The sequence below is a fragment of the Ipomoea nil genome, unplaced genomic scaffold, assembly GCF_001879475.1.
Source record: "Ipomoea nil cultivar Tokyo-kokei standard unplaced genomic scaffold, Asagao_1.1 scaffold1834, whole genome shotgun sequence".
NCBI lineage: Eukaryota > Viridiplantae > Streptophyta > Magnoliopsida > Solanales > Convolvulaceae > Ipomoea > Ipomoea nil.
The window spans coordinates 2,798,169-2,870,257 of NW_017618262.1; the positions used below are offsets into that span (position 1 = coordinate 2,798,169).

The 72,089-nt window shown below is 39.1% G+C and overlaps 4 protein-coding genes across 6 annotated transcripts; 2 read left to right on the forward strand and 2 right to left on the reverse strand.

Moving 5' to 3' along the window:
* The first annotated feature begins 2,178 nt into the window (after window positions 1–2,178).
* LOC109193146 lies at window positions 2,179–4,725 on the forward strand. The gene is made up of 4 exons (XM_019343981.1): window positions 2,179–2,427; window positions 2,568–2,694; window positions 2,782–2,843; window positions 4,385–4,725. The coding sequence occupies exons 1-4, from the start codon at window positions 2,302–2,304 to the stop codon at window positions 4,505–4,507; spliced, it is 438 nt and encodes a 145-aa protein (XP_019199526.1). The 5' UTR covers window positions 2,179–2,301; the 3' UTR covers window positions 4,508–4,725.
* Window positions 4,726–6,261: 1,536 nt separating this feature from the next.
* On the forward strand, window positions 6,262–8,307 carry LOC109193145. The gene is made up of 2 exons (XM_019343980.1): window positions 6,262–6,742; window positions 8,104–8,307. The coding sequence occupies exons 1-2, from the start codon at window positions 6,297–6,299 to the stop codon at window positions 8,108–8,110; spliced, it is 453 nt and encodes a 150-aa protein (XP_019199525.1). The 5' UTR covers window positions 6,262–6,296; the 3' UTR covers window positions 8,111–8,307.
* Window positions 7,540–18,465, reverse strand: LOC109193144. Of its 3 annotated transcripts, none has more exons than XM_019343977.1 (11): window positions 18,296–18,465; window positions 16,853–17,203; window positions 16,367–16,432; window positions 16,125–16,264; window positions 15,658–15,784; window positions 14,995–15,146; window positions 14,450–14,585; window positions 13,721–13,805; window positions 13,343–13,614; window positions 13,039–13,175; window positions 7,540–7,585 (listed from the first exon to the last, which is right to left on the reverse strand). In XM_019343977.1, the coding sequence occupies exons 1-11, from the start codon at window positions 18,386–18,388 to the stop codon at window positions 7,555–7,557; spliced, it is 1,590 nt and encodes a 529-aa protein (XP_019199522.1). In that variant the 5' UTR covers window positions 18,389–18,465; the 3' UTR covers window positions 7,540–7,554. The 3 variants fall into 3 exon arrangements, with proteins under 3 accessions (XP_019199522.1, XP_019199524.1, XP_019199523.1); XM_019343979.1 differs by having other exon boundaries at window positions 16,853–17,133; window positions 18,296–18,384; XM_019343978.1 differs by lacking the exon at window positions 7,540–7,585 and adding an exon at window positions 12,654–12,721.
* A 10,936-nt stretch (window positions 18,466–29,401) lies between these two features.
* LOC109192931 lies at window positions 29,402–30,660 on the reverse strand. The gene is made up of 2 exons (XM_019343645.1): window positions 30,390–30,660; window positions 29,402–30,291 (listed from the first exon to the last, which is right to left on the reverse strand). The coding sequence occupies exons 1-2, from the start codon at window positions 30,400–30,402 to the stop codon at window positions 29,549–29,551; spliced, it is 756 nt and encodes a 251-aa protein (XP_019199190.1). The 5' UTR covers window positions 30,403–30,660; the 3' UTR covers window positions 29,402–29,548.
* Between the last annotated feature and the right edge of the window lie 41,429 nt (window positions 30,661–72,089).

Consider the following 72,089-nt stretch of genomic DNA (forward strand, 5'->3'; position numbering starts at 1 on the left):
ATTGCAGGACTGTTAAATGCTTCAGAACCTTTGATAATAACGTACTAGTCTATATATGCATGTAACAAGGGCATTAAGCTGAATAATCTAATCCTGAATTCTCTATAACATATAATGAATAATGTACTATGTATTATGCTCTTTCATGAGTTATATCGTACTATAGTATAACTAAAAGTGATTAAAATTAATAATTAATGGCCAAAACAAATTAATTTTTTAATAAAATTGACTAATTTATCACAATATTCAATAACCATTATACATATGCTATAAGATTTGATCTCCTACAATATCAAGATACTTATTACCAACTAAATTACCATAACATTCAATAATGACTATACATAATAATATAGTATTATTAAAACATTTACTATAGATAAATATATAGGCCCTGTTTGGTAAATGGTTGTTAACGGTTACTAGAGAGATGATTGAGTTAATTAGAGGGTATAACTAGTTGATAACATTAGCTGATTGTAGAGAGATGTTTGATAAATTAGTTGTTAGCTGATATATAGTTGTTTGGTATGATTTCTTTTCTTAAAAAGCTAATTGAAAAAATTGTTTTGAGTAATTTTTTGAATTTTAGCATTTTGAAGTACAAAAAGCTATTTAACTAAACACTTATATTGATTTTTAAAAACAAGTCAAACAACTAATAGTGTTCAAATAATCCAAAATTGACCTATAAGTTAACTATTTTACCAAACACGGCCATAATTTTTTTTAAATGTAGGCAGGCAATGCTCTTGGGCACTTGAGGGTTGCTCTTTGGTGTACCTCTAAAATCGAAATCCATCCTTAACAAAACATGTTTGGATGGTTCTATCGACTATTGTGGTATTTTTTCATATTTAATATTTTTTAATTTTTTTTTTGTCATATTACATAATTAATTTTTACTTATTTGTCATAATTAGTCTACCGTTTAAATTTTTATAAAGTTATCATTTAAACTTTAAATATTTAATAAAGATTATTAACTTGCAATTTTGTCAATTCAACTCTTTTTCCATATGTAATTTCTTTCCATCAATGGTAAACTCTTTTAATTGAGTAATTACATTATATAACCTCTAACTCCAAGAGCCCCCACACCTCGACCCTACAAAGCATCTGTAAAGATTTAAATCATAGTAACTTAGCTGAACACGGAAACTAGACCAGTACTTATTGAGCACAAGGAGCCACTCACTTTGAAAAGTTGCTCCCACTCTAATGTTAATGAGACTTAATCCCTGATCATTTTGAATGATTACATTACATATTACTACGTACTATATTAGCCATATTTATTAAATGATAGAATAATAAAATTTAAAAAAAAAATAACTGTGACTAATAAATAAAAGTCAAAGATATAATGTAACAAAATTAAATAAATATGATTAAAAGTGTCAATACCACAATAATCGGCTGTAATGAAATTTGTTCGAGTTTTTTGCACTTTTGATCCCACGACTATAGTGGCACTAGCAGAATTGATCCACGACTTTTGAACCTTGCAATTTTAGTCCATGACTATTGATTTTTTTGCAAAAATGGTCCTTCCGGCCACTTTTCTGTCAAAATTCCACCGAAATTTTTTTTATCCATTTTTAACAGGGCTAAAATTGACATTTTACTTATCTAAAAAAATAAAAGAAAAAAATTGACATTTAACTACATAAAAATTACTGGGCTACATACTACTGCCCCAGGCGGCGGAGTTCCTGGTGCAGGTAGGACTGTCAGTAAGTGGCGGATCGGTCGTGGCGTTTCCCGAGCTAGTTGGGTTATCCGGCAGCAGCATTGGAGGGGGAGCCAGCACGCCTGCGAGATCATCCGAAGACATCGGAAAAGCTTCGTTGTATAGATTTCCGGCGAGAGAAGCGGCGGAGATTCTCAAATGCAATCGCTTTTACCTTTCCGTTTTATGTATTTCCTTTATATTTTGAGATAAGTAAAATATCAATTTTAGCCCTGTTAAAAATGGATAAAATAAAATTTTCCGGTGGAATTTTGACGGAAAAGTGGCCGGAAGGACCATTTTTGCAAAAAAATCAATAGTCGTGGACTAAAATTGCAAGGTTCAAAAGTCGTGGATCAATTCTGCTAGTGCCACTATAGTCGTGAGACCAAAAGTGCAAAAAACTCAAATTTGTTCCATACCGTTAATTGGATAAGTTTAATTAGCAATGGGGGTAAGTTTTGAAAATCGCAAGTGTTTGGGGAGCAAATCAGAAACTGAGAGTTGGATTTTTAGGAATTTTTGAGATTTGATATCGAGGGAAGGAAGAGAGGACAGAGAGGAAGATGGACTACACTCTGGCTGCGCTGAAGATCTTGTGCTCACAGCTCACCGCCGTCACGGAGGCGACCTCTTACTCTCAGCCCGCTTTGTCTCTAGGCGGCATTCTCTTCCAACGCGCTTGGCTTCAGGTTTCTCTCTCTCTCTCTCTCTCTCTCTATATATATATATATATATATATATATATATATGTGTGTGTGTGTGTGTGTGTGTGTGTGTGTGTGTGTGTGTGTATAATTGTATATAATCACTTTCCCTAATCGCACTGTAGGGCGTCTTGGTCTCAAAACCGTCTCCCTCCAATAATGATGACGGCCGCTTCCTCCTCGACGATGGCACCGGCGTCATCGAACTCAAGTTCTCTGGCGACTACCTACAAAATGATGCCTGGGAATTAGGTACGCGCATTTTTATTTTTAAATCCCTAGTTCTCCATTTCTTATTCACTCTCCTAAATCTCTCCTTGCGTGTCTGCGTTTGTATAGGTATGTATGTAATGGTTGTTGGAGGATATTTTGTCAGAAAAGATGGGACCTCGTTTATTAAGGTAAGCAATAGGGAAAATTGTTTGCTTTTGTGCAGTGAATCAGTTGAAATGCCGTTTAAAAAATTTGTTTGGGGGAGTTGGAGTGGAATTTCATTTTTCAGGCAGTAATTGCGTGTTGCATTACTTGTTGGGCATCATAAATTATAATTGGAATGCGATTGTACTTCAAACATTTTCCATGGATATTCATCATTCTGATTTCTGGGGATAATTTGCTTCTCTAAATAATCTGGAGTTTTGAACCAACATAAAAGGTTAGAAGGAGGGGTTCACTGTTGTTAAAATCTGCATAGGCCCCTAGGTTGAGGGGATTTTATCCTTATGTAGACATTAGTGGGCCAGCTGACTAGGTGACCTAGGCACCTGAGTCGGCCAAACTTGGCCGAGTGTTTTATTTTCCTCTGAATGCAAGTTTTGAAAGTTCTTATAACAATATGTTACATTCGGCAATTGGCATTGGAAGTGTAATGGGTGGGATAGTGAGTGAAAATATGGAGTTAGAACCGTTCGCGATCTGCCTTCCATATGTTTTACTTTTGACCATTCTGATGTGTTATTCTGTAGCATTAGACATTTGAAGACTGGTAATGCTGTTGGACTGCCTGATTGTATGATATGGAGTTGTATATACTCACAAGTTCATCTGTTCATAGCCTGGCTTTTAGGGCGTCTTTTGAAATCAGGAAAATGACTTATGGAAAATGAGTCGTTTTCAAGAAAACATTATCATTTCCGGTGTTTGGTTGCATTCCAGAAAACTGTCTTGGTGTGTTTGGTTCATTTTTTGAAAAATGAGCAGAATAGTATAATTAAACATTTTAATTGTTTTGTTTAGAATATAACATTTATAATAATAATATAAATGGTGGTGGTGGTGGTAGGGTGGTAGTGTTATGGTGTGGCGGTGGTGATGGTGGTGTTGTGGCGGTGGTGGTTGCGTTAGTGGTGGTGGCGGTGGTGGTAGGGGGTGTGGAAATTGGAAAATAATTTCTCACAAAAAAGAGGGGAAGTCATTTTTGTATTTTCCTTTAACTTACATTTTTCACTCTTTACCAAACACTAGAAACCCGGAAAGAAATCATTTTCCGGGTTTCTAAACACACCCTAATCTACAGGTGAGAGACCAGGAGGAGGTAAATTGTCTACCTTCCATCACAGGTTTTTGTAGACATTTGTTTTATTGCATAGTTTCTTGATGTACTACTCAAGATGTGGCATTTTGAGTTCAGATTATGTTTACCGAGGAATATACTAGTGCCTTGAAATTTTGATGTGCTTGAGCTGCTCTTTCTGTTATTCAAAATTCTAATGCTATATGAGCACAAAATCCCATCATGGAAACTCTTTAGAATGATATTATTCACCATCTCTCATAAATGTTTTGAGTACTCTAAGATTAAAACCGATGGTGTAAATTTGGTGTTTTGAAAAATGTTCCTCAGTAATCAATTTCTGTATTTGCTGATTAATTAGTGAAGTTTTCTATTCTATTGATCAATCTTTGTGTCATGTATTAACTCGGTAGTGTATATCTTTCTAAGGTACACAAAATTATTGACCTTTCACCAGTACCCGATCGAGAGGCAATGTGGTATCTAGAAGTTGTGGAGGCATTTAGACTTTTCTATCTTCCTCTTATAGAAGAAGAGTATAATTCAGAATGAGCATGCACATCCTAATGCTGAGGATCTCTTGTGAAGTTTTGTTAGGGTTAGTCGGTTAGATCCCAATTTTATTTAACACCTTTACTAGTGTTCAATTATCCAACACTATGTTCCCTTTTTGACTGAGAAGATTTACAATTTTCAATTACTGTGTAAAGAATATAACCTGTTGGCTTAAGAAGCCTAACAATTGTAAATTAGGGGGAGTTTTACTACATGTACTCTCAAATCTTACACTCAAATTTACTTCCTGTTGTGGTTGGCATTGATAGGCTATTTTCTTCGTAGGGTCTCTTTAAATGTGTTTGCATCAAAATTTAAGTGTGAGAATAGAGAATGAGAGTACATATAGTATTTTTCTTTTAGAGGTAGGTATTTTCAATCGTTATGCTATAAAACTGTGTTCACCTTGCAAGATGGACACGGTTCTATGTTCATAATTACTGAACTATATGTTCATAATTATAAAACTATATAATCATAATTTTTGAACTTCATATTCATAATTATTGAACTCTATATTCACAATTATAGAACTCTATGTTCATAATTACTGAACTATATTTTCATAATTATAAAGTTATATATTCGTAATTTTTAAACTTCATATTCACAATGATTGAATCTCTATATTTATAATTACAGAACTATATGTTCATAATTATGTTCACAACTCTATGTTCATAATTATAAAACTATATGTTTATAATTTTTGAATTATGTATTCATAATTATGAACAGCTTTTGAACCGTGTCCACCTGCAAGGTAGATACAGTTCTATATTTTATAAACTGAATGGTTTTGGTTTGGTTCAGTTTTTTAACTGAACCAAAAAATTGATAATGTGGAAGTAATGTATGTATGTTTCTTTATTAATGTATACGTATTGTTTTCATCCTAGCTATTTTTAAGCACAGTACAGAAGACCTCATGCCATGCATGCTCCAAACATATAACAAACACAGAAACGTACACGATATATATCACTTTGCTTTAAAATTGTTATTATAATTTAGATTAGAAAGCATCCATTATAAATAGGGAAAATTACACATTTTCCCTCCGAGTTATTTACATATAGCATATTTTCTCCCTGAATTATTCAGGTAGGCACATTAGCCCCCTCAATTATTCTAAAAGTTGTGATTTTTTTCCCCTGATATATTAAATTGACATTTCTACCTTTAAAGTAAACATTTTATTAATTTTTTCTTTTTCAACAAATTATTGCGTATACGTAAATCATGGTTCAGTTCAAACTGAACCGGACACTATAGCAATCGAATTAAAATTTTCCGATTATGATTAAGATCCAGAATCAATATTTGGATTTCAGTTTGTTAAAATTATGAATCGAAAAAACTGGATCCTGAACCGTGAACCGGCGGTTCCGAATCCGATTCGCGATTTTGAATCGTCTTTATTTTAAAATAGTCTAAATTCAACAATAAATGTATTTTATTTTATTTTTAGGTTGGAACATGAACTGACCGTTCCGATTCATTGTAATAAACTCTAAATATCGGGTTTCGGTTCTAAATTGTAATTGAAATATTTTGGTTTGGTTGCTATAGTGTCTGTTTGGTTTGAACCAAATTGTGGTCATAATTTGTTGAAGAATAAAAATAAGGGTAAATATGTTCATTTAACATTTCAGAAGAAAAAACAGCCACTTAAATAATACAAAAAAATAAAGTGCTATAAGATATAACTCAGTGAGAAAAAAATGTTATTTTCCCTTATAAATATCATATCTCCCCTCCCCAAACTTTAATAAAAAAAAAAAAAATGGGTAGAACAAAATCTGTCCCCGTACTACATGTAGTGCTCTTGCTCTCATTCTTCTTCTTCCGCGTCCATTCCAAAGACTATATGCTGTATATCATCAATCAGCTCCCTACTGTGAATGACGTGTTCACATGTGATTGCCATTCAGAATCTGGGCGCAATAGTGGGGCCCAAAACGTCACAAGAGGTTCGTACTTTGAGTGGCCAGTAAAAAACTTAAAAGTTCTGAATGCAGTGTTCTGTAACTTTACGTGGGGTTCCAAACATATGAAAGATGTTACGTTAATACCAGTAGATAAAGCCGTGTTTACTGCCACTGCTCGCCCACAGAAATACTGTGTTAATTCTTCCGACGACGGAGTGAAACTCTTTTACTTTGTTAGGTCTGATGCTATGTACTTCTCTCGTGTGGATGATTCAGACTATGCCCGTAAATATTCAAAATGGTAATTAACTAATTATTATTATTTGAAAACACTTTCTTCAAAATTGTTTACATGGAAATACTTTATTATTATTATTATTACCTGGAAATATAAGTTACCGAATTTAAAAAATATTTTTTTAATAATAAAATAATAATTATAATTATAATTACAAAAAAAAAACTCCTTCGTCTCCGCCAGAGACGAAGGGCAGGCTTCGTCTCCGGTGGCTTCGTCTCAGGCCGTCTCCATGGCCGGGGAGACGGCCCAAGACAAAGCCTGCCTTCGTCTCCGGCGGAGACGAAGGAGTTTTTTTTTTTTTTTTTTTTGTAATTATAAATTATAATTATTATTTTATTTAAAATTATTTTAAAAAAAATTAAAATTCGGTAACCTATGTTTCCAGGTAAACAAGTCATTTTGGATTGAATTGCACTAGTTTGCGTTGTTCAAGATCTAATTGTATTCTTTTTTAGTTCGATGGCCCAATTGCAATGTGGTGCGCAGTTGAGTGGCATATTTGACCCTTATTCCTAAATTTTTTAGATAAGGTTACATGTAATTAAAAAAAAAAAAAACTAATTTATGTGCCATAAACTAGCAGTATTATTATTATTATTATTATTATTATTATTATTATTATGTTCTCAAAAATTATTATTATTATTATTATTGTTATTGTTATTGTTATTATTATTATTATTATTATTATTAAAGTCAAGGCCTCTTTGATGACTTTATTCTTCAATCAAGCCTTGACTTTGCCACAATTACCCCAACATCATGGAATATTGTTGTCTAAGTTTTATTACCATTTTGGTATTCTAGTGTATTCATCTTCCCTGCTTTGTTGCAAAGTACATCCTGCAACATTTTGAAGTGACAGAAACCAATTGTCTAATACAAAAAATTAAATAAAGAAATAGAAAAGAAACCAAACATGAATATAAGATTAATTGAAAAAAAAAAAAACAAAAAGAAACTGAATAATTTGCAAATAATGTAGGAAAGAATAGAAATGTTTCCAGAAAATTGTGCTACCAATTTTGTCTGCCCACATGCATAATCCAGACAAAACATCAATACAATTTCCAGAAAAAAAAATCAGCTAATATTTTTCAACATCTTCCTTTGATATATTTCAACTTCCCTTGATTTATTTCTCAAAAAAAAAAAAAACATGGATATATGATTCCTAATTCCCTACAAATGTATGAAAAGAGTATTACATGAAAGAAAACAGTTATAGTGGATAGAAAAATAATAAGATTGAATTTACCTCGCGTGGAATAAACATTTTTTACTTTTACTCAGTTTGCCTCCTCTAACATCTAGTACTTGTTCTAACTAATCTAACTCTTATTGATCTTTTGGTGTGCAAGGGACTGATTTGTTTGACTGAAGGATAAGGAGACGGCATTTTTCTTTCAACAAATCTTTACTTCTCCAGAGGTTTAGTTATTCGCAATAATTTGGGATTGGAGTCTACTTGATTCGACCTCTTTATATAGAGGTTGAACTAAATCAGGAGTTTTATATAACAACGAAGAAGCAAGCTTTGGAACAATGAGTCATTTTGAAACAATGACTTCTAGTAAAGAATGTCTTCTCTTATATTTCAATCACTTCTAATTTGTAATTAAAATATGCAATGCTTCGATTTTCCATATATATATATATATATATATATATATATATATATATATATATATATATATATATATATATTTGTGTTTCTCTATTGTTTGTTAATCGGAAGTTGCAACGCATTTAATTCGCTGACTCATACATGCATAGGTAATACCAACATCTGAACAAACTAATTTTAAACCACATCAGTAGATACCATTTAATGTGAACATCATTTATTATTGCGACTATCAGCCCTAAACTCTAAAACAACACAGTCTTGTTTAGGCGGGAAAACAAAATTGCAAGAAGTTGTTGCTTTATTATAGAGTTAGATTAGATTAGATTAGTTAGGCGTGACAACTTCACAGCTAGAGGGTACTTGGTCAAAGGTTAGTGTATAACATTTAATTCTTTTTTTCTCTCTCTCTATACTTATGGATTTCTAATCCCTTTTTAATGGTTTAGGTAATCAAAAAAGTACACAAGGAGATGCTTATTAAAAATGACACAGCTCTGTTGTCTACTTACTGTCCTAAATTGCTTGAAGAAGGATTTCAGTCTAAGGAACTGCTGGTCGATTTACTCTTTTAGGTGCCTGAATAACATTACAAGAATTTCAGCCTAAGGAACTACTTACTGTCCTATCATGTTTCTATGCCTTATATTTGACTCTAATATTGGGTTTGATGTAAGTAGCCTTGCTGATAGAGAATTCCAGACTCCAATGAGAAGTATTAATTCTCTGTCTAGTCTCAGCTATAGCAAGGCAAATGATAGCTCAACAAGTCAACCATTTGAGGTGGTTACTATCAGTGATTTATATGACAAGCAAGAGGTACGACTTAAAAACTAAAATCTGACTTTAATCTTAATGCTATGGCATTTTGCAGGGACCTATATGCTGACTTAATTTAAGTCAGTGGCTTGAAAACTAACTTAGAAAGTATGTCACTTTGTCATTGATTGACAAAGTAGATGGTTTGTACTAACTGTCAGACATGATTGTAACTTTCTGTTTGCAGGAGAAAAATATACATACATTGCAAGTACCACACAAACTTTGAAGTCAATCATGTCTTCCCAGATAAGTAACTGATGTGAGTAATATGAGGACAAGATCAAAAGGCAGAATGTACACCAACAGTGGCCAGAGAAGAAGTTTTTTAAATTACTTAGATTAGTTTTTATCTAATCTAAGTGTAGATTAGATTTATACTGTATTACATATTAGCAAGCAAATTGATGTGGAATACAAATAAAAGTCATGCAATTATTATAAATACAGGAACCCATTTTGAGTCATGCAATTATTACATATTAACAAGCAAATTGATGTCAAGAAATAGGTAAATATAAATACAAATATTTTATGAGGGATAGAATCAACACTTAAAATCACATTTTGAACAACCAATTTGTAAAAAGAAACACTTATTACATGAATCCTTAACGGCCCGTTTGGTTCACGGAATCAATTTAGAGGGAATTGGAATGTTATTCCATAAGGAATGGAATAGGTAAGGAATAGAATATGATTTGTATTATGTTGTTTGGTTCGTTGAAGGAATAGACTTTAAGAATTGTATTCCAACGTTTGGTTGGCTAAGGAATAAAAACTAAATATATGTTTAAAAGACATAAATGTCCTTGTACAAAATATATTATTATTATTATTATTATTATTATTATTATTATTATTATTATTATAATAGCACATTAACAAAAAGGAAAAGAGTGGCCACATAATATATTTGCAAATTAAGACTTCTATCTACAGCAGCTCACCCATCAAGGCATCAACTCCATCAGACCGTCTGCGACTCCATTGCAATCGTGATCGAAGCCTCGCCGGCGACAGGAGCTATGGTTACGCAGGGGGGATCAATCAGCCATGACCACACCAAGGCCATCGCCACCAGCCCCTTCTTGCCTCGCCGGCGACAGGAGCTATGGTTACGCAGGGGGGATCAATCAGCCGTGACCACACCAAGGCCATCGCCACCAGCCCCTTCTTTGTCAATTGTCAGCGACCTCTGTTGGCCGGAAATTGAACGGTTGCAAAACAACCTCCGATGGAAATTCCGCGATCGCCGACGACGATCCGACCAGCGGCGAACGTTCTCTAGACATCCCCGACACCATCAACACCATCTGATCCTCCATGCAACGACTCCTTCGCCGGGGAAGCTTCGAGCGACAAAGTCTGGGTCCGATTGCGAGAAGCCTCAGCCGACCTTCGAACCTAAATTTCGGAAAATCCATGAAAGATGTGTGTTATATATCTTAGTAATCTCTGTCTTCTTTTCTTTTGCCGCATATTTTCAGTGATTTTAATCTCGATTTCGATTTTTCACGCCTTTATTGCATTTAATTAAAAAAAAAAAAGATAAAAGAATTGAAGATACTATTTGAAGCTCTGCAAATTCTGCATATACTGGTTGGATATATTTAAACACAGCATATATTTGGCTGTTGAATCTCATTGCAAAAATTGTAAATTTATTACTTTTTTGGGGGAAAACATTTTTTAGGTCCCGAAACACTAAAATTGCAGTGCTTTAGTGAACCAAAACAACGTATTATTAGAAGAATATCTTTGTTTGAAGCTTCAATTTCTGCAAACGGCGGAAGGGATTGCAATGACAAAGAGGAAGAGAAAAATAGCCTAAAATGTTTAAATTAAACAAAAGGGTAAAATAGGAAATTAAATAAAACATCTATTCCTGATGACTCAGGAATAGGTTAATACCAAGGGGCCCTAGTAATAGCTATTATCTTATTTGAGGTAATAGGCTATTACCAGGAACATTATTCATGGTAATATAAAGGTTTGCCAAACAAAGGAATAGGTCTATTACTGGGAATGCTATGACATTCCAAGCCTATTCCGTGAACCAAACGGGCCATAAATGTTAAATCACACGTACCTAATGTGAAGTGGAAACTCCATATTTAGAGTTGGAGAGCAGCATATGTATTAATATATATATATATATATATATATATATATATATATAAATTTGAATCATATACGAAGGTAGTATTTGGGTAAAAAAATATGAATAAATCTCAACCATAGATATAGTCTAAACCAACAGTTTAGATTGAAGATTATTTAAAAAATGTGTGGTGGTAATATTATAATTTTGAGTAAGTCAGATTGTCTTTGTATTTGGGTCATACATTTTTCTTCTTCAAATGCACATGTTTTCTTCTTCAAATGCATATCTCTCTTATTCGAGTGCATCTGTTTTGTTTCAGTACATAGTTTCTCCTTTGAGTGCACATATTTGTGTCTTTGAGTATAAAAATTTGACCTTCAAATGCATGCTTTGTAGCCTTCAAAGTACATGTTTTTCTTTCTAAAAGTGCACAATTAATTTATTTTTTTTTTAATTTTTCTTTTAGTGTCTTTTTTTCCCCGTTGTCTTCTAGTGATTCTCTTTATGCATGCAAGTACTAAATTTCATGCTTACAAGTGCATGTGTGTCTTACTATTGTGTAAACAAAAATAAAAAATAAATTTAAAAAAAAAAACTAAAAAAAAAAAAAAAAAAAAAAAAAAACTTCAACATTCCATTGGACCATTTTTTGCATCCAGGGCATGTTTTGTGCACGTTTTGTAGTCTTCAAGTGCATGTTTTCCTTTCTAAGAGTGCACAATTAGTTCCTTCGATTTTTAACCTTTTAATGTCTTTTATTTCTCCCTTGCCTTCTAGTGATCCTTTATGCCTTCAAGTGCTCAATTTCATTCCTACAAGTGTATGTGTATCTTACTATTGTTTTAAAAAAACACTTTAACATTCCAATGAACCATTTTTTTCTTTCTAGTGCATGTTTTTAACCTAAGTGCACATTTTGTAACTATCCGGTGCATATTCTTTTCAATAACATTAAACTAAATTTCTAATGAAATTTGTGAAATTTACAAACGATTTGCATGAATAATTACTTTAATAACACTTAAGTTGAACAACATCCATTTTTTTTAACCATAAATTGTATCAATTGCACATCTATTTACCTTCGAGTGCACATTTTTTTATATTCAAGTGCATGATTTTGAGCTTTCAAGTGTACAATTTTTATGATTTTAAAAGTGTACAATTTTTATTAATTCGAAAAGAATTTTATATTTTTTTAAATATCGATCTGAATGAACTCAATGGCTGAGATTTGTGTACATTTTTTTTACCTATGGGGAGTCATTCGCCCATGGTCCTAGACCTATATATATATATATATATATATATATATATATATATATATATATATATATATATATTTGCTGTAATATGCAGAGTACCCAAGAGCGTGCATGCACATGTTTATACAGAGATCTAATGATTGTTGACACTTGCATCAGATCTGTGGAAATACAAGATTATTGCCATCAACTCTGAAAATGTATGTTCTGTAACCATAGTACTACTAACTGGCATTATAATAATATAGGAAATCGACCTCAATACAATACACAAAGACCACACTTCTGCTCAAAACTTTCATTCCAATCCAGCATTTCCAAACATGAATTTGAAAAACTACAACATAACTACACATCAGTGCTCAGGTCTCATTCTCAAGCAGCTAAATTCTAGAGAAATTGAGGACAAAAATTGATGGATTAAGCATACAAGGCATATATGATAGAACTAAAATGTACACAAGTGATTCGATCTTACTTGATATATTTTCCACAGCAGTGCAGCAATTTATAAGCATCTCCTTTGTTCACATGGTATTCCCCTGTACGAAGAGACTCCTTGACTCTATCCTCTAAGTCCATCCATTGACTTAAAATCCGTACAATTCCATTCAGCTACTATGCAGTTAAAGGAAACAGAAGAACGAAAAGATAGTATATACTAAAGCAGAATAACAATTAACAGACTTTCAACATGTAGAAATGACAAGCCAGATATGTATTTGCTTCAAATTTTTAATTTTCAACTCTGGGTGAAAGCATTCATAAACCTGTAAGGATACAGCTACATTTCTGGCAGCGAATTTTGCAAGGGTAGCAGAGCTCCCGCATTCTTCGTTGGAGTCATTTGACTGGTGATCGAGAAGTTCCTCCTCAATCACTTCTGTTTCACTTGTGATAACTGAAACATACTGATGTAGCTGCAACGGACTCAGCTCAATTTCTTGAACTTGAATCAGTAATCTTGCAATGATGCTCCAAAGTGCACTTCTTGCTTCTGCATCAGCAGAAGCAAAAGGGAATAGACTAAATAGACCCTGTAACAACAAAAGGTCTGAAGATCTTTGTGTTACCAAAAGTTATCCTAGGTAGAGCAACTGAAGGCTAAACATGGAAAACTGATGACAAGTATCTTTTCTTTTAGCAGTAAATCATCTCACCTTGAAATATTTCTAAAGCTAGATCAGCTGCATCAGTTAGAATATTTGCTAGCAAAACAGCAGCAGTAACACAAGAATCAGCAACCTGTAGGAGATACATCATTTGAGTTTTAAAATGTTTTGCAATATCCTATTTGCTTGTTCATTCATGTTGAGCATATAATATATATAAACATAAATGTGCAATCCAACTATCGCTTAGGCTTTTAGTTGAGATGGAGCACATGCTTCAATTTGGTATCAGAGTCATGCCAAAGGTCATCGGTTTGAATTCCTGCGTCAACCGATAAAAAAGAGACTATGGTCCACGTGTTGCTTGGAGCCCATAAAAAGTAATCGGCCCGCACACGTGAGGGGGCATGTTGAGCATATAATATATATAAACATAAATGTGCGTGCAATCCAACTATCAGCTTAGGCTTTTAGTTGAGATGTAGCACATGCTTCAATTATTCCATCAACAGAGATATTTGCACACCATGCTATTTACATAATCATAATGCTCATTTGTGTTGTAACCAGAAAATTTTGACAACAGATGAAATTATAGGACTAGTAGCAAAGTTTTGGGCCAAATCACGTGTTTAGAATGACCCGGACCAGTACAAGTTCAACATATGGTTGGCTTTTCCATTTTCATTTTTTGTTATTTTCTTTAACGAATCTGTGGTAAGGTTACATGCTATAACCTTGACTCACTAAGCAAAATTTTCAAAATCTACAACATACCTCAACTTTTTCAGGAAGTTTGATTAGGTCAGTAAGTAGTAGAAAAAGTCTTTTACTTGCACAGATTTCTTGTGAAGATTCATCAATGACAGAAAGAGCCTCAAATGTCTGAAGAATTAAATCAAGAACCGAGTACCTGGTGCAGAACAAAGCATTCCTGGGTCAAGAACATAGACTAAAGAATGCATCTAAGTGAAAAGTGAAAACTAATTGCACGTGTGCAAGATTAAGGAGAGGAGTAGAACACTGGAATCCATATGACCCACAAAATCAATTAAAATTGGATGCTACCATATTTCATCAAGTAAGCATTAGGATGGAAGAATGACAGAAATGACAGGGGTCATTGAGGAAATAAGTGATTTCCCAAGACATACTTATACTTAAATATGAGTCTGGTGGGCAAACAACCACATGACAGGGGTCATTGAGGAAATAAGTGATTTCCCAAGTACTCAGCTTATCAGAAAACCAAATATCATGAAAATAAACTCGGTGCTTTTTGGAGGAAGAAACACCTAAAATTATAAGAAAAATAACTGTACCTTTCAGGTAATCGTTCCTCCCTTAATTTTCCCATCTCAAAAGATAAGAGATCAACCATAAGACATGGGAGTCCCAACTTCATCAATGGTGGTTGAAGGATAACAGCTACTTCTTGCTTACTTTGCAATGTTGCCAAGAGTAGACCTACACTCTGTTTTAGTGTTGAAAACTACATTAGTCACTGATAACACCAAGCTGATTTTTGGGATTTATGCATTAAAAACTGAGAAACTTTCCAGTGTGTGCAAGATACTACAAAATTTAGTGTTAGTAAACAGCTGTATCTCATTTTATTTTTTAAATTTCTTCTTTGAGAGGGAGGTGGGGTGGGGTTGGAGATCTACCTTGGGGGCAGTTTCCATAATCATATTTGTCTGGTCCAACTACATGATACTAAACATCACAGTTTAGTTCACACTAACTAAATGAAACTTTTTTGACATACATAAGGCATTAGATGGATATTTCTCTTCAAATGTACTGTTCAAAATTTCAGGCATGGTAACACAGTACAAACAATAACAAAAATTATTATTAAATAAAACATCCACAATCCACAATCCACAATATGTACCAAATGACTAACACCGTTTGATAGCAAAATGAAACAATAGGAGATGCAGTAGACTGGATGGACTACAAATTGTAACACAATCCAATACCTTCTCAAGAAGATTTGGATTTAAAGTATTTTCCATAATCCATAAGATTCGGCATAATATATTCTCAGACTGCAAGGCTTCTGCCCAAAGAACACTCTTGTCACCTTGAAGACATAAAGTTACTACCCTGTATAATAATACTTACCATAATGAAGATGATTGCAGACAACTACATTATATATTGAAATGTGATTAAAAAATGTTTAAAAAAATTTAATTGACTCAGAACAAGAATAATATATTAACATCCTGACCTGAAATTCATTTTAGAAGGTAACAACAAAACATAGCTAAAGGGGTGGTAGCAAAGTTACCATTTAATGTTCTGAAGTAAAGAAATAAAAGCACAGTAAAAAGAAAGATATCCTAGTAAGGTGATTTAAACAAAATGATAAATATATGCAGGAAAGTTTGTAAAATATTTGACAAATAATTAAGGATTATCTTTGAAATTTCAGCTATAGTACCGGCATGCTTCACAAAGGCATGGCGTGTCATCTAGGAATAACTGCTCCATAACCGCCCCAATCAATCCATTTGTGGAAGTTATCTTCTTTCGAGAAAGTTCATGACATGCTAGGTTCCCAATGATTCCAAGGCTAATTTCCTGCTTAAGCATATCCAAGTTAAGAAAGTCCATGCATTTGGGAACATCAAGACCGTCCATGTAAGATGTACAAGATAAAATTAAATTAGAAATGTGACTCACTGTAATACGTGCAGATTTTGAAACCACAAGAGTGGAAAACAGAACTTCAAGTATAAGGTTTTGAACCTGTATTTAAAAAAAATCATAATACTTAAAAACTGCAGTGATGACTAAACAAGATTCAAAAATGGGGGGAGGGGGGAAGAGGGAAGGGGGGAATGAATAATGACAGTAGAAAGCCTATCCCAGTAAAAGAGCATAACAAAATTGTTTTTGGCACTCTCATTTGACCTATCAAGTGAAAAGTTCATTCTGAAAGCTCTTGGGAATTATTCAATTCAGTGTTGATAGCGTCACAACTCACAAGGACCAAGGAAAAATGAAGCTCACACTCTGGGTTCTTTGTACAAGGATTGAACTGTAAAGTTGAAAGTCCTGATATCAAACCCTTTCCCTGCAACCCAGCTTAACCCACTTCTCCCAACAATACAAACCAACAGATTGCTAAGATGCAGAAAGATGAAAAGAAAGAGAAAATTCAAGCACCATGAATTCAGCATGAGTTTTACTCGCAGCAAGATCCCATAAAATACAACCATACTCTTCCCAGGATTCTTCTCCTGCTGATGACCCTTTCTTTGTACTCTCACAGCATAGCCTGACATCTAATCCTTGAAACTTGTCCACTTTATCAAAATTATCATCCATGTCTGCGGCTTCATTTTCATTATTTGCCCACATCCCTTCTCCATTTTCAGATGCAGAGACTGAAGCTGTCTTCAATTCTTCAGTTTCTTGTCCTCCAGAGATGCCTTCATCTTTCACTTCTGTTGGTAGGAGTTTTCGTATCAAAGATATTACATAACTAGGATCAACAGTTGTTGATATATCAAACAGCTGCAGCATGAAGTAACTTACAATGTGAACAACTAAATCATATAATAATAAAATGATAATAATTAAGAACTCGTATGCTCAGTATAAAATAATTCCTCGACAGCAAATATTACTTTACTGAAAGATACTCCAGTATGTGTGGGTGAGTGTATTTGAGTTGGTACTAAAAAAACAGCAAAATGATGCAATTATGTGCAGCATGAAGTAAGTTACACTGTGAACAACTAAATCATATAATAATAAAATGGTAATAATTAAGAACTCATACGCTCAGTATAAAATTCCTCGACAGCAAATATTACTTTACTGAAAGATACTCCAGTATGTGTGGGTGAGTGTATTTGAGTTGGTACTAAAAAAACAGCAAAATGAGGCAATTATGTGCCACTTATCTTAATTCAAGGTTGGAACTGTGAACTAGTTAAAATGTTAAATCTTTAAACATCTTGAGGAAATTTAGGTCTTTCCTGAGTGTAACAATAATGGATTCTTTATTATCAATTAAACTACAATGCTTAGTCATTTGAGGAAAAATGAAGGGCAAAATGAACCTCAAAACTTCATGTATCATCTTTTATGCTCACTTGGCTCATACCCCTGACCAAAAATGCTTTTGGCTTACAAGTATGTGTACTCTTTCTGTTGCAAATGTGGACCTCTCTGCTTAGTATATCAATTCAGACATTTCTTTACAAATTCATAGTCTATTAACTACGGAGCTTATATAACTTATAATCAGATTCAAATTTTGTTTAAAACTTTTTAAAAAACTTTTTTGTGAAAAACATTAAGCAAGACGAATATAGCTTTTTAACAAAGAAATGGCACGAGCCCACACCAATGTGCAGTCTATCACTCTATCGCGCAAGCTGTCGAACACTCGGACGGCTCCCCTCGCATCCATTTACATAAAGCTAAATTGCATTTCCAATAGCGCTGATGAATGATTTCAATCACTATCCATCCTCAAATCCCTGGATTTCATCTTTCACATACAGAGGTAGCTTGGGCATAGAGAAATGGACAAAAAAATAATAAACCCTAATTTGGAAGTCGGGAACATAAACATCGCACACAAAGCTTATGCAATACCTCATGAGAAGGGGCAGAAGGGTGGTGAGTTGATGGCAGAGATTCTTGTTCTTCTTCGCAGTGTTCAGAGGGTAACTCTGCGGGGGTTGACATGTTAACAGCAACAATGGGCCAAACGTTCGAAAGCCGAAAACCAATTTATTGGCGCAAATGGATATGGAGCCCTGATATTAATTTAAATTGTTTATTATTATTTTTTTATACAATAGGTTACTCAATTGACACCAAACTAATTTTAAGAGCAAATTATATCATAGATCAAAATTTATATACCGTTATAAACCTTAAATCAAAACAACGTCATTTTGTGTCTAAATTGTAACAATTTTTAGTCGTTCTTGTTTTCAACATCTTTCTTTTTTTAGTAGTTTCCTTTTTTTTTTTTTTTTTTTTTTTTTTCAAGTAACACTCTTTAGTTTTTCAAAAGCCATCTAATTTTTGATTTGGTCTTTGTGGATTTGCTTACGGTGTGTGTTGGATATGAATGAGTTGATTGCTTAGCAGGATTTGACGGTGTTAGATGAGTATATTCCATGGTTTTTATAATTTGTTTTAGTCTTTTTGATTGCTTAGCATGATTTGACGGTGTTAGACGAGTCTATTCCATGATTTTTATAATTTGTTTTAGTCTTTTTGATGTATTATATACATACATACATATATATATATATATATATATATATATATATAATACGGATCAAATGCGGATGGTGTGCTCAGGTGCGAACGTGGGGTGAGATGAGAACCATTGATATTGCCAAGATCAATATCCAAGATTAACAAGGATTAAAAAAATATACGGTAACAATTTAGTCTTTTTGCATATAGGTCAAATTTAATGTGTGTGGCTTTTGTGTTTAAATGTGCGTCGGTTGTTGAAACTTAAGTGTGTCAATCTAAAGCTTTAGGTGCAAGGTTTCCTTCTTAAGGTGCGTGATTTTTCTTCTTAAGGTGCATGGTTTGTGTGCTTAAGGTGTGTCAGTTGTTGAAACTTAAAAGTGCGTTGGCCTAAAGCTTTAGGTGAGTAGTTTTCCTTCTTAATGTGTTTTGTTTTCCTTCTTAATGTGCTTCATTTTTTACAGTTTGTTTCTTTAATTGAGGACGCGATTTTTTTTGTTCGGTCCCAAAACAAACCATTATCCTTTTCCAATCATGTTTCAGCAATCAGAATAGAGATCAAAGGAAGTATAAATTTAGGTTTTATTACTTATGAGTAGCATTTTTTTTTTTTTGAAAAAAAGTAGAAATTTAGGTAAATGGTTATTTGCTGTTAGCTGATTGATTTAATTAGAGGGTATAACTAGTTGATAACATTAGCTGATTGTAGAAAAGTGTTTGGTAAATTAACTGATAGCTTATACATGTTTGGTATAATTTCTTTTCTAAAAAAGCTAATTGAAAAAGTTGCTTTGAACAGTTTTTGAATTTTAGCATTTTGAAGTTACAAAAAACTTGATTAATCAAACATTTATATTAATTTGTAATCAAGTCAAACAACTAAAGTGGTCAAATAAAATAAAAGTGTCTGATAAGTTAACTACTTTACAAAATATGGCCAATACGTTTCATTAGCAAACGAAATTGTATACCACATGAAATGGATGAGAACAATGCAATGAAACGAAATTGTATACCACATGAAATGGATGAGAACAATGCGTATACATTACAAAACCAATAAACATACCATATATAAAGACCCCCATGGTTGAACTCTTTCATGCTTATTTACATAGATTTGTTTGCAGAGAAATTTAAAAATTAATTTAAAAAATTCAAGACTAATGGAACAGTACTTCATCAAGCTGTTTGTCATCGTTTTCCTTTTACATCCGCTCCTTTATACTGCAGTTGGTATTTTCTTTTCAAAAATTCTTGATTAATAAACTTAATTTGCATATGCTGTCTATATTACATCACGTTATCTATATTCGAAAGAATTGGGATCATCGTGTACATACAAAGTTTAATTTGATTGTAAGATATTTTAACTGTCTTAATTAATAATTACTACAGTTAAAATATCTTACAATCAAATTAAACTTTGTATGTACACGATGATCCCAATTCTTTCGAATATAGATAACGTGATGTAATATAGACAGCATATGCAAATTAAGTTTATTAATCAAGAGTTTTTGAAAAGAAAATACCAACTGCAGTATAAAGGAGCGGATGTAAGAGGAAAACGATGACAAACAGCTTGATGAAGTACTGTTCCATTAGTCTTGAATTTTTTAAATTAATTTTTAAATTTCTCTGCAAACAAATCTATGTAAATAAGCATGAAAGAGTTCAACCATGGGGGTCTTTATATATGGTATGTTTATTGGTTTTGTAATGTATACGCATTGTTCTTATCCATTTCATGTGGTATACAATTTCGTTTGCTAATGAAACGTATTGGCCATATTTTGTAAAGTAGTTAACTTATCAGACACTTATATATATATATATATATATATATATATATATATATATATATATGAACGGAATAATATTTTCGTTTTATTATGTAATTGACAAAATTATATTCTTTTGATCATAGTAATTGTTCATAGATATATATACTTGGGGAGGTTAGTTGGTCCGACCATGTTGGTTTTGGATCAACCTTTTTGGGTTATCATAGTTATGTTGTTGAACTTTTTTTATTTTTAAAGAAACTCTCTTGTATATTCCGTTATTTGTGAAACAAATAATAGACTTGAGAGTAATTCGAGCTATTGAGTTAGTCCAATAAATTTCGAGTTAGACTTACATGATTGATTTTGGACTAAAAATGTTTATCATAATTCTTAAATTTTTGTTTATATTATTAGAGCATGCAGCCCATTGATTTTAGGATAAAATTAATATCCTTATATGTTTGCAGAAATTGAGCCCATGAAGAATGTTAGACTGTCCGTTGAATGTGCTAAGAAATATATGAGCAGGTCGTTTAAGGGTGCATGCTTGGAATGGGATGGCGAAAAATGTCATAAAACGTGCCAGAAGGATGGTCAAGGAGGAGGAAACTGTTACCTTTACAAGTGTTGTTGTGTGGCTTGAAACCCCTACAATTTTTATTTATTTTTTAATATTTCGTTCTCAACGGAATAATATTTCTTGTCTTGCTTTATTATGCAATTAATCGATCCTATTTAACAATAATAATAAATAATAATAAATAATAATAATAATAATAACCTAATATGAGGGAAATATTGGCAATAGAATCATATATAGGGCGTGATAATGTTTATCACCCACCAATATTGTTATAACTTATAAGCATTATTTTCTTATTGTTAACAAAACCAATGTTATAATAAGCTAATAGTTGTTGCTTACAAATTACAATCTAACTATCAAAATTTCTAATCCTTCTATCTATATATTAAAACCATATTACCATAGCCAATTAAATTACAGTATTTTCTCGTCCAAATGAAACTAGGCCGTTTTGCTAATGGTGAGTTCAACGTGTATATTTAATTTTTTTTTTCTTTCTCGATTTTAAGTGATCTTTTTGTAGTTGTTTTCTCCTAGAAATATTTTCGTATATCAAGATGGGGTTATGTACATAAGAGCATCCACAGCAATGTATAATAGGGAGATAATAGTACAGTAATATGCACTTCAACTGATGGGAAGCAAAGATAATATCAAAAATAATCATTCTGCAAATGCCAAGATAATGGCAGAAAAAAGAAAGAAAAAAAAAAAAAAGATAAGCGCGCTTTAGCGCGTTTCGCGCAAAATGGAGAGAAAGCCGGGCGCGTGCGTTGCACGCGCCCGGAGACGCGTCAGGCGCGCCAGTCGCGACTGGCGCGTCTGTTTACATTGCTTTTTTATTTTAAAAATTTCAGTTTTTGGTTTTTTTTTTTTTTTTTTTTTTTTTTTTTTTTTTTTTTCTCTCCCCTCCCACACTCTCTTTCCTAATCACTCTTACATTATCCCCCAATTCTCCCCAACTGATGTGGATGCTCTAATGTACATAACTTAAAGCTTTCAAATTTGCTCCTTGGAAATTGATCCAAATCAGAGCATTGTCTGAGAAGGACTACAGAATATATACACAAAACATTTATTACAAATTTTTAAATTTTTAATCTAAACAAAAGAATACTTAATTGACCACAATTGGAACTCTATCAGCAGCATAATCTCGGGACGTTTCAACAACCAGTGCAACATAATGATTTGTCAATGACTATCCACTCTGCATCATACAATTATAACTAACTTTCAAAATATTTGTCAATGACCTTGTGATCTAGTGACACGAAGTGACTCTCCCATGTTGAAAAAAGTGTTAGCATTCACAATACATTTGAGATACAACAAAAATACAAAAGACAACAAGCTAAGGAAGAAAAACTAGATCATTTGATATCTTTAAGCGTGTAATCACATTCTATAAGGTTTAAATCTTCCTCTACAAAAGCAACAATGTTCAAGATTTAATTTTATGGGATACAAGAAGATGAATGAAATTCTCTAGTTGCTTTGTTTGAGAATTTTATGTAGAAATATAAGACTGTGAAGTACCTTGGTTTCCTGCAAATTAATTGCATGTAAAAATTACATGTTTCTTTCAGATGTTTCTCCAAAATATATTGGAGAAGTTACTGCAGTTTACAAACCCAACTTCCACAAAATATATATCAAATAATGATATATTTGATATTGGGATATAAAACGAATTTACCTGGGTTAATAAGTGTATGCAAAAGCTTATATATATATATATATATATATATATATATATATATAGTTGCACTCGGGTGCGAACTGCTCGCCCAGGCGCGAAATAGGAATGGATTCTGTTCGTCCACGTGTCCAGATCTAATGGATGAGAAACACTGATTTTTTTTAAAAAACGCGGTGGCATTTTCGTAAATAATTGAACATCGAAGTGCAAGTAAAATGTATTACAAGTGCATGTAAAATGTATTATAGGTGCAAGTAAAAATTTACACTGAGCATCAATACTTAGTTGCACTTATAGTTCTAAGTAGTTGCACTTATAGTTCTAAGTAGTTGCACACATAGGTATAAGTAGTTGCATCTAGGTGTATGAATGTTTGCGAGTGGTTTTCAGGACTATTACTACCCGCTGAACTCAGATCAATGAATGTTAACAAGACAAAATTACATGCACTTATAGGTGAAAGTAGGTGCACATATAGTTATAAGTAGTTGCACCTATAGTTATAAATAGTTGCACATATAGTTATAAGCACACCCAGGTGCATGAATGGTTGCGGAAAGTGAATGCTAACAAGGCAAAATTACATGCACTTATAGGTGAAAATAGGTGCACTTATAAGAGATTTACTTGCACTTCGATGTTCAATTATTTACGAAAATACCACCGCATTTTTTTTAAGTTATTAGATCTGGACACGTGTCACGCGCTGATTCGTTCGCATTTCCTTCCTGGGCACTTATTCGCACCTGAGTGCGTCCCTATATATATATATATATATAATACCACAATCATTCTTTCAAAAGGCTGAACCCCAATCCCGGCCCGACAGAGCATTTGGGAGGATGTAAATCATGGTGACTCAACAGAACATGAACCACATGACCGGTGCTCACTGCGCACAAGGAGCCCCCCTCACTTTGAGAGGTTGTGCCCACACTACCTTCACCTCTATGACCAGTTGAGCTACCCATGCGGGCATTTTAATACCACAATCATACATGTACAGCAACGCATGCGGCAAATTCGATTTTGAATTTTTCACCGAGAGCATGCAGTACAAAATCCATCCGTAATTAATTCCCATGCGGAAAACGGTATATCTTCCAAAATTTTCCGAAATGTATCTATCGGAAATATGATTTAAATTTCCGAAAATGTATCTTTCGAAAATTTTCCTTCCGTACTTTTTCTGACCTTCCGAAATAACATTCGGTTTCAAATCTCTCCATATTTTGTATTCTCTACCAAACGGTCTAAACTAAAATAATATTTATAACTCCACAACTCTAAATATCATTTAAGCTTTCATGGTAGTCCATCTGAAATATTAATCTCCATTACTATATAAATTTCTAATATCCCATATGGAAAGTCATCAACCAGATACTGCATTGTAAAAAAATCAATAGTATTAAAAAAAACTTTCAAAATATAATAATAATAATAATAATAATAATAATAATAATAATAATAATAATAATAATATTTAAATTCATTATTGAAAACAAAACAGATTTTTAAAAAGTCAATAAAAAGGTGGTCGGAAAGAGCATTTGAAAGCTAAGCTTTCATAATATAAAAGTTTTCAAATACTATTTTAATTTTAAAAATTACAACAAAAAGAAAAAGAAAAATTTGATGTTGTACAACTACTTTGGAAAGTAATTGCACCTCTGGTTAGCAATACTCAAACATATTTTTATATCATCAAATTTATAAATCTTTCTCTAATTTCTCTACACAATTTCATTTTTAAAAATAATCACACGTTACATTATATTATAATATAAGAACAAAATACTAACATAATAATAAATAAATATAAAAAATAAAAAAGTACAAAAAGCTACCCGTGACTTGAAAACTTTCAAACCATCTAGGATTTTAAAAAATTAAAAAAAGAAAAATCTACATAGACTTGCAAGTGCTAAACTTGCAGGGATAAAAACAATCAAGGGTGCAGTTAGACCTAAGACTTTCTATAGGCCCTAACTTTAATTCCATCTATGTAACTGACATGATACAAATTTTGTTATTAGAAAGATATTGATTTTGGTTGTACTAACTAAGTTCTCCACCATCTCCACCATATTCAAGCATGCTTGGGGTAAAGTGTGTGCATTGATTTTTGTTCATACATTCTAACCTAAAAAATTCATACATTCTAACCTAAAAAATTATTTTCATTTTAACATAAGTATATAAAGGCTTATGGTATCATGAAAACACATCTCTAGGAGAAAAGTCAGAACCATTCAGCCTAATTACATCTGTAAAAGTTAAACGGATCAAGTCAAATTTTTGTAAAAAACATGCGATGATATTTTCATAATTATTGTCAACTTCACTTTACAAACTTGAACACTTAAATATGCAATTTGTAACAACTAAATATGAAAACATAAATAAATTTTAAAAAATCAATGAAAAAGCTAAATTTTAAATCTAAACCGTAAATATTAGACCCTAAACAGTAAAAAAATGAATCTCTAAACCAAATAAAACTAAAAATTTATTCATAAACTCTAAAATCCAAACCCTAAGTGCAATGCATTTTCGCATTTTTACAAATGCAATCTTTTAATAATAACAATGTGTTTGGTTGAGAGGAGAGAATTAAGAGAAGAATGAATTGTAATTCAGTGGGAAAAGAATAATATGTAAAAAGTAGAATTCAAATTATATTAGCTAATAGCCGTTTAATTTGTTTTGAGCAGTTTTTGAATTTTAGTATTTTGAAGTTTACAAAAAATTGATTAACCAAACACTGTACTAATTGATTTTTAATCAAGTCAAACAACTAATAATGATCAAATAAATCAAAATTAATTGATAAAATAACTATTTTACAAAACAAGACTAATACGTTTCATTAGCAAACGAAATTGTATACCACATGAAATGGATGAGAACAATGCGTATACATTACAAAACCAATAAACATACCATATATAAAGACCCCCATGGTTGAACTCTTTCATGCTTATTTACATAGATTTGTTTGCAGAGAAATTTAAAAATTAATTTTAAAAAATCAAGACTAATGGAACAGTACTTCATCAAGCTGTTTGTCATCGTTTTCCTCTTACATCCGCTCCTTTATAATGCAGTTGGTATTTTCTTTTCAAAAATTCTTGATTATAAACTTAATTTGCATATGCTGTCTATATTACATTACGTTATCTATATTCGAAAGAATTGGGATCATCGTGTACATACAAAGTTTAATTTGATTGTAAGATATTTTAACTGTAGTAATTATTAATTAAGACTAATATATATAGTTAATCACAATTTTGGTCCTTCAATTGTTTTTCAACGTCAATGCAGTACCTAGTTTTCAATTCCAACCAATTTGATCTTTGAATTGACGAATTGTTTAAAATTTTATAAATTAAACCATTTCAGGGACCAAGATGGTGATTTTCACAGTTTAAAATTTTTGTCAATTTAGTCCCTAAAGGGTTAATTGACAAAATTTTAAACAATTAATGAATTAAATTGGTTAAAATTGAAAACTAAGGACTATATTGACAGTTGAAAAATAATTGAGGGACCACAATGTTGATTATATATATATATATATATATATATATATATATAAACGGAATAATATTTATCGTTTTATTATGTAATTGACAAAATTATATTCTTTTGTTCATAGTAATTGTTTATAGATATATATACTTGGGGATGTTAGTTGGTCTGACCATGTTGGTTTTGGGTCAACCTTTTCGGGTTATCATAGTTATGTTGTTGAACTTTTTTATTTTTAAAGAAACTCTTTTGTATATTTTGTTTCTCGTTACTTGTGAAACAAATAGTAGCTTTGAGTAACTCGAGCTATTGAACTAGTCCAATAAATTTCGAGTTAGCTCATTCAGTTCTTCGAACTTACATTATTGATTTTGGGCTAAAAATGTTTATCATAATTCTTAAATTTTTTATATTATTAGAGCAGCCCATTGATTTTAGGATAAAATTAATATCCTTATATGTTTGCAGAAATTGAGCCCATGAAGAATGTAATACTGTACGTTGGATGTGCTAAGAAATATATGAGCAAGTCGTTTGAGGGTTAGTTCATGCTTTCAATGGGATGGCAAAAAATGTAATAAAACGTGCAAGAAGGATGGTCAAGGAGGAGGAAATTGTTACTTTTACAAGTGTTGTTGTGCGGCTTGAAACCCCTACAATTTTATTTATTTATTTTTTAATATTTTGTTCTCAACGGAATAAAATTTTTTGTCTTGCTTTATTATGCAATTAATCGATCCTATTTAACAATAATAATAAATAATAATCTATCTATCTACAATTTCAATCTCATCATCATCATCATCAATCATCAATCATCATCATCATCAATCATCAATCATCAATCATCATCATCATCAATTCTAACAAGAGTGAATAATGTTAGACCCTTAACTGGAATAAAAAAAAATGCCGGTACTAATTGTTTCTTAAAATGAATGGTTCATATTATTTTGATTTTAGTATTTTTAATGATTTTCCTTATTTACCCTTTATTATATTATTTTCTTTTCTTAAATAACCTTAAAATCCGTTAGTATATTTCGCAATTATCGTCAACTTCAAATTTTAAAAAAATGCCATGACATTTTCGCAATTATCGTCAACTTCACTTTGCAAACTTGAACACTTAAATATGCAATTTATAACAACTGAATATGCAAACATAAATAAAATTTAAAAAATCAATGAAAAAACTAAATGTTAAATCTAAACCGTAAATATTAGACCCTAAACAGTAACAAAAAATGAATCTCTAAACCAAATAAAACTAAAACTTATTCATAAACTCTAAAATCCAAACTCTAAGTGCAATGCACTTTCGTATTTTTGCAAGTGCAATCTTTTAATAATAACATTGCTTTTGGTTGAGAGGAAAGAATTAAGGGAGGAATGAATTGTAATTCGGTGGGAAAAGATTAAGGTGTAAATAAAGCTGAATTCAAATTACATTGTTTGATAGAAAGGAATAGAATTATTGAGAATGAGAAGGGGAGAAGTGATATAAAGATTAAAATGCCCTTGTATGTGTAGTAATAATGATAATAATCTAGGGCAAAAATGACTTTTTTTTTCCCTTTCCTTGAATTACAATTCATATGGGGCGAGTTATGAATCCCAATTCCACAAAAGGATGAAATTGTAATTCCTTCAAACCAAACAATGTAATTTCTGCAGCAAAAAAAAAATCGCAATTGAATTGCAACTACACTCTACCAAACACCTCATAAATATGTAATATGTTAATACTTAATGTGCAAACCTGTAAAATTATGAGAAATGCAGATTTTAGTGTTCAAGTTTGCATTAGTAAAGTTGGTAATAATTACAAAAATGTCACCGCATTATTATTATTATTATTATTATTATTATTATTATTATTATTATTATTATTATTATTATTATTAAAACTTGATCAGACTCATTCAATTTTTTCATGTGTAAGGCTGAAATTGATTATTAATTTTATCTTAAAAACTTGTTCTCATATGATCCAATTATATACTACTTTTTGGCCTTTATACTACTTACTAGTATTTTATATGCGCGATGCGCAAAAAAATATGCCCAATATTATAATTACATATTAAAATCTTAGTTATATTAATTTTTTAAAAATAATAGTGTGTGTGTGTGTTACATGGTAATAATAATGTGGAAAGATAACAGAAGTTATAACGGCAGGGATATTTTTGTCCAAAAAATTATGTAGTACAGCTTTTATAGCACAAGTACAAAAAAAATTAACGAAAAACATGGACATAAACCAGGGGTATAACCTGGATTGAAGTTATTATGTTTTTAGATTATGCAATTTACATGCAAATACTAGCTATAATTGAAATTCTTAGCAATTATAACTTTTTTCTTGCTTAATGCCCTCCTTACAATTAGGGGTATTAGCGAACAAAGCTATCGGTAAACTCGTGTTCGTGTTCGAGTTCGGTAAGCGTTTGTTTATTAAGGTAAACGAACATAAACAAACAAAATTTAGAGCTCAGTTTATAAACGAACAAAGGTTTGCTAAGAGATCGTGAACAAGTTCGTTTGTGTTCGTTTAATAATGTTCGCGAACAAGCTCGTTTGTGTTCGTTTAATATTTGTTTGTATTCTCTTTGTAGTTTCGTTACTTGTTTGGTTATTTTCCGTGAACATATATTATTTCTTTTTTCACGAACGAATTATGATCATGATGAACATGTTCATATGTTTGGTTATTCAGCATTCACGAACGTGTTTATAAACGTGAACAAACATGTTCACAAATATTAATGAATATTGTGAACGTGCTTATTAACAAACATGTTCCTAAACGTTAACAAACACTAATGAACGCTTAATAAACGAACACAAACACAAACATTCTAAAAACCTTAACAAACAAACAGAAACAACCTCTACTAATTTATATCCGATTTGTTAACAGCTCACATCCCATAAAGGTATATGCAAGTCCATTAAAATAGAATTATTCCAGATTAAAGAAAAAACCACCCAAATGAGAAGTTCAGGCAAATCTTCTAGAGATCCATTGATTCGATTTCCTGATCATTATTATTAGTTTGAGCCCCGACCTTGGGCTCCATTCTGCTGCCTCGGAGCCTCCTGTTCTCTTCTTTTTTTAGAGCTTCGTGCTTTTGAGCTACTACAATAGATAACATCTTTGTGAGCTCCCTTAACTTTTGATCCAATTTAGATACATGACCATTTTGAGGTTCTTTCGAGCAAATTCTTACTAAATCATCAAAGGTCATATCCCCATTTTCAATCAATTCTGATTTCCAAAACTTATCTCCACTAATTTCCATTTTTGTTGTCAAATACTTTTCAATAATAGAAACAAGAGCTATTATTGCAATTGGATGACAATAATATACGACGTGAAAATATTCTTTGCCCTTCAACAATCTCCTTGACAGAAATTCAACCCAACTCAAAATAACCATAAATAACCACAGTCCAGTTTCAAACAGTAGCTCCATTGAAGGCCATGCGTTTTTCCTTTTGTACACCTTAACATCTACAACTATCCAATATGACAGTACAAGCGAATTCACACATATGTGAACTGCGATTAACGCTGTAGTTAATGAACTAACTTCCGTGGAATATAGAACATTACTACCGAACAACATTATCGTCCAACAAGCACGAGAAATTCCAAGGCCATCAATAATATTCATTTTAAAGAGTACCACTGCGGTTGCTCCGATGATGACAATAATCACTAATTGTGGAATAGCATCCCCAAAGCTTGCATAATCTGCAACAAAATAGGGGCTGGGTCTAAAATAAAATAAAAATAATGGTGATTTAATTAACTAGCAACTATTTTATGCAATGTGATAGCATTTCTCTTACCATTCTGCGTCATCGTGATGCTGCTCCCCGTAGGACCGAATCGGACTAATTTTTATTATAATAAGAAAAAGAAATGCTCAAATTAAGGGGTGAAATTAATGTAATTCCACATGCAACCATCAAAGTTTGGAATAAAATATGAACTACTTTTCACAACCATCAGATATATGGAGTTTCTGTAGAGATATATTTCAGCTAGCACTGATGGGCCACCTCGAGGGGATGAACAAATTAAAGTTGATCCCACAAAGCTCTAAACCCAAAAATGATGGATCGGAAAGGGGCGGGTTTAACTCAGAAGGATAGTAGGAAATGAATTTTGATGGTCATGGCTACTTTGATGCAGGTTAGAGTATGTGTATAAGTTTCCGCCTCTGGATGATATGATGTTGCTCAATGCAATTTGAAGATGACTAGAGATGATCGGATTGAGAAGCTTTTATATTTTTAGATTTCTCTTTCATCCATATCACTAAGCACTAATAAAATGCACTGATGTGCATGCTCTAAGCTATCCTATTGTTTGCCACGCAGCTAGCTAGTGAAGCATACAATAGTTATGCTGTGCAACCGAATACACAATGCGCATGGTGCATACGATGCAAAACGACGTCGTTTTGACTAAAAACGCGTGTCTCATTTTTTTTAAAAAAAATTAGGTTCGATTCTTGGCAATAGCATTATTGTGGATATATAGTTATGAATTTCTGGATATATAGTTATGGATTTCTAGATATATAGTTCATTCATTGTGGATATTTAGTTCATTCATTGTAGATATTTACTTCATTCATTCACTGTGGATATATAGTTATGAATTTATGGATATATAGTTATGAATTTCTGGATATATAGTTCATTCATTGTGGATATTTAGTTCATTCATTCACTGTGGATATATAGTTATGAATTTGTGGATGTGTAGTTATGAATTTATGGATATATAATTATGAATTTATGGATATATAGTTATGAATTTATGGATATATAGTTATGAATTTATGGACATATAAAAATGCTATTGCCGGGAATGAACCTGATTTCTTTTTTTAAGTGGGACGCGCGCTTTTTAACCAAAACGACGTCGTTTTGCATCGTATGCACCATGCGCATGGTGCATTCGGTTACACAACATAATTTGCGGTGAAGCATAAGAGCCTAATCCATCCAAAATTAGATAGATAGATGCTTGATCCTATAAATAACCTTCTTATCTGTTGAAGCTAGCTAGGGGAAAAAAAAACGTAAAAAAGAAGTCACATGGTGTGTTGAGATGAGTAATTATTGAGTATGGGTTCAAATGACTTTCTACCACTCTTATACTTTCATCACATACATGCCCACCCCCATAATTGACATTTTAATAACCCACAATCACTACATCGCAATATCTACTATATTAATAAGAGATAATATCATAATAGAATTATGTTTATAATAACATGAATTAAAAAAAAAAATCGTCTAATTATTTGATCAAATTAATAGTTCAAAAAAAATCGTCTAATTATTAATAAGTCACAGCTTTTTTTTTTTTTTTTTTTTTTTTTTCATTCATTTAACCACGCTATTTGACTTGACAAAATAATCTAATAGATAAAGGGGTCAAATAGACCCATCTATTACTCACAAGTGTTCAATTAATCCTTTAGTCTAAACTAAAAATTAATTTGATACATAAATTTCATAAAATTTTTGCATTTACCAATTTACTAGGTTCTATCCGATTTTGATGATATGGCATCTAGTTAAGCTAATGTGGTTGGCAATTTTTTTTTTTTTTTTTTTTTTGACTTGTCATCTAGCAAAATAATATTTTCCGGCCTTGACGTGACTTCAATCCATCGAAAAGTGAATTTTTCACTTTTCGGTGACTCCAATCCCACCTGTAGGTGAAATTATAATATAATTCCACCTTCTAGTGGAATTACTTAAACCCATCGAAAAGTGAATTTTTCACTTTTCGATGGTGTGGCGTCACTCCAATTCTACTTGAGGTGACTACTTAAATCCATCGAAAAGTGAAAAAGAAAAGTGAATTTTCACTTTTCAATGGTGTGGTGTCACTCCAATTCTACTTGAGGTGACTAAAACAAAACCTTCCATCACAAATGCATCATTCTCATTTTGTTCATCTTTTTAAGGTTTCGGACAGTACAACTCAGAGAATGTCACGAGCAATCCAATCGATTCTGTTACAATGTAGTATATGTTCACATTTACTTTCTCAAGTTAATGAAGCACAAAGAGTCAATACCATCCCCACTAGGACGTACTCGAACTCATGACCTCCCATTTGGGAGAGTCACTTCATGCCGCTAGCCCACAAGCATGGCCGGTTTTTGGATTTTTGTGGTCCCATTCATATAAATGAATGAGACCCCAACAAAAGTATAAGCGCAATCTTTAAAACCAAATCACAAGAATCCTACTAACCTACTATCTCCAAAGTCCAAACAAACAGAAAAATTATATATATATATATATATATATATATATATATATATATATATATATATATATATATCTTGAAACTACCTGGCTAGTGGCTACCTGTTGGGCTGCCGCTATCGTTTGGAATGCAAGTACAACAATCTGTTAGGGGGAAGAATCAATTTCTCAAGCGGTATTCGTGGTGAACTAGTGAATGGTACAAGTTTCAAATTATCTCTGCAGATTCAAGGCTTGAGACATCATCAGCGCTGTTGGAGAAACAAAACGGTTTTGTCATGTGGCATGCTCAATTAATTAGGATCTAATTATTAGGAGAGAGAAGTGATTTGGGGAAAAAATTGATGAGTTTCAAGATTGATCGTAATTTTATTTTATTTTTCTTAAATAGCTAGGTTAAAAATAAATATTGGCCCTCAAGTCCATAATACTACCTGAGTTAATATATCTTACAATCAAATTAAACTTTGTATGTAAATGATGAACCCAATTCTTTCCAATACATATAATATAATTTAATATAGACCGCATATGCATATTAATTAAATTTATTAATCAAGAATTTTTGAAAAGAAAATACCAACTGCAGTATAAAGGAGCGGATGTAAGAGGAAAATAATGACAAACAACTTAATGATGTGTTCCATTAGTCTTGATTTTTTTAATTAATTTTTTAATTTCTCTTCAAACACATCTATGTATAAGAATGAAAGAGTTCAAACATGGGGCATCTCCAAGTTTCAGATCCTCGGATTCACATGAGTTTGAGGATCAGAGTCCGATCCCCTCAACACCGTACCACTCACGATGTGAGTCTCATTGTGCGTGCCCTCCAACTCCATCCCCATACTCCGACTTCGTCCCCGCAAATTGTGCCGTGGAAACGTGTTCATCATGCTTTGTGAACACGTTCCAAAATGGCGTAATTTTTACGAAAAAAAAATAATAGTTAATGTGTTGTTAACGGCGTTTTAGCATTCTATGTTCAGATTATGAATTTACATTTATTAAATTATGAATTTTCTATTATGAGATTATGAATTTACAGTTATGTAATTATGAATTTTCTGTAAATTCATAATCTCATAACAGAAAATTCATAATCTCATAACAAAAAATTTATAATTTCATAACAGAAAATTCATAATCTTGTAAAAGAAAATTCATAATTTCATGACTGCACATTCATAAATCCATGCCTGCACATTCATAATTTATGAGTGTTGAAGAAGCTTGCGCGAAGAGGAAGTGAAACCGCGAAATGTGAAAATAAAGAAGAAAATTCGCACTGTAATTATTAAAATAATAATAATAATAATAATAATAATAATAATAATAATAATAATAACGGTGCCACTTACGGGCACCGTTACCGTTTGGGGCTGTGTTCACCATGGATGGTGAACATGGTTCCATGGCATAACAATTGCCATTAAGGGGATTGTTCACAATTTTTTTGGAAAAAAAATGCCAACTTGAAAGAGAGAGGGGGAGGAGAGAGAAGGAGTGGGGTGCTCCGGCAAAGACCAAGTTTTTTACAGAATTTGTGGGTCCCTCCAAGAGAGATAAGGAAGTTTGTGGGTCAGAATTTTTTCAGCTTTGTTTTTTTCTTTTCTTTTCTTTTTTCACACATTTTTCTCTCTCCTCTCTCCTATTTGGCACCTAAAAACTTATCTATTGAGGATGCCCTTAGAGTATGTATACTAGTAGTTATTTCAGAGTTTTTTTTGTGTAAGTAAATGTGTTACAAGTGCAAGTAACTGGTGCACCTTTGCAATTTAAAAGTGCAAGTAAAATCATTTACAAGTGCACCTATTTTCACTTACTAGTGCAAGTAATTTATCTTGTTAACATTCGTTCACCTTAGGTGCACCTAGTCATAACGTTAGGTGCATCTAGTTATAACGTTAGGTGCACTTAGTATTGATACTCAATGAAAATTTTACTTGCACATGTAATACATTTTACACGCACTTGTAATACATTTTACTTGCATTGAGGTACACTATATGAAACTGCTACTTGCACTTGTAAATTGTAATACATTTTACTTGTACTTGTAATACATTTTACTTGCATTTTGATGTCCAATTATTTATAAAAATGTCACCGCATTTTTTCTAAATCAGTGTTTGAAGGCGAATTCTAATTGCGATGGAGTATGGACCTAAATACTCCTAATCATTTCCTTTAGATTACGATTTTCCTTTTTGTCACACCATTTTGTTGTGGTGTGCCTAACATTGTGTATTGCGCACAAATGCCTTTAGATTCGATGAATTTTTTAAATGGGCCAGGAATTTGCCCAACTTCTAATGTTTTCCCCATAATACTCAAAGAACGACATATACAAATTAAAGAAATCAATGAGTAAATTAAGAATAATAAATAATTAACAGAATATTCCGTTACTAAAGTTTATACTAACGGAATGCGGGATATTTAAGGGAAGAAAATAATATAATAGAAGGTGATACTGCTAATTCTACGTAAGCAATATAAAATAAACCCGAGACCAATTAAAGCAAGTAAATAAATTTATTGATCACGGTAAAGGCCCTAAGTACTATCTACTTGGTTGCTCTGAGTACCGACTGGCTGCGGTCGGGATTCTCTAACAACAACCTATCGATCGTCCAAAAGTCCTCTACACTGTAGCTACTGTAGTTAAATATGTGGCAGACAGTCAGACACCCAGCAATTATATATATATATATATATATATATATATATATATATTAGTGTATAGTTAACTATAAATCTATAATTAGTGTATTAGTATTTTTTTTTTGTCTTTAGTTTTGGTTTACATATATAAATTAGTTTATTAGTTTACTGTAATTAGTGTATTAGTATCATTTTAATATTTAGTTTTTGTTTACAGTTTGCATATATACATTAGTGTATTAGTTAACTGTAATAAGTGTATTAGTATATATTTTTAGTATACACTTATAATTATTAGTGTATTAGTGTATTTTAATATTTAGTTTTTGTTTACCGTTTTCAAAAAAAAAATATATATAATTAGTGTATTAGTATTATTTTAGTATACACTTATTATTATTTTAATTTATTTTTTATTTAAATTTAAAATATTTAAAATTTGACGGGTCCCGCTCCGTCGACCCGTTTCTATAGCTCCACAGAGATATAGGATCACATGAGGAGGGAATTAAAACAAATTTAGTGATATATACCGTGTGTGTTACATGTTCAGGTCAGACCTGAGGCCTTTCGTGCTTGAAAACAATACGTATTCATTACCAAACAAACATGTATACCCCATGAAACTGATGAGAACAATACGTATACATTACGAAACCATACGAACATACCACATGAAATGGATGAAAATAAGATTATACATTACAAAACCATTAAGTATACCATATATATATAGACGCCCCATGTTTGAACTCTTTCATGCTTATTTACATAGATCAGATGTGTTTGAAGAGAAATTAATAAAAAATTAATTAAAAAAATCAAGACTAATGGAACACATCATTAAGTTGTTTGTCATTATTTTCCTCTTACATCCGCTCCTTTATACTGCAGTTGGTATTTTCTTTTCAAAAATTCTTGATTAATAAATTTAATTAATATGCATATGCGGTCTATATTAAATTATATTATATGTATTGGAAAGAATTGGGTTCATCATTTACATACAAAGTTTAATTTGATTGTAAGATATATTAACTCAGGTAGTATTATGGACTTGAGGGCCAATATTTATTTTTAACCTAGCTATTTAAGAAAAATAAAATAAAATTACGATCAATCTTGAAACTCATCAGTTTTTTCCCCAAATCACTTCTCTCTCCTAATAATTAGATCCTAATTAATTGAGCATGCCACATGACAAAACCGTTTTGTTTCTCCAACAGCGCTGATGATGTCTCAAGCCTTGAATCTGCAGAGATAATTTGAAACTTGTACCATTCACTAGTTCACCACGAATACCGCTTGAGAAATTGATTCTTCCCCCTAACAGATTGTTGTACTTGCATTCCAAACGATAGCGGCAGCCCAACAGGTAGCCACTAGCCAGGTAGTTTCAAGATATATATATATATATATATATATAATTTTTCTGTTTGTTTGGACTTTGGAGATAGTAGGTTAGTAGGATTCTTGTGATTTGGTTTTAAAGATTGCGCTTATACTTTTGTTGGGGTCTCATTCATTTATATGAATGGGACCACAAAAATCCAAAAACCGGCCATGCTTGTGGGCTAGCGGCATGAAGTGACTCTCCCAAATGGGAGGTCATGAGTTCGAGTACGTCCTAGTGGGGATGGTATTGACTCTTTGTGCTTCATTAACTTGAGAAAGTAAATGTGAACATATACTACATTGTAACAGAATCGATTGGATTGCTCGTGACATTCTCTGAGTTGTACTGTCCGAAACCTTAAAAAGATGAACAAAATGAGAATGATGCATTTGTGATGGAAGGTTTTGTTTTAGTCACCTCAAGTAGAATTGGAGTGACACCACACCATTGAAAAGTGAAAATTCACTTTTCTTTTTCACTTTTTGATGGATTTAAGTAGTCACCTCAAGTAGAATTGGAGTGACGCCACACCATCGAAAAGTGAAAAATTCACTTTTCGATGGGTTTAAGTAATTCCACTAGAAGGTGGAATTATATTATAATTTCACCTACAGGTGGGATTGGAGTCACCGAAAAGTGAAAAATTCACTTTTCGATGGATTGAAGTCACGTCAAGGCCGGAAAATATTATTTTGCTAGATGACAAGTCAAAAAAAAAAAAAAAAAAATTGCCAACCACATTAGCTTAACTAGATGCCATATCATCAAAATCGGATAGAACCTAGTAAATTGGTAAATGCAAAAATTTTATGAAATTTATGTATCAAATTAATTTTTAGTTTAGACTAAAGGATTAATTGAACACTTGTGAGTAATAGATGGGTCTATTTGACCCCTTTATCTATTAGATTATTTTGTCAAGTCAAATAGCGTGGTTAAATGAATGAAAAAAAAAAAAAAGCTGAAAACGTATTTATTAAATACCCATGTATTATCACAAATGTTGTTGACACTAGATAAGAAATTTGGTGACCAAAATGGTAGCAGTGACAAAATAAAAAAGAGCAATGATAGACACTAATCTTAGCTACTCAATACTGATTATCAATTACTACATGACTTGTCATCATCATTTTATTAAATATTTATTTATATGTACATTTAATTATTACATAAATTCTTCATTAACTAATGGTGGCCGGGCTAGTCAATTCACGAGTAATTCATGAAAATAAATTATTTTTTTAATCAATGTGACATGATGTAGTGTATGTTATATCATGATTTTAATTAGTGAGAGAAAATATCATTTTTTTTTATCAAATATAAAATGCTTTGGGAGAATTTAAACACTTATTGAAGTAATTGATCGAAATTTAACACACACACACACACATATCCCGGATTTTGAGGTGTGCAAAGTGTCCAATAGCACATGACCTCAATTTTTAGAGAGTTCAGTATTTATTTTTGATCTAGCTACTTAAGAAATTAAAAAAAAAATCTGAAATTCATCTGTTTTTTTCTCAAATCACTTCTCTCTCCAAATAATTAGATTAATTGAGCATGCTGCATGACAAAACGGTTCTGTTTCCCCCAACGACACAGATGATATTTCAAGCCCTGAATCTGTAGAGATAATTTGAAACATGTACCCTTCACTAGTTCACCATCGATACGTACCGCCTGAAAAATTGATTTTTTCCCCAAACATATCATTCTAATAGCATTCCAAATGATAACGGCAGCCCAGCAGCTAGCCACTAGCCAGGTAATTTTAAGATATATATTGGATCGCTTGATGAGGGAATAAAAACAAATTTAGTGATATATATAGTGTTTGTTACATGTTTAGGTCAGACCGTACCTGAGGCCTTTCGTGCTTGAAAACTATACGTATTCATTACCAAACAAACATGTATACCCCATGAAATGGATGAGAACAATACGTATACATTACGAAAGCATACGAACATACCATGTGAAATGGATGAAAATAATATTATACATTACAAAACCATTAAGCACGCCATATATATATATATATATATATATATATATATATATATATATATATATATATATATATATATATATATATATATATATATATATATATATATATATATGGTAGGGAATATCCCGACCGACATAGCTTCACCACGACCGAGAAGCCTTTGTCCTTTTCTCTTAGTCTTTGCAGGTAACAGGTCGGGCTCCTTGTGAAGAACCCGGTCGGGGTCCTACCGGGAGTTGCCCGAAAGACGATGTCAACCACCGAGCGGTAGCCCTTTGGCGGGAGAGCTGACGAAAGACACGTGGCGGCTCTCTACATCGACAGGTAGGGCACCCGGGAGGATGACACGTGGTGGCTACGTGGAGGACATGCCGAACGGCTGGAATCCTGTCCCCGGCATAACGGCTATAAATACCCACAGTAGCTATAGTGTGAGGGACTTTTGGACGATCGATAGGTTGTTGTTAGAGAATCCCGACCGCAGTCAGTCGGTACTCAGAGCAACCAAGTAGATTGTACTTAGGGCCTTTACCGTGATCAATAAAGACATTTACTCGCTTTAATTGGTCTCGAGTTATTACATATTGCTTACGTATAATTAGCAGTATCATTTTGGCGCCGTCCGTGGGGACCGGTGCAACGAAGCTACGTCTTGACGAGCACTCGGTCTCTTGGCAACAATGTATCCGTGGGCATACAACAACTTCGCCGACGACCAAGCCGATGCGGCGAGCTCATCTGACCATCACGCTACCCAACAGCAAGGTCAGACGGTCGATCTGAACCTCAACCTCTCGCCCCCGCATCCATCAAACACATACCCGGCCGCCCAACAGCCGCTGAACTACATACAACCGGGATTTCAGACGCCCGGTCAGCAATACCCGCAACCAATGATGTATCCCGGTCAGTATCCGTACCCGGTCCCACCTCAACCGTATGGGTATTGGCCAGGCCAACCGATGTACTACACTCCTCCGGTTGGCTACCCACCGTTCACGCCTGCGTACACGGCTCCAGCCGCCGCCCCTCCAGTATACGCGGCCGCTCAGTTAGAGCCGCAGCATCAGCCCACTTCCCGGGCTCGACGCTCGGCTCGTTCGCGGTTGGGGTCGGGGGGTGCTGTTGCGATGGAGGCACCACGGCAGGCCCAGCAAGCAGAAGAGGTTCCCGCCCAAGCGGAGGACCCTGAAGAAGTTGCCCGAGCGGTAGCTTTTGACCGTCTTCGACCGGAAATGCGGCAAAGATTGGGACCCCAAGATCCGAATCGCCAACCGGAAGACGTGCACATGCAGGACGCTAGTCAGGAGGCTTCATCCGGGCATAGCGGGTCGAGATCGCACCGACGGCGACGCGCTCGGGAAACAGCCCAAGCCGTCCAAACCGCCGAGCTCAACGAAACCCGAGGATTGCTCTATAACCTCCAGGCGGAAGTTGCGCAGCTCAGGAATGCGTACCCTGCAACACCCCCGGTCAACCAATCGACCCTGCACCAGACGCCTTTCACAGCAGCGGTAATGGCCCAGCCTTACCCGCTCGACTTGAAGGTCTCTGGAGAGAAGAGTTATGACGGACGGGCAGACCCTGAAGCCCATGTGAATGATTTTTACAGCAACATGATGATGAAGGGCGTTTCAGACGCCGTAATGTGTAGGGCATTCTACTCTATGCTCACTGGTCGAGCAGCGGAATGGTTTCGGACCTTACAACCGGGCTCGATCGACAGATTTGATACCTTGGCGATCAAGTTTGTGAGGAAGTTCATTACTTCCAAAGTGGTGAGAAAGTCCTACATGTATCTTGAGAAGGCCAAGCAGCTAGAAGGGGAAAGCCTGACTGATTTCCTCGTCAAGTGGAAGGCAGCGGTCGGGGAGGTCGAGCCTATGGACGACGCGACCGCCACCCATATGCTTCACATATCTCTCCGGGCGGGACATTTGTATCAAGACTTCATCTTACACCCCCCGACCAGTTATGAGGAGGCCCTTCGGAGGGTCACAGACTATGCCAACGCCGGCGAGGCGAACGCCGTAAAGCGCTTGCAGGAGGTCGGCTCTTCGTCCCGTAAACTGGCCGGCCGGGCGGAACATCGGTCGGGAGATGACAATCCCCGATCCCGCACCAGGCCTGGCGAGTTTACGGCCTTGAACCGATCCGCCGCGGAGGCCATGCAGTACGCCCAGTCCTGCAATCTCATCAAACTCCCCCATCCCGATCGAGACGGCCCTGACAAGAGTAAGCACTGTGCTTACCATCGATGCGTCGGGCATGACACCGAGGAGTGTACCCACTTACGCCAATTGTTGGAAGATTTGCTCAACTTGGGCAAGTTGGACAAGTGTGTGGGGAAGAGAGAGGACAACAAGAGGAACACCGATCGGAGGGATCATAGACGTTCCCATCACCGCTCTGATCGGTCAGGGCAAGACAGAAGAGACGATCGAAGGGACGATCGTCATGATGACCGACGGGACCCTGACCCTCCGTCTGGTAGCCGCCCGTCCGGAAAGCCTACCATCCATGTCATTTTTGGTGGACTGGAAGATGCTTCCCGACCGCGGACTAATTGCCCGGACGCTATAGTGGATTCCCGGGAGACCGGGAAGAGGCAGAAGATGGAGCCCATAACCTTCACCCTCGAAGATCAACCTAGCAGCAGTGACCACGGCATGGAGGCGCTCGTGGTCACGATTGACGTTAAGGGACAGACGTCCAGAGGGTTATGGTTGATACGGGCAGCAGTGTGAACGTCCTATACTTGGACGTCTTTGAGAAGCTTGGCCTCGACAGGAAGGAGCTGACTCCGGTCGGTGTACCACTGTCAGGATTTACCGGGGCTCTTATTTACCCCGAGGGAAAAATAGCGCTCCCGGTCGAGATTGGCGCACCTCCAAAATCGATCAAAACGGAGCTGGAATTTGTTGTGGTCAACCTCCATTGCGTCCACAACATTATCTTGGGCCGACCCGCCATTATGAAGATCGGTGGGATAATTTCTATGCCTCACCTGTGCATGAAATTCCCCACCCCCAATGGGGTCGGTGTGGTCCGTGGCGATGTCCAATCCGCCCGGAAATGTTACACCCGAGCGGTGAATAGACGCGACTCCGGTCCGTCTTCCCGGGTGAACACCATAGCCAAGGAGGAGGCTAAGGATCGGAAGGAACAACCTGAGCCTTCCGAAGAAATAGAAGAAGTTCCCCTGTCCGAGGACCGCCCGGATAGGAAGATCAAGATTGGCCGAGCCCTCACCCCCGAGCTTCGAGCGGAAGTTTTGGCCATACTCCGGGAGTATGCTGATATCTTTGCGTGGGGCCCTGAAGACATGCCCGGGATCGATCGATCGGTCATCTGTCACAAATTGGCCGTCGATCCCACAGCCAAGCCGGTCGTGCAGAAAACACGACACCTTTCCTCCGATCGCCGCGAGTTTGTCAGAGAAGAAGTCAAAAAGATGGCGGCGATCGAGCATATCCGTCCGGTGATCTATCCCGAGTGGGTGGCAAATATCGTTCTTGTTCCTAAGCCCCCAGCTTGGAGGATGTGCATCGATTTCACCGACCTCAACAAGGCCTGTCCGCTCGACCCATATCCTCTACCGAGCATTCACCAGATAGTCGACGAGACGGCCGGGGCCGAGTTAATGAGCTTCATGGATGCCTTCAAGGGGTATCATCAGATCATGATGCACCATGAAGACGAGAGCAAGACAGCCTTCGTGACCCCGGACGGGCTGTATTGTTACCGAGTGATGCCGTTCGGTCTCCGGAACGCAGGGGCGACCTACCAGAGGATGGTCAACATGCTCTTTGCCGATCTATTGGGCCGAACGATGGAAGCTTACATTGATGATATGCTGGTCAAGAGTCGGGACCGATCCGACCACACTCGGGATCTCCGGGAGTGCTTCCAGATCATGAGGAAGTACCAGTTGCGGCTGAACCCGACCAAGTGCACATTCGCGGTTCAGACCGGCAAGTTCCTCGGTTATATGATGACCAAGAGGGGAATTGAGCCCAACCCGGCCAAAGTAAAAGCGATTCTGGACATGCAACCACCTTCCACCGTTCGGGAAGTCCAGCAATTGACCGGCCGGTTGGCAGCCCTCAGCCGGTTCCTCTCCAAGCTAGCCGAGCGCGCTTTACCTTTCTTGAAAGTATTGCGGAAGGTTAATGGATTCGTCTGGGACGAAGAGTGCCGAGCGGCTTTTGATGAGCTGAAGGAATATCTCATGTCACCGATCGTGCTCTCAAAGCCTGAGCTCGGAGAAGAGCTAGACGTGTACCTCGCCGTGTCCGATCGCGCAGTAAGCGCAGTGTTGTGCCGAACCGATCCGGAAGGGGTCCAGCGACCGGTGTACTATGTAAGCCACGCGCTACATGGTCCCGAGCTCCGGTACTCCCGGTTAGAGAAGGTCGTCTACGCCTTATACATTGCCGCGAAGAAGTTGGCTCCCTACTTCCAAGGTCGAGCAATTCGCGTGTTGACCGATCAGCCGATCGGGCCAGTCCTCCGAACCGCTTCATCATCCGGCCGCCTAGTCAAGTGGGCGTTAATGCTGACACAATACGCGATCGAATACCGACCAAGACCAGCTATCAAAGGTCAGGCCCTTGCTGATTTCTTGGTCGAGTGCACCGCCCGGGATACCCGACCCCCCGAGGTAGCGGATCCCGAGGCTGAGTGGTGGTCGTTGGCTACTGACGGGTCGAGTAGCAAGAAAGGAGCAGGAGGAGGGGTGGTGGTCACGAGCCCGGAAGGATTCAAGGTTTATTTTGCTCTCATGTATCAGTTCCACCCGACCAATAATGAAGCCGAATACGAAGCCTTTGTTAATGGCTTACAGTGTGCTCGGGATTTGGGGGCTGAATACATCCGGGCTCAAACGGATTCTGCGCCCGTGGTCGGGCAAGTTCTCGGGGATTATGAAGTCAATGGAGAGCGTTTGCAGCTGTACCGAGACCTTGCCATGGAGAAGCTTGCTCAGTTCCGGGGGTATACCGTCCGACATATACCCCGATTGGATAATGCCGACGCAGATATCTTATCTAAATTGGCTCAAGACGCCCCGGAACATATGTCGAAGATAGCTCGGATTTTAGTGATCCCGAGACACAGCATCCATCGTCTACCGGTCAATCCAATCCAACCGGTAGAAGACAATTGGATCACTGATCTGAAGGAATTCCTCGAGCACGGTCAACTTCCCGATGACCCTCAGCGTGCTCGAAAAGCCAGACTGAGAGCCCCGAGGTTCCAAGTCTTGAACGACCGTCTCTACAGGCGATCGTATGGAGGCCCTCTCATGCGTTGCTTGACCGCATTTGAGGCCGAATTAGTCATGAAGGAACTCCACTCGGGAATTTGCTCCTCACATCAAGGAGGCCGATCCCTGGCCCGTCGTATCATGCTGATCGGGTACTATTGGCCGTCCCTCCAGCTAGACTGTGAAAAGTTAGCTCGGGAATGTGAGACGTGCCAACTGTTCGCCCGGATGCCTGGACGACCGGCAACCTTCTACCAGCCAGTCACGACCGCCATTCCTTTCGCTAGGTGGGGGGTGGACATCTTGGGCCCTTTCCCTCAGCTCTCTGGTCGGAGAAGGTTCGTGATTGTCGCCATTGATTACTTCTCCAAGTGGATAGAAGCCGAACACTTAGCCACGATCACCTCTCAGCAATGTGCTCGTTTTCTTTGGCGAAATGTGATTTCCCGCTTTGGTGTGCCTGTGCATCTCATCAGCGACAACGGCCGCCAATTCGTAAGCCAGTATTTCCAGAACTTTTTGGCCACGATCGGGACAACTCACGTTCGGTCGTCGGTGGCTTACCCGCAGGGAAACGGTCAAGTGGAGAACGCGAACCGGACGATTTTGGAAGGTCTGAAAAAGAAGTTACACTCGGCTGGTCGTAGTTGGGCCGATGAGTTGCCATATGTCTTATGGACTTATCGGACGACCCCGAGGGAAGCTACTTTGGAGACCCCTTTCGCCCTGGTTTATGGAGCTGAAGCTCGACTCCCGATCAAGGCTTGGATCCCGACTGATCGAGAGAGAACCTACAATGCGGAGGAGAATGAGCATGCAATGGCCGTAGACCTCGATGCGGTTGAAGAAAAAAGAGAGCTAGCTGCTCGGCGTATGGCCGAATACCTGAAGCGTGTTAAGAGTTCTAAAGACGTTCGGGTCAACCCTCGTTATTTTCAGGTTGGAGATTATGTTCTACGACGAAGGGAGGCCAGTCAACCTTTAGAGGGCGGAAAGCTAGCTCAGAACTGGGAAGGGCCGTATATCATTAGCGCGGTCATACGGCCGGGCACGTACCGACTGGAGACGACAACCGGTCGGGTAATCGAGGGGACTTGGAATTCTGAGCACCTCGTTATGTTTAGGCATTAAGCCTATTTTTTGTAACTTTTGACGAAGTGGGGGCTTGTCCTGCGAGTAGGTCCCGGTCGTCGGTTGTAATTAAGCTTTATGATTGTAAATATTTGTTTAACCACCTGCGAGCGGGAAGGTTTTAATGTATATACGATCGGTGATTGCTCGACCGCTTGCATGCGGCGGCCCGGTCGGTTATTCTCTATACCTCTAGTGCATGCAGATCAATTTATCTTCAGCTACACCGACCGGGAGAATCTATCGACCGGTCAGATGCGCTCCACATCGGCGGACATTCGAGTCACGCCACTGATCGGGGAAGCCAGGAGCTCTCAGCATAATTCCCCGATCCGTCCAACTTCTTTCCACGATTGCACCCACTCGTGCCTCGAGCGCACAATAGTGTGGGGGCTGGGATGAAGGAAGTATTTACTTGGGATGAAGGAAGTATTTACAGGCCCGTCGTTCGGAAGTATCCCGACCGTAGAGGCTTACTTATTTTCAAAAAATTTCGTCCTAGAGCTCGGGTAAACCTGATCGGGTCGGCCATTTTACGACGAAACGTCAGATGTGCGAGACCGGGCCTGAAGGCTGGGCGGTCAAGCGACTATGATCGGTGTGTAACTACGATCAGTGTGTGCGAATTAAAAGTAAAGGCGTAAAAGCACGAAACGAACGAAATTTATTAATCATAAAGAGAGCGCCCGGTACAATTTCGGGACCGGGCTCCCGATCAGTGTCTCTTACAAAAATAGAAGAAGCCTATTCCTACTTCTTCGCCTCCCGAGCTCCAGCAGCCTCCTTCCCGCTCGGAATGGCCGCAGACGATCCGCCAGGCTCGGTCGCCCTCTCTTTCGGAGTAAAGGGAGAGGGACCGGGGTCAGCTAGGTCCGGGGGTAAGGCCGACAGGACCAGCTGCAGGTCGTCTCCTTCAAGAGCTTGCTCCATCCGGGTGCGAGCCCGCTCGAGCATTTTGCGTTGCCCGGCTTTGAAGGCCCATCGTCCAAAGGAGAGGATTAAATCCTCTCCGATCTTTGTTCCCCGGGCCGCTGTGAGAAATGCTGAACCCGACTCGCTGTCCTTAAAGACAGATTGTACCAGCTCGATCGGGTTGTCGAGCCGGGCTTTCAGTTCTTTGGCCTCCCCGATCGCCCGTTGGGCGACCTTCTCCGCCAGAACCCGGTCTTCTTCACTCTTCTTTAGGCCCTTCTGGGCCTTCTCCAGCTCGGCCTGGACGTCCTTCACCTCCTGAAGACGCCGAGCAGCCATCTTCTTATGTCGGTCGGCTTCCTCGGCCAGCATTGCCCGGCCTTGGAGAAGTTGGGCCGCTCGGGAGATCTGCAATGAAAAGATGTCAGTCAACTCGACTAGAAACACTTGGAAAATGTTTAGAAAGAAAAGTGCTTACCTCGGCCAGGTCGTGGCCAATCCGCTCGGCCACTTGTGTGGGGGTCATCTTCCCCAAGTCTTCTCTGGCTGGCCCGGCGTTGCCAATACGGGCCAGTATGGACAGCTCGTCCTTATTCCGCCCGGTCGAAGGGCTCGGACTGCGTTGTTCTCGACGGCGTTTTATACCGCCCACCTCAGTCACGCCCTGCTCGGCACTTTCTCTTTGCCCCGGGCGACTTCCACCCGGGTGACCAGGACGTCTGAGGGCTCGACGATGAAGCCCTCGGCCGTCATCACGGTCGAGGCGCTTAGCGGTCGGGCCGTGGGGATCTCCTTTTCCCCGGCTGGCTTCGCCTTCGCCTTCTTCTTGCCGCCAAGGGAGATCTTGGCGGGCGGGGGAAGGGGGGCATCTTCGTCTCCGAACTCTGCCATGGCTGCAAATAAAGAAGCAAAGTCAGGTTGATCGGAATATAAAGTTAGATCGGGAAGAGAAGCTCGGGTTAAACCTTTCTTCTTCCGCCTTGACGGCTTGGCGACCGTCACGCCCATAGGTACGGGCAGATATTTTTCCCGTAGCTCATACGTAGGGGGCGGGAGTTTAGCCGCCTCGAGACTCTCGGCCGTTCGGAAGATTGTATACTCGTGCAGCTCGCTCGAGATCCGAGCGACCGTCTCCTTGAGCGCTTGTGTCTCGTCTGGCACCACTTGTTTCCGAAAGTGGGTGCTCCAAGCGCGGTCGACCGGGAGGATCCAGGGATCGTACTTGATGGAGAAAATTCTATTCTTCCACCCCTTGTTGTTCCCGGGCAGGCCTTTGATGGCGCACATGTCCGCCCGAGACTGCAGCATTAGAAACCCGCCTCCGTAGCTGCCCGGGAGAACTTTGACCTGGTAGATGTAGTTGAATAACTCCATCGTGCAGGCGGCTTCGTGCCGAGCGCATATCTGGGGAAAGCAGGCGATGATCCGGTGCGAGTTGGGGCAGATCTGAGCCGGGACGACCCGGTAGTATGCCAAGAAGGCCGTCAAGAGGGGGGGGGGAAGGGAATGGCGATCGGGGCCATCAGGGAGTCGTAATGCATCCCGATCCACTTGCCCCGGTGCCGATCGATCACATTCCCTAACTTTCGGCTCGTGTCAAATTCCACCCGACCTCTGAGCCTTTCAGCAATCCTAGCCGCTTCGCCTTTGGTCAATCGGCTCATTTGTTGTTCGACATTCTCGCTGTTCAAGAATTCGAACTCCGTTGCTGCTGGTGCGTTTGGCCCAGCTGTGTCTTCCTCGGCCGGCTCGGGAGTATTTTCCCGGTCGCCTCGTCGAGGAGCAGTTTCCGGGTGGTCCCCAACCACCCGGGTAGGCGTTTCCCTAACGCCTTCGGGCGGGGAGCACTGTCTGCCTGATGAGGCTCCTTCTTCTTCCTCTTCGCCGGAACTCCCCGATCCGCTTGAGCTGGAGCTCGATGACCCAGAGGAGCTTGACGCGTTGTCTTGTTCGGAAGCCCGCTCGGGGGCTGGCGCCGGTCGGTGGATGACCTCGGGAGAGTAGGACATGATGTCCACCTCCTCGTCGCTGAGGTACTCGACCTCCTCGTCATAGTCCGCGATCGAGGCGTTCTGGCTGTCAGAGTCCGTCATTTCGATCTACCTAAAGGTCGGTCGGGGTTAGTAAGGGACTTGAGACGTCCGGGACAGTTAGTTGGCCTATCAGTTCTACTTATAAATGAAAGCGCAAAGTAAAGGGAGGGGTTGAGAACTTACCGAATGGAGGAACTTTGCGGTTGAAAGCTTGAAGGTTTCCTTGCTCGACTGCCTTGTTAAGGTGCTCTGCTCGGGGCTCTCTGAGAGTACCGACTGAAGCAAAAGAGTGAGGAAAGTTCAAATGAGGGCCTCAAGGGCCTATTTACAGGAGAGCATTTAGGCGGGAAACGAGCCCACTTGCTTGACACGACCCGCACTGATTCCGAGGCGACGGTTGCAGTCGCAGAGGCCGGCAGTGGCCGACACGTGGCGAGGAGGGGAATGACAGCTGGCCGGTCGGTTTAGTGGCCGACGGTTGGGCTTCTTCATCCCGGCCCATTTTTTCCCGGACGATCAAAAAGGCCCGGGCTGGGGGGCTCTTGGTAGGGAATATCCCGACCGACATAGCTTCACCACGACCGAGAAGCCTTTGTCCTTTTCTCTTTGTCTTTGCAGGTAACAGGTCGGGCTCCTTGTGAAGAACCCGGTCGGGGTCCGACCGGGAGTTGCCCGAACGACGATGTCAACCACCGAGTGGTAGCCCTTTGGCGGGAGAGCTGACGAAGGACACGTGGCGGCTCTCTACATCGACAGGCAGGGCACCCGGGAGGATGACACGTGGTGGCTACGTGGAGGACATGCCGAACGGCTGGAATCCTGTCCCCGGCATAACGGCTATAAATACCCACAGTAGCTACAGTGTGAGGGACTTTTGGACGATCGATAGGTTGTTGTTAGAGAATCCCGACCGCAGTCAGTCGGTACTCAGAGCAACCAAGTAGATTGTACTTAGGGCCTTTACCGTGATCAATAAAGACATTTACTCGCTTTAAAGGCCTTTACCGCAGTCAGTCGCTGTAAACAAAAACTAAATATTAAAATGATACTAATACACTAATTACAGTAAACTAATAAACTAATTTATATATGTAAACCAAAACTAAAGACAAAAAAAAATACTAATACACTAATTATAGATTTATAGTTAACTATACACTAATATATATATATATATATATATATATATATATATATATATATATATATATATATATATATAATTGCTGGGTGTCTGACTGTCTGCCACATATTTAACTACAGTAGCTACAGTGTAGAGGACTTTTGGACGATCGATAGGTTGTTGATAGAGAATCCCGACCGCAGCCAGTCGGTACTCAGAGCAACCAAGTAGATTGTACTTAGGGCCTTTACCGTGATCAATAAATTTATTTACTTGCTTTAATTGGTCTCGGGTTTATTTTATATTGCTTACGTAGAATTAGCAGTATCACCTTCTATTATATTATTTTCTTCCCTTAAATATCCCGCATTCCGTTAGTATAAACTTTAGTAACGGAATATTCTGTTAATTATTTATTATTCTTAATTTACTCATTGATTTCTTTAATTTGTATATGTCGTTCTTTGAGTATTATGGGGAAAACATTAGAAGTTGGGCAAATTCCTGGCCCATTTAAAAAATTCATCGAATCTAAAGGCATTTGTGCGCAATACACAATGTTAGGCACACCACAACAAAATGGTGTGACAAAAAGGAAAATCGTAATCTAAAGGAAATGATTAGGAGTATTTAGGTCCATACTCCATCGCAATTAGAATTCGCCTTCAAACACTGATTTAGAAAAAATGCGGTGACATTTTTATAAATAATTGGACATCGAAATGCAAGTAAAATGTATTACAAGTACAAGTAAAATGTATTACAATTTACAAGTGCAAGTAGCAGTTTCATATAGTGTACCTCAATGCAAGTAAAATGTATTACAAGTGCGTGTAAAATGTATTACATGTGCAAGTAAAATTTTCATTGAGTATCAATACTAAGTGCACCTAACGTTATAACTAGATGCACCTAACGTTATGACTAGGTGCACCTAAGGTGAACGAATGTTAACAAGGTAAATTACTTGCACTAGTAAGTGAAAATAGGTGCACTTGTAAATGATTTTACTTGCACTTTTAAATTGCAAAGGTGCACCAGTTACTTGCACTTGTAACACATTTACTTACACAAAAAAAACTCTGAAATAACTACTAGTATACATACTCTAAGGGCATCCTCAATAGATAAGTTTTTAGGTGCCAAATAGGAGAGAGGAGAGAGAAAAATGTGTGAAAAAAGAAAAGAAAAGAAAAAAACAAAGCTGAAAAAATTCTGACCCACAAACTTCCTTATCTCTCTTGGAGGGACCCACAAATTCTGTAAAAAACTTGGTCTTTGCCGGAGCACCCCACTCCTTCTCTCTCCTCCCCCTCTCTCTTTCAAGTTTGGCATTTTTTTTCCAAAAAAATTGTGAACAATCCCCTTAATGGCAATTGTTATGCCATGGAACCATGTTCACCATCCATGGTGAACACAGCCCCAAACGGTAACGGTGCCCGTAAGTGGCACCGTTATTATTATTATTATTATTATTATTATTATTATTATTATTATTATTATTATTTTAATAATTACAGTGCGAATTTTCTTCTTTATTTTCACATTTCGCGGTTTCACTTCCTCTTCGCGCAAGCTTCTTCAACACTCATAAATTATGAATGTGCAGGCATGGATTTATGAATGTGCAGTCATGAAATTATGAATTTTCTTTTACAAGATTATGAATTTTCTGTTATGAAATTATAAATTTTCTGTTATGAGATTATGAATTTTCTGTTATGAGATTATGAATTTACAGAAAATTCATAATTACATAACTGTAAATTCATAATCTCATAATAGAAAATTCATAATTTAATAAATGTAAATTCATAATCTGAACATAGAATGCTAAAACGCCGTTAACAACACATTAACTATTATTTTTTTTTCGTAAAAATTACGCCATTTTGGAACGTGTTCACAAAGCATGATGAACACGTTTCCACGGCACAATTTGCGGGGACGAAGTCGGAGTATGAGGATGGAGTTGGAGGGCACGCACAATGAGACTCACATCGTGAGTGGTACGGTGTTGAGGGGATCGGACTCTGATCCTCAAACTCATGTGAATCCGAGGATCTGAAACTTGGAGATGACCCTCATAGTTGACCTCAGGCCATGAGGTAGCCTGTGGGGTGCTAGACCAGGTTGTAGATCTTCGGACTCATGCTGGCACTCACAACATGAATGCCAGTGTGACTTCATGAATCAATGGCTTGGTCTAGGAGGTCACGGTTGACCTCATGTCGTGAGGTCTCGCGTTCATGTCTCATCAAATTGGGATTATGGTGAGACTCACAGCATGAGTCCCACCGTGATCACACAACTAGTGTGCTCCTAAGGTGATTACTTTGGTGCAGAATTGGGAGTATAAATAATTCAATGCGGTTATTTTTAGATCACATTTGTTTTTTAGTTTCTCTCTATAGATTTTTTCTGGAGAAAATCTCTGCAAGCATTTCCTTCTTGTAATCAATCAACATTTGAAGATTATTCCAGCTTAATTATAAGCAAGATCAATTGCAATTTCCAAATTTTAATTTTCAGTGTTCTTCACCAAAGCGAAGTCTTTCTTGTTCTTTTGCATTTTCTTTCCTTTAATTGTGATTGCAATGTGTTCCATTTCCATTAATGCTTTCATCTCAATTCTAAGCATGAGTAGCTAGATTTCTCTAGGGATTTGGATTAAGCTCTTTTGTTAAGGATGCTATGTGACTTGAATTGCAATGCTTGATATATAGTGTAATGTTAAACAATGATGATTCTAGTTATGAGATGGTGGTTTGAATGGACTCTTGCCTAGTTAGAGCTCAAATATGCAAGAGGTACATGAATGAATAAGGTGTTGTCCCTATGAGAACAGAGCACATCAGGCTGCATAGCCATACCTCTCACTAATCCAATTCTCCTTTATTTGAGAAAATGAAGTTGGAAAGAGACGTGAATTCCGTATATATGCTAGCTTAATTGATTTTGATTGGTTTAAGTTTCCATGAGAATGTAGCTACAAACTAATTGAAAGTCCAATACCGTAACCACGAGAGTGGCATTGACACCTAGAAGCGTTACATATATGGTTTTAATCCTAGGAACACTATAGCATCTATACAAAGGTAACTTGTGGTCCAAGTTCCACCATTTAGAGCAACCCCAATAGGGGAATTGTTCACTTTTTTTTTTTAGGAGAAATTGCCACCCGGATGAATTTTTAGTTTAATTTTTAATAAAATTTTAAAATAAAATTAATATGTCAAGTATATTAATAAATTTATTGCAATATAAATTATTTTTTATGAAACTATTGTTTCACAAGTAATGTATGTTTGTTTATTATTCCGAAAGGCTGAACCCCAACCCTAAGGGCCCTCCACACTCCGGCCGAACATAAACCATAGAAGCTAGACCGGTGCTCAGACTAGTGCTCACTGCGCACAAGAAGCCCCCTCACTTTAAGAGGTTGCTCCCACACTGCCGCTGGTGAGACTCAATCCCTAGTCATTATTCCAAAGTTTCACTTCTATGACCAGTTGAGCTACCCATGCGGGTTATGTTTGTTTGTTAATGTATACGTATTGTTTTCATCCTATTTTTAAGCACAGAAGACCTCATGCATGACCCAAACATATAACAAACACAGCAACACGATTTTATGTATGTAGCACTTGCTTTAAAATTGTTATTATTTTTTATTTTATTTTTTTTTAGAAAAAAAAATTGTTATTACGGAGTATAATTTAGAAACCACTATAAATATCATATCTCCCCTCCCCAAACTTTAATTATAATTATAAAAAATGAGTAGTGCTACCTCAACAAAATCTATCCCCTTACTGCTCTTGCTCTCATTCTTCAAAGCACAGAGCGTCCAGTCCAAAGAATATTACATCATTCTCATCAATCAGCTCCCTAAACCGCCAGATAAATTCACTTGTCATTGCTTTTCTAGAAGTGGCGGCGATCATGGGTCTTTGAGCTTATTGATTTCAGGCTAAAAGTTTTTTGTACCATTTAATATTATCAGATTAGCGCATCAATTTTAAGATAAAGTTAATCTCTTTATATATTTACAGAAATTGAGCCCATGAAAATTGGAGAAGCGGGCGGGATATATGTTATGATAAATCTCGGAGCAAGTCGTTCAAGGAGCTATAATTTTTTTTTTTTTTTTTTCATTCTTGCACGTATGCTTGCATAGTTGCATTTATTATTTTTTGAAGGTTTGAACCCTGAGTCTACCAGCAGCAGCAGCACTCAAGGATGGCGCATTAGCCATCAATGTAGATTTCATTCTTGCACGCATGCTTGCACTTCTTTTTTTCCTACGTTGCTAGCAAATGCGCCATTCTTGAGTGCTGATGCGGGTAGAATTAGGGTTCAAACCTTCAAAAAATAACATTATTTCATTCTGAACGAAATAATATTTATTGGGCTAAAGTGTCATTCCGCACCATGAACCAATAGATATTCTTCATGCTGACCTTTCATAACTGCTGATTTGATATACACATTAAATTTTTTTTTTTTTTTTCATTTAGAATTTTCACAGGTTGTCCCGTAAACTTGATGACATGGAGCCGGAAATATCTGAGATGACTTTATTAATTTTAATTAAAAATGATAGATAGAATCCACCTAAGCATTTTTAATTTAAAAAAAAAAACTAAAAAACGAAAAAAGGAATTGGGATTGTCGTCAACGCCCAAAGCGAAGCTAGTGGCTCAGCCCTCCACCGCTGCCTCCAGAATCGAAGCTCAGGAGCAGAGGCGCGGCAGAGGTTGAAGGCGCGATGGAGGGGCGGGGGGGGGGGGTGGGGGGGTGGCAAGAGAAGAGGAGAAAGGGGCGGCGGTGAGGATGTTTAGCATAGAGCTGGAAGTGGGGAGATTGACTGTGAATTTTGCGGGGTCTAGATATTTCGCGAAGTGAACCTGAACTCGAGGTCCGGATCTGCCACTTTGTTGCTAACCAAATGTGAGTCTTGCTTCTGTATTCTTTTGCTCAAATACGGGGCCATTTCTATTTGTGAGATTAGAAGATTGATTTACATTTGTGGTAGTTTTTTACAGCAATGGAGATTTTGAATTTTCTTGGATATTTTCTCTTTCTTTTTCCAGAATTTACAGAATTGAAATCACTTCAATTTTTGCTGATTTTAGTTGTTGTTTATTAGTGATGGAGGATATTGGGTTGTTCAACCAGGCATGGATATTGGTGCAGTCAAAGAAGGAAAAGTGAATTGTGACAGAGCAACCGGAATCCATGGCTATAGCTTCCCTGGACGAGCACTCCGCCGGCTGGGGACGATGATGACGACGTTTGCCAATAAACCTGTAAAACAGCTCCACATCAGCATTTACAGCTCCATGTCATCATATTATTACCGGTAACTTGGAGGAGACTTGAATTGTAAAAAAGTCTAGGTGAATTTTTTTTTTTAATGATTTATGTATCGAATCAGCGTTATAAAATATCAGGGTGCTGCATGAAGAATAGCTATTAGTTCATGGTGCGGAATGACACTTGAGCCTATTTATTGCTCTATTAGTAATTTATTCGTGCAATGCACGAATTATAACATGCTTGAGATAGTGAATAATAATTTTTCAAAATGACTGAAATCGTGTGTGTATATATATATACACATTTGTAGTTTAATAATTTAATCATAACCAAACAATTAACACAAAATTAATTTGTTTACATACCTATAATTTATTAGTTCAAAGAAATAATATTTGACATATATCAAACTTTAATATAATTATGCTCCAAATAAGGCCAGTCGCCTCGCGAAAAGGGGTGCCTTAGACCAGTCACTTGGTGCCTCCCTTATGTCTCTACTGTTGGCAGGGACGGAGGGAGGGAGGCATGGGGCGACTGCCCCCCTCTCCCCACCCCCACCCCCACCCCATATATAGTATTTGTATGTATATATGTATATATAGTACATGTTTTAGTATTAGTATAAAAAAATTATAAAATGTTAACAAGAAGTGAGTTAGAGTAGGTGGTAGAGCACATCTTTAGTAATAATGAGGTTAAGGGTTCCAATCTTAGCATCAACATATTTTTATAAAAAACTATTATTCTTTTTTAATAGCTTTTTAAATATTACACACACTCTCTATAATAAGATGTGTAATTTATAATGTGTTTTCTATTCAAATTATTTTATTAATTATGTTTCATATTTTGTTATGAATATTTTTATAAAGTTTCGATATGTTTTTGGTAGGGAATATCCCGACCGACATAAACTCCACCACGACCGGATTGCCTTTGTCTTTGTCTTTCTGTCTTTGCAGGTAACAGGTCGGGCTTTTACGAAGAACCCGGTCGGGAAGGAACCGGGAATTGCCCGAGTGATGGTGTCGACCACCGAGCGGTAGCCCTTCGGCGGGAGAGCTGACAAAGGACACGTGGCGGCTCTTCACGACGACAGGCAGGGCACCCGGGAGGATGACACGTGGTGGCTACGTGGAAGACATGCCGAACGGCTGGAATCCTGTCCCCGGCATAGCAGCTATAAATACCCACAGTAGCTACAGTGTAGGGGACTTTTGGACGATCGATAGGTTGTTGTTAGAGAATCCCGACCGCACTCAGTCGGTACTCAGAGCAACCAAGTAGATTGTACTTAGGGCCTTTACCGTGATCAATAAAGTCTTTTATTTGCTTTAAACGGTCTCGGGTATTTTATATTGCTTGCGTATAATTAGCAGTATCATTTTGGCGCCGTCTGTGGGGACCTGTGCAACAAAGCTACGTCTTGACGAGCACTCGGCCTCTTTACAACAATGTATCCGTGGGCATACAACAATTTCGCCGACGACCAAGCAGATGCGGCGAGCTCATCTGACCATCACGCTACCCAACAGCAAGGTCAGACGGTCGATCTAAACCTCAACCTCTCACCACCGCATCCATCAAACGCATACCCGGCCGCCCAACAGCCGGTGAACTACACACAACCGGGATTTCAGACGCCCGGTCAGCAATACCCTCAACCGATGATGTATCCCGGTCAGTATCCATACCCGGTCCCACCTCCGCCGTACGGGTATTGGCCAGGCCAACCGATGTACTACACTTCCCCGGTTGGCTTCCCACCATATACGCCTGCTTATACAGCTCCAGCCGCCGCCCCTCCAGTACAACCGACCGCACAGGTAGAGCCGTAGCGTCAGACCGCGTCCCGGGCTCGACGCTCGGCTCATTCGCGGTTGGGGTCGGGGGGTGCTGATGCGATGGAGGCACCAGCTCAGGCCGTCCAAGCGGAGGACCCTGAAGAAACTGCCCGAGCGGCGGCTTTTGATCGTCTTCGACCGGAGATGCGCCAGCGTTTGGGACCCCAAGACCCGAACCGCGGGCAAGAAGACGTACAGATGCAGGAGGCTAGCTAGGAGGCTTCATCTGGGTATAGCGGGTCGAGATCTCACCGACGGCGACGCGCTCGGGAAACAGCCCAAGCCGTCCAAACCGCCGAGCTCAACGAAACCCGAGGATTGCTCTATAACCTCCAGGCGGAAGTTGCGCAGCTCAGGAATGCGTACCCTGCGACACCCCCGGTCAACCAATCGACTCTGCACCAGACGCCTTTCACAGCAGCGGTAATGGCCCAGCCTTACCCGCTCGACTTGAAGGTCTCTGGAGAGAAGAGTTATGACGGACGGGCAGACCATGAAGCCCATGTGAATGATTTTTATAGCAACATGATGATGAAGGGTGTTTCAGACGCCGTAATGTGTAGGGCATTCTACTCTACGCTCACCGGTCGAGCAGCAGAATGGTTTCGGACCGTACAACCGGGCTCGATCGACAGATTTGACACGTTGGCGATCAAGTTTGTGAGGAAGTTCATTACTTCCAAAGTGGTGAGAAAGTCCTATATGTACCTTGAGAAGGCCAAGCAGCTAGAAGGGGAAAGCTTGACCGATTTCCTCGTCAAGTGGAAGGCAGCGGTCGGGGAGGTCGAGCCTATGGACGATGCGACCGCCACCCATATGCTTCACATATCTCTCCGGGCGGGACATTTGTATCAAGACTTCATCCTACACCCCCGACCAGTTATGAGGAGGCCCTTCGAAGGGTCACAGACTATGCCAACGCCGGCGAGGCGAACGCCGTAAAGCGCTTGCATTAGGTCGGCTCTTCGTCCCGTAAACCGGCCGGCCGGGCGGAACATCGGTCGGGAGATGACAATCCCCGATCCCGCACCAGGCCTGGCGAGTTTACGGCCTTGAATCGATCCGCAGCGGAGGCCATGCAGTACGCCCAGTCTTGCAATCTCATCAAACTCCCCCATCCCGATCGAGATGGCCCTGACAAGAGTAAGCACTGTGCTTACCATCGATGCGCCGGGCATGACACCGAGGAATGTACGCACTTGCGCCAATTGTTGGAAGATTTGCTCAACTTGGGCAAGTTGGACAAGTGTGTGGAGAAGAGAGAGGACAACAAGAGGAACACCGATCGGAGGGATTACAGACGCTCTCATCACCGCTCTGATCGGTCAGGTCAGGACCGAAGAGATGATCGAAGGGACGATCGTCATGATGACCGACGGGACCCTGACCCTCCGTCTGGCAGCCGCCCATCCGGAAAGCCAACCATACACGTCATTTTCGGCGGGCTGGAAGATGCTTCCCGACCGAGGACAAATTGCCCGGTCGCAATAGTGGATTCCCGGGAGACCGGGAAGAGGCAGAAGATGGAGCCCATAACCTTCACCCTTGAAGACCAACCTAGCAGCAGTGACCACGGCATGGAGGCGCTCGTGGTCACGATTGACGTTAAGGGGACAGACGTCCAGAGGGTTATGGTCGATACGGGCAGCAGTGTGAACGTCCTATACTTGGACGTCTTTGAAAAGCTTGGCCTCGACAGGAAGGAGCTGACTCCGGTCGGTGTACCACTGTCAGGATTTACCGGGGCTCTTATTTACCCCGAGGGAAAAATAACGCTCCCGGTCGAGATCGGCACACCTCCAAAGTCGATCAAAACGGAGCTGGAATTTGTTGTGGTCAACCTTCATTGCGTCCACAACATTATCTTGGGCCGACCCGCCATTATGAAGATCGGTGGGATAATTTCTATGCCCCACTTGTGCATGAAATTCCCCACCCCCAATGGGGTCGGTGTGGTCCGTGGCGACGTCCAATCCGCCCGGAAATGTTACACCCGAGCGGTTAATAGACGCGACTCCGGTCCATCTTCCCGGGTGAACACCATAGCCAAGGAAGAGGCTAAGGGTCGGAAGGAACAACCTGAGCCTTCCGAAGAAATAGAAGAGGTTCCCCTGTCCGAGGACCGCCCGGATAGGAAAATCAAGATTGGCCGAGCCCTCACCCCCGAGCTTCGAGCGGAAGTTTTGGCCATACTCCGGGAGTATGCTGATATCTTTGCGTGGGGGCCTGAAGACATGCCCGGGATCGATCGATCGGTCATCTGTCACAAATTGGCCGTCGATCCCACCGCCAAGCCGGTCGTGCAGAAAACACGACACCTTTCCTCCGATCGCCGCGAATTTGTTAGAGAAGAAGTCAAAAAGATGGCGGCGATCGAGCACATCCGTCCGGTGGTCTATCCCGAGTGGGTGGCAAATATTGTTCTTGTTCCTAAGCCCCCAGCATGGAGGATGTGCATCGATTTTACGGACCTCAACAAGGCCTGTCCGCTCGACCCGTATCCTCTACCGAGCATTCACCAGATGGTCGACGAGACGGCCGGGGCCGAATTAATGAGCTTCATGGATGCCTTCAAGGGGTACCATCAGATCATGATGCACCATGAAGACGAGAGCAAGACAGCCTTCGTGACCCCGGACGGGCTGTATTGTTACCGAGTGATGCCGTTCGGCCTCCGGAACGCAGGAGCAACCTACCAGAGGATGGTCAACATGCTCTTTGCCGATCTATTGGGCCGAGCAATGGAAGCTTACATCGATGATATGCTGGTCAAGAGTCGGGACCGATCCGACCACACTCGGGATCTCCGGGAGTGCTTCCAGATCATGAGGAAGTACCAGTTGCGGCTGAACCCGACCAAGTGCACATTTGCGGTTCAGACCGGCAAGTTCCTCGGCTATATGATGACCAAGAGAGGAATTGAGCCCAACCCGGCCAAAGTAAAAGCCATTCTGGACATGCAACCACCTTCCACCGTTCGGGAAGTCCAGCAATTGACCGGGCGGTTGGCAGCCCTCAGCCGGTTCCTCTCCAAGCTAGCCGAGCGCGCTTTACCTTTTTTCAAGGTATTGCGGAAGGTTAATGGATTCGTCTGGGACGAAGAATGCCGAGCGGCTTTTGATGAGCTGAAGGAATATCTCATGTCACCGATCGTGCTCTCAAAGCCCGAGCTCGGAGAAGAGCTAGATGTGTACCTCGCCGTTTCCGATCGTGCAGTAAGCGTAGTATTGTGCCGAACCGATCCGGAAGGGTTCCAGCGACCGGTGTACTATGTAAGCCACGCGCTACATGGTCCCGAGCTCTGGTACTCCCGGCTAGAGAAGGTCGTCTACGCCTTATACATTGCCGCGAAGAAGTTGGCTCCCTATTTCCAAGGTCGAGTAATTCGCGTGTTGACCGATCAACCGATCGGGCCAGTCCTCCGAACTGCCTCATCATCAGGTCGCCTAGTCAAGTGGGCGTTAATGTTGACCCAGTATGCGATCGAATACCGACCAAGACCAGCTATCAAAGGTCAGGCCCTTGCTGATTTCTTGGTCGAGTGCACCGCCCGGGATACCCGACCCCCCGAGGTAGCGGATCCCGAGGCTGAGTGGTGGTCGTTGGCTACTGACGGGTCGAGTAGCAAGAAAGGAGCAGGAGGAGGAGTGGTGGTCACGAGCCCGGAAGGATTCAAGGTTTATTTTGCTCTCATGTATCAGTTCCACCCGACCAATAATGAAGCCGAATACGAAGCCTTTGTTAATGGCTTACAATGCGCTCGGGACTTGGGGGCTGAATACATCCGGGCGCAAACGGATTCCGCGCTCGTGGTCGGGCAAGTTCTCGGGGATTATGAAGTCAATGGAGAGCGTTTGCAACTGTACCGAGACCTTGCCATGGAGAAGCTTGCTCAGTTCCGGGGGTATACCGTCCGACATATACCCCGATTGGATAATGCCGACGCAGATATCTTATCTAAATTGGCCCAAGACGCCCCGGAACACATGTTGAAGATAGCCCGGATTTTGGTGATCCCGAGGCACAGCATCCATCGTCTACCGGTCAATCCAATCCAACCGGCAGAAGACAATTGGATCACCGATCTGAAGGAGTTCCTCGAGCACGGTCGACTTCCAAACGACCCTCAGCGTGCTCGAAAGGCCAAGTTGAGAGCCCCGAGGTTCCAAGTCTTGAATGGCCGTCTCTACAGGCGATCGTATGGAGGCCCTCTCATGCGTTGCTTGACCGCATTTGAGGCCGATTTAGTCATGAAGGAACTTCACTCGGGAATTTGCTCTTCGCATCAAGGAGGCCGATCGCTTGCCCGTCGTATCATGCTGATCGGGTACTATTGGCCGTCCCTCCAGCTAGATTGTGAAAAGTTAGCTCGGGAATGTGAGACGTGCCAACTGTACGCTCGGATGCCTGGACGACCGGCAACCTTCTATCAACCAGTCACGACCGCAATTCCTTTCGCTAGGTGGGGGGTGGATATCTTGGGCCCCTTCCCTCAGCTCTCTGGTCGGAGAAGGTTCGTGATTGTCGCCATTGATTATTTCTCCAAGTGGATAGAAGCCGAGCCCCTAGCCACGATCACCTCTCAGCAATGTGCTCGTTTTCTTTGGCGAAATGTGGTTTCCCGCTTTGGCGTGCCCGTACATCTCATCAGTGACAATGGCCGCCAGTTCGTAAGCCAGTACTTCCAGAACTTTTTGGCCACGATCGGGACGACTCACATCCGATCGTCGGTGGCTTACCCGCAGGGAAACGGACAAGTGGAGAATGCTAACCGGACGATCTTGGAAGGTCTGAAAAAGAAGCTACATTCGGCTGGTCGTAGTTGGGCCAATGAGTTGCCATATGCCCTGGTTTATGGAGCCGAAGCTCGACTCCCGATCGAGGCTTGGATCCCGACCGATCGAGAGAGAACTTACAATGCGGAGGAGAATGAGCATGCGATGGCCGTAGACCTCGATGCGGTCGAAGAAAAAAGAGAGCTAGCCGCTCGGCGTATGGCTGAATACCAGAAGCGTGTTAAGAGTTCAAAAGACGTTCGGGTCAACCCTCGTTATTTTCAGGTTGGAGACTATGTTCTACGACGAAGGGAGGCCAGTCAACCTTTAGAGGGAGGAAAGCTAGCTCAAAACTGGGAAGGGCCGTACATCATCAGCGCGATCATACGGCCGGGTACATACCGACTGGAGACAACAACCGGTCGGGTAATCGAGGGGACTTGGAATTCCGAGCACCTCGTTATGTTTAGGCATTAAGCCTATTTTTGGTAATCTTTGGACGAAGAGGGGGCTTGACCTGCGAGTTAGTCCCGGTCGTCGTTTGTAATGAAGTTTTATGATTGTAAATATTTGTTTAACCGCCTGCGAGCGGGAAGGTTTTAATGTATATACGATCGGTGATTGCTCGACCGCTTACATGCGGCGGCCCGGTCGGTTATTTTCTCTACCTTCGGTGCACGCAGATCAATTCATCTCCAAGTTACATCGACCGGGCGAATCTATCGACCGGTCAAATGCGCTCCACATCGGCGGACATGCGAGTCACGCCACTGATCGGGGAAGCCAGGAGCACACAGCATAATTCCCCGATCTGATCACCTATTGTCCACTATTGCACTCACTCGTGCCATGAGAGCACAATAGTGTGGGGACTGGGATAAGGGAGTGTCCGTAGGCCCATCGCTCGGGAAAACTCGGCTATCGGGGGCTTACCTATTTTCAAAATTTCGTCAAGGCCTGAAGATCGGGTAAACCTGATCGGGTTGGCCAATATGACGTTGACTTAAGTCCGTTGTTCGGAGATATCCCGGACGTAGAGGCTTGGGTAATCTCAAGATTTCTGACAAGGCCTGGAGATCGGGTAAACCCGATCAGGTTGGCCAGTTGGACGTCGAAATCTCGAGCGTCGAGCGGGTCGAGTAATGCAGGACCGGGCCAAAAGGCCATGAGGTCGAGCATTAAGGGTCGGCCTGTGCATGAACAAAAATAAAGATACAGAAAGAGGGACGAGTGACGCAAGTTTAACAAAAGATGAATTTCATTGATTTAAAGGAGTGCCCGGTACAAATTCGGGACCGGGCTCCCGATTGATGTCACTTACAAAAGAAGCAGAATTAAAAACTACTCTACTTCTTCGCCTCGGCATCGCCCTTCCTCGGCGCTTCCTCGCCGCTCGGGCCAGCTTCAGCCCCACTCGCCGCGGCCCGATCCTTTGGATCAAAAGGTGCTGGCCCCGGGTTGGCTACTTCGTCGGGGAGGGTGGTCAAGACCAACTGCAGATCATCCCCTTCAAGGGCTTGCTCCATGATCTTCTTGGTCTGATCACGCATTTTCCGCTGACCGGTTTTGTAAGCCCACCGGCCAAACGTCCATATCAGCTTCTCCCCGACCTCAGTGCCCCGAACGGACTGAAGAAAGCGAGCGCCCGACTTGGTATCTTGAAATAGGTGCTGGGCGAGCTTATCCGGGTCGTTCTGACGAGCCTTGAGCTCGGCTGCCTCCCCGATCGCCTGCTGGGCGACTTGCTCGGAGAGGTCCCGTTCAGCCTTGACCTTCTTCAGCTGAGCCTCCAGCTCTCGGATCTCCTGTAGTCGCCGGTTGGCGACTTTCTTCAAGGCCTCAGCTTCGTTGGCCTGAAGGGCCCGCTGTTGAAGGAACTGGGCCGCTCGGGAGATCTGCAGTACACAACACGATCAAATGTTAGCCGGGCGGAGTTACTTAGAAGAAAATTTAGGAGATGGAAGGGTGCTTACCTCAGCCAAGTCATGGCCGATTTTCTCGGCTACCTGGCTCGGGGTCAGTTTGGAGAGGTCCTCCTTGGCCGACCCGGCATTCCCGATCCGAACAAGGATCGAGGATCCGCCTTTGTTGCCCCCGCCGAGGGTGTCGGGCTGTGCTGTTCCCGGCGCCGTTTCAAGGCCCCGGTCTCTGCGGCGGTCTTCTCTGCCGCCTTCTCCTTCCCTTTCCCGACCGCCACTCGGGCGACCAGGACCTCCGAGGCATCCACCACGAAGCCTTCGGTCATAGTGACGGTCGACGCCCCGATGGGTCGGGCAACCGGGATCTCTTCCTCCCCGGCCGGCTTAGCTTGGCCCTTCTTCTTGCCAAGAGAGATCTTGGCCACTGGGCGCAGAGGGACGTCCTCGTCTCCGAAACCGGCCATTTCTGCAAACGAAACAAAGTAAGTTAGGTCGAGCTAAAGGCCCAGTCGGGCTTTTGAGTTCGGAGAAAAGGGCTAATGTCACACCTTTGCCCTTTCGTTTGCCCCGAGCGGGCATCTTTGCGATCGTAACGCCCCGGGGCTCGGGCTTGTACTTATAACGTATATTATATACGGGCTCGGGCAAGTCAGCCGCTTCGAGGGACTCGGGCGTCTTGAAAATGTGGTACTCGTAAATCTCGCCCGAGATTTTGGTGACGGCGTTGATAAGTGCCTGGGTCTCGATTGGGATGACTTGTCTTCGGAAACGCTGACTCCAGACCCTCTCGACCGGGAGGATCCACGGATCGTACTTCACTGAGAAGATCCGGTTTTTCCACCCCCGGTTGTTCCCGGGCAGCCCCTCGATCGAGCATTTGTCCGCTCGGGATTGTATCATCAGAAATCCTCCCCCATGCGCAGCCGCCAGCACCTTCACTTGGTAGACGAAGTTGAAGAGCACCATCGTGCAGGCTACGTCGTGCCGACTGCAGATCTGGGGAAAGCAGGCGATGATCCGATGCGTGTTCGGGCAAATCTGCCCGGGCATAACCTGGTAGTAGCCCAGGAATGCAGTAAGGAGGCTGGAAAAGGGGAACGTGATCGGGGCCATTAGCGAATCATAATGCATCCCGATCCATTTCCCCTGGTGCCGCTCGATGATGTTTCTGAGCTGCCTGCTGGTGTCGAACTCGACCCGACCAGCGATAGTTGTCGCGATCCTACTTGCTTCTCCTTTTGTTAGCAAGCTCCTTTGGCCTTCGACGTTTTCACTATTGAGGAACTCAAACCCGTCCCCGCCCGGCGGCGCCGGCCCGGTCGGGTCCTCTTCATCCGCTTCGGCCTCGTTGGCCCGGTCTCCGCCCTCAGGCTCGGCTCGAGGGTAATCCCCTATTACCCTCGTAGGCGTTTCCCTAACGCCTTCGTCCGGGAGGTTTCGTCCGCTCGTGGACGTTTCTTCGCTCCCCGACCCGCTGGAGCTCGACCCCGAGGTCCCTGACGAGCTTGATGACCCTGCTGGCTCGGGGGCTTGGTCGGGAGTGGGCTGTGGTCGTTGTTCGACCTCTGGGGAGTAGGACATGATGTCCACCTCCTCGCTGCTGTGCTCGATTGTGTTGTCGTAGTCTGCGATCGAGACGTTCTGGCTATCCGAATCCGACATATTATCTACCTAAAGGTCGGTCGGGGTTAGTACAGGGGTCGTGAAGTTAGTTCAACGTTAGCTTTATCCTACTCCTACGCAGAGCTAAGAACAAAGTAAAAGCTAAGGGATCAAGAGCTTACCGATTGCTGGTACTTGAAGAGAACTTGAAGCTTGGCTTTGCTCGACTGGATCGGTGAATTGCTGCTCGGGACTCTCTGAGGGTACCGACTGCTTCAGTGGATTGAGGAAAGTTCAAATGGAGGCCTCAAGGGCCTATTTATAGGAGAGCATTTAGGCGGGAAACCAATCCACTTGCGTGACACGACCCGCACTGATTCCGAGGCCGGCAGTGGCCGACACGTGGTGAGGGAAGGAATGACAGCTGGCCGGTCGGTTTGGTGGCTGACGGTTGGGCTTTTTCATCCCGTCCCGTTTTTTCCCGGATGGTCAAAAAGGCCCGGGCTGGGGGGCTTTTGGTAGGGAATATCCCGACCGACATAAACTCCACCACGACCGGATTGCCTTTGTCTTTGTCTTTCTGTCTTTGCAGGTAACAGGTCGGGCTTTTACAAAGAACCCGGTCGGGAAGGAACCGGGAATTGCCCGAGTGATGGTGTCGACCACCGAGCGGTAGCCCTTCGGTGGGAGAGCTGACAAAGGACACGTGGCGGCTCTTCACGACGACAGGCAGGGCACCCGGGAGGATGACACGTGGTGGCTACGTGGAAGACATGCCGAACGGCTGGAATCCTGTCCCTGGCATAGCAGCTATAAATACCCACAGTAGCTACAGTGTAGGGGACTTTTGGACGATCGATAGGTTGTTGTTAGAGAATCCCGACCGCACTCAGTCGGTACTCAGAGCAACCAAGTAGATTGTACTTAGGGCCTTTACCGTGATCAATAAAGTCTTTTATTTGCTTTAAACGGTCTCGGGTATTTTATATTGCTTGCGTATAATTAGCAGTATCAGTTTTATTTTTAGTTCATATCCAACAATATTTACAATTATATTTCTTAGGTAGTTTATTTATTTATTTTTAAATTATCTCTTTTGTTTTAATATTTCGCCTTTTCTGAAAAAAATTTCTAAATCCGTCTGTATTGTTTCGCCCTCCCTCAACCGAATTTCTGGCTCCGTCCCTGACTGTTGGAAATAATGAACCAAGTCGATTACCAAAAATAATATAAAATATATATTCACACGAATATATATATATATATATATATATATATATATATGTATATATATATATATATATATATGTATATATGGGTGATCACATGTGACCATGTTGTTAGGTGTGGTCATATGATCAATTACAGGTCATTAGATTAGATAGATCCAATGAATCATATTAATCAAGATTCTTACACTATTTTCGCGCACATACTCATACCCAGCGAACTGCAAGGATAAACTCGTCATAAAGCACCGGAATAGGGAAAATCAGGTAGTGTGTTTTATTACACTATTGGTGTATGTTGTCAAAACTGTTGGTGTATTCTGGAACCCGGCCGCTATAAATGGCCACTATAATTACCATATCACGGGAATACACCATTGGTGTGTTTCACTGTGGTGTATTTTATTACACTATTGGTGCATGTTGTTAACACTGTTGGTGTATTCTGGAACCCGCCCGCTATAAATGGCCACTGTAATTACCATAACACCCCTACTTACCAAAACGCGCGAAAATCCTCAGAATTACCACTGCCGTTAGATTAAACTGATTCAACGACACAGATATAACCACACCGCCGCACCTAATGACATAACCACACACACACACACACGGATATATATATATATATATATATATATATATATATATATATATATATATATATATATATACAAAAAATATATATATATATAAATATTAACCAAAATGGAATTTATAAGTCTCCAGATTATAATTCCAACCAAAATCGAGAAGAAGATGAAGAAATAGGGTTAGTACGAGTAGAACGAAACACTCTTTTCTTAAAACCTTATTTGCTACCTCCCATAAGTGCTAGGAGCGTTGTAGCCTAGGTTTCCTAGGATAAAACGTACTATGGTTCAACGTTTGACCACCTAAAAGAATGAACCCGGCTAACTAGAGCACGGGCAGAACACAATTTCAAGAATGGAGTAGGAGTAGAATTTTGAGAACAGAAAATCTGTTGTGTGTGTTGTGTCTCTTGTTCGTGGTTCTTCACTACTTAAAAACTTACTGCCCCTACACAAGCTTATATAGGAGATGGAGTACTTAATAGCATTTGTGATGGCATTCAACACTTTGTTGAATAAACACAGGTAGACATGTTGTCCGCGTTCCTTGACAGGGCATTTGGTTGGAAGAAAGGAATTATGGAGAAATGAATTGTAATTCGGTGGAAAAGAATAATGTAGGAATAAAGTAAGAATTCAAATTGCATTATTTGTTATGGAGGAATAGAATTATTGGGAATGAGAGGAAGAAGTGTTATAAAGACTAAAATGTTCTTGTGTAATAATAATGCTAATAAAATCAAGAGTAAAAAAGTCATTTTTCTCCCTTTTTCCTTTCCTTTCCCCATTGAATTGCAATTCATATAGGGGAGGGTATGGATTGCAATTAAACAAAATGAGAGAATTGTAATTCGGTGAAATTATAATTTCCTCCGGCTGTAATTCGGATGACCAAATAATTAGACTCTAATTAAATTGCAACTACATCCAACCAAACAACCTACGAGAGCATTGACCAACCACTCCAGGCAGTGGTAGTTAGAAGCCTGAAAGCTAAAAGGATGCAAATGGTATGACGTGATACAACGCACAAACAAGACTCGGGAATATATAATACATCAAGTGACACATGGAGTCATTCATAGGGCAAGAGTGCAGCAAGTGGGAATGCGGATTGGTGAAAGGGGACAGGGAGCAACTACATACTCAACTTTCGGAAACGGTTCATGCACAACATCATCATTGCTGACATTAATGTGCACAAGGAGTCAATTGCCACATGGGTAGCACGATACTACCAGGACATGGCGGACATGCAACGCTCAACACCCAAACTAAGATGCGGCTGATACCTCCCGGCCTGATGGGTGATTCATTACAGTACTATGTGCTAGTGACCTTGAAATTTCTTTTCTTTCTTTAAAAAAAAAAAATATTTAAGCGTATTTCACTGTTATAGAGAATTCGTTCTCCGTTGCACATTTACAATGGCACCTAGTATATGGGTTCTTCTTACATTCAAACGGGTGTTTACCTACAAAATAGTATGGATGTTTCATTTTCTATTATTCAATAACCTTTTGCGCTTGTAAGAAACAATACGATCTCACAGTGTTTGTGTACTCCGTTAAATTACTACTACTACCCATAAACCAGTCCCAATCAAGGCACCACATATAGAGCTTAAAATTAAAGTCTCTTTTGGATTCTGATAGTGCATTTACCTGTATGGGCCTTGGCCTTGGCTGCAGATTGCCAGATTGTCACTGGAAACCCACACTAGTAATGTTTACACCCACTGCATGAACTCCCACCTCACTGTTGAGAATACCCACGTGCACCGTGCCCAAAGCTTTGCGATGCACCACAAACCCAGGATTACATACGCCGGACTCCACAACCCCACGGCCATCTATTCCCCCAACCCCATGATCTCTTTACGCCAAGCCTAGTGTATCATAAAACATCACCCCACAGAAGCTGGTCGCCCGATTAACCCCCACAACACCCAGGCTAATTGGACAATAGTGAAAATTAAATCAAAAGCAACATACCCGGGTTCATAACCACTGGTAGTAGCCGACGGAGTGATCAATGTCGCCGGAGACGGTGACTCACCAGAAGTGTTATTCAAAATCTAAACGATATCAAGACCCGAATTACCGACCGAGTTTCACGGTTGGAAACGTAGTATCAGAATGAATAGAAGGCAATATTTAGTGCAATGACCAACTTAACCCCATTAATTGATTTTAAAACAAAACGGTGCATTAAGGGATTTAATTGTGAACCACCTGATCTAAATATATAAACAACTCAGATTGGTTCACATGTTCACACAATATGATATCACCTGAACCGAAACTTATTATATATTACAAAAAATGAATAAGACTCAAATTGCCACTGAACGTAACTTGAAAATGCAATTAGGTCACTGGACGAAAAAAAAAAAAGTGCAATTAGGCCACTGAATGAAAAAAAAAAAAAGTACAATTAGGCCACTGAACACTCCAAAAAAAAAAATGCAATTGAGCCACTAAACACTTAAAATGTATGCAATTTCACCTGATAGCAGGTTACCATCAATTTTAGCAGGTTACCTGCTTATGTGGCAGCCGAGTTAGCATTTTTAATAAATAATAATAATAATTTTTTAAAAAAATTAATAAAAAAAAAAACTACGGGGTGGCCGCCAGCGGAGACTTATTTGTTTTTGTTTTTTTTTGTACACTTATTTTGGAATAATGTTTTCTTATATTAGAACGTGTAGACTTTGAAGATTGTTATCTTCAGGGGGAGTACAATGTCATTCACTTGGATCAATTCCGAAGATTAGACTTGAATCAACCTTGAAGATTGGATTTGAATAATCTTGAAGATTGAGTCATGAAGGCCAACAACTGTACTTTTTTCCCTTTAACTGAGTTTTGATGTTGTTTTCTTAATTAAAGATTTTTTAATGTGGTAACTAGTGCAACACATGAATACATATATATATATCGTGTACTCTTTCCCGCTTAGCTAAGTTTTTTTCACTGAATTTTCTTAGTATAACACAAATTTTGAAATACAGCATGTCCTCTTTTTCCCTGACTAGGTTTTTCTTATCAAGGTTTTTAACGAGGCATAAATATGTATAGTGAGATAATAATGGCCAATGGAGAGTATTATAAATATTTATTTATGTTATGTGGCCGTGACCCCACTTTCTCCTACTTCTATGATATTTGTATACGAGTATACGACTATCGCTGGTGCGTAGAGAACTTACAGTTATCAATAAAAAGTTGGTTCTGCGTGATTGTGCTCAGATGATTTTTGTCGCCTTTCCTCTCCTTACCGTTTATACAGAATTTACATGAGAATACGTTGAATTTTATAACAATAATAATAATAATAATAATAATAATAATAATATTTTTTTTGGTATGTTTCAACCCTCAATGCCACTTGCAGCAGCACATGCCACGGAGACAGTATCCTTGACTTCCTTGATTATCCTTTATGCAGCTTTTTTTGCATATCCGGTCATCGAAGCAAAAACCCCTGAACGACTTGCTCCGAAAGCTGTTTTTAGGGCAGTCAGAGATCGTCTCGCTCCAAAGCCTATTATGCCATTCAAGCCACTCTGATAATAAAAAGAAAAATAATAATAATAAATTTGAGAATTATGACAAACATTTTTAACCCGAAATCAATAACTTCAAAGACCCAAATGAGTTAACTAGATGTTTATTGGACTAGTTCAATAGTTCTGAGTTACTTAAGGCTATTATTTATTTCGCAAGTAACATAAAACAAAATATTCAAGACAGTTTCTCCAAACAAAAAAAAATAAAAAAAAAATCAACAAGATAACTACGATAACCCAACAAGATTAACCCAAAACTAACATGGTTGAACCAATTGACATCCCGACCCTAAGTATATATATTTATGAACAATTACTTTGAACAAAAGATTATAATTTTTTCAATTACATAATAATGAGTACTATAGACTTTACAATATAATGTATGTTCATCTTTACTTTCTTAAGTTATTGAAGTACAAAAAGTTCATAGACCTCCCATTCGCGAGAGTCCCTCTATGCCACAACACTACTGGAAATTATGGAATTTCCGACCACCTGAAAGTGATCTTAAATCAAGTTAAAAGCCTTGTTCCGACCACTACTTTTGATATCCGAAAAAACCTTTATTGCTATTTCCGACAACTTTTTACTTTCAACTTGATTTAAGATCATTTTCAGATGGTCGAAAATTCCATAATTTCCAGTGCAAGCTCACAAGCCCATAATACTACATGAGTTAATATATCTTACAATCAAATTAAACTTTGTGTGTAAATGATGATCCCAATTCTTTCGAATACATATAACATAATATAATATAGACCGCATATGCATATTAAATTTATTAATCAAGAATTTTTGAAAAGAAAATACCAACTGCAGTATAAAGGAGCGGATGTAAGAGGAAAATGATGACAAACAACTTAATGAAGTGTTCCATTAGTCTTGATTTTTTTAATTTAACTTTTTAATTTCTCTTCAAACACATCTATGTATAAGAATGAAAGAGTTCAAACATGGGGCGTCTATATATATATATATATATATATATATATGTATATATATATATATACATATATATATATACATACATATATATATATATATATATATATATATATATATACATATATATATATACATACATATATATATATATATATATATATATATATATATATATATATATATATATATATATATATGGCGTGCTTAATGGTTTTGTAATGTATAATATTGTTTTCATCCATTTCACATGGTATGTTCGTATGCTTTCGTAATGTATACGTATTGTTCTCATCCATTTCATGGGGTATACATGTTTGTTTGGTAATGAATACGTATAGTTTTCAAGCACGAAAGGCCTCAGGTACGGTCTGACCTAAACATGTAACAAACACTATATATATCTCTAAATTTGTTTTTATTCCCTCATCAAGCGATCCAATATATATCTTAAAATTACCTGGCTAGTGGCTAGCTGCTGGGCTGCCGTTATCATTTGGAATGCTATTAGAATGATATGTTTGGGGAAAAAATCAATTTTTCAGGCGGTACGTATCGATGGTGAACTAGTGAAGGGTACATGTTTCAAATTATCTCTACAGATTCAGGGCTTGAAATATCATCTGTGTCGTTGGGGGAAACAGAACCGTTTTGTCATGCAGCATGCTCAATTAATCTAATTATTTGGAGAGAGATGTGATTTGAGAAAAAAACAGATGAATTTCAGATTTTTTTTTTATTTCTTAAGTAGCTAGATCAAAAATAAATACTGAACTCTCTAAAAGTTGAGGTCATGTGCTATTGGACACTTTGCACACCTCAAAATCCGGGATATGTGTGTGTGTGTTAAATTTCTATCAATTACTTCAATAAGTGTTTAAATTCTCCCAAAGCA

Excerpts from the sequence above, each read along its gene's own strand:
- LOC109193146 (XM_019343981.1), top strand. The coding sequence starts at position 2,302 with ATGGACTACACTCTGGCTGCGCTGAAGATCTTGTGCTCACAGCTCACC. Across the intron at positions 2,695-2,781 it reads AAATGATGCCTGGGAATTAG|GTATGTATGTAATGGTTGTT; the intron begins GTACGCGCATTT and ends GCGTTTGTATAG. Across the intron at positions 2,844-4,384 it reads ATGGGACCTCGTTTATTAAG|GTACACAAAATTATTGACCT; the intron begins GTAAGCAATAGG and ends TATCTTTCTAAG.
- LOC109193145 (XM_019343980.1), top strand. The coding sequence starts at position 6,297 with ATGGGTAGAACAAAATCTGTCCCCGTACTACATGTAGTGCTCTTGCTC.
- LOC109193144 (XM_019343977.1), bottom strand. The coding sequence starts at position 18,388 with ATGTCAACCCCCGCAGAGTTACCCTCTGAACACTGCGAAGAAGAACAA. Across the intron at positions 13,615-13,720 it reads AGCTTTAGAAATATTTCAAG|ACCTTTTGTTGTTACAGGGT; the intron begins GTGAGATGATTT and ends AAAGATCTTCAG. Across the intron at positions 7,586-13,038 it reads TGCTGTGGAAAATATATCAA|GATGTACTTTGCAACAAAGC; the intron begins GTAAGATCGAAT and ends AAAATGTTGCAG.